The sequence below is a fragment of the Carettochelys insculpta genome, chromosome 1, assembly GCF_033958435.1.
Source record: "Carettochelys insculpta isolate YL-2023 chromosome 1, ASM3395843v1, whole genome shotgun sequence".
In the NCBI taxonomy this organism is placed as follows: domain Eukaryota; kingdom Metazoa; phylum Chordata; order Testudines; family Carettochelyidae; genus Carettochelys; species Carettochelys insculpta.
This window is the reverse complement of record NC_134137.1, coordinates 286,892,545-286,962,328: the sequence shown is the minus strand read 5'-3', so window position 1 is coordinate 286,962,328 and position 69,784 is coordinate 286,892,545. Positions and strand designations below refer to the sequence as shown.

At 43.7% G+C, this 69,784-nt stretch overlaps 10 protein-coding genes and 1 pseudogene across 11 annotated transcripts; 5 read left to right on the top strand and 6 right to left on the bottom strand.

The window, feature by feature from the left end:
- Positions 1-2,311: 2,311 nt before the first annotated feature.
- On the bottom strand, positions 2,312-2,623 carry LOC142007333 (histone H4). Its single transcript, XM_074983945.1, has one exon. The coding sequence runs from the start codon at positions 2,621-2,623 to the stop codon at positions 2,312-2,314; it is 312 nt and encodes a 103-aa protein (XP_074840046.1).
- A 10,071-nt stretch (positions 2,624-12,694) lies between these two features.
- On the bottom strand, positions 12,695-13,621 carry LOC142007332 (histone H4). The gene has a single exon (XM_074983944.1). The coding sequence runs from the start codon at positions 13,619-13,621 to the stop codon at positions 13,310-13,312; it is 312 nt and encodes a 103-aa protein (XP_074840045.1). The 3' UTR covers positions 12,695-13,309.
- Positions 13,622-17,996: 4,375 nt separating this feature from the next.
- On the top strand, positions 17,997-18,618 carry LOC142007329 (histone H1.01-like; annotated as a pseudogene).
- A 238-nt stretch (positions 18,619-18,856) lies between these two features.
- On the bottom strand, positions 18,857-20,040 carry LOC142007330 (histone H2A type 2-C-like). Its single transcript, XM_074983942.1, has one exon. The coding sequence runs from the start codon at positions 19,995-19,997 to the stop codon at positions 19,608-19,610; it is 390 nt and encodes a 129-aa protein (XP_074840043.1). The 5' UTR covers positions 19,998-20,040; the 3' UTR covers positions 18,857-19,607.
- Positions 20,041-20,326: 286 nt separating this feature from the next.
- Positions 20,327-21,007, top strand: LOC142007331 (histone H2B 1/2/3/4/6). Its single transcript, XM_074983943.1, has one exon. The coding sequence runs from the start codon at positions 20,338-20,340 to the stop codon at positions 20,716-20,718; it is 381 nt and encodes a 126-aa protein (XP_074840044.1). The 5' UTR covers positions 20,327-20,337; the 3' UTR covers positions 20,719-21,007.
- Positions 21,008-40,594: 19,587 nt separating this feature from the next.
- On the bottom strand, positions 40,595-40,975 carry LOC142007328 (histone H2B 5-like). Its single transcript, XM_074983941.1, has one exon. It carries the CDS (start codon positions 40,973-40,975, stop codon positions 40,595-40,597), a length of 381 nt encoding a protein of 126 aa, XP_074840042.1.
- Positions 40,976-46,683: 5,708 nt separating this feature from the next.
- LOC142007327 (histone H3) lies at positions 46,684-47,094 on the top strand. Its single transcript, XM_074983939.1, has one exon. The coding sequence runs from the start codon at positions 46,684-46,686 to the stop codon at positions 47,092-47,094; it is 411 nt and encodes a 136-aa protein (XP_074840040.1).
- A 1,125-nt stretch (positions 47,095-48,219) lies between these two features.
- LOC142007326 (histone H2A.J-like) lies at positions 48,220-51,465 on the top strand. The gene has a single exon (XM_074983938.1). It carries the CDS (start codon positions 48,235-48,237, stop codon positions 48,622-48,624), a length of 390 nt encoding a protein of 129 aa, XP_074840039.1. The 5' UTR covers positions 48,220-48,234; the 3' UTR covers positions 48,625-51,465.
- A 3,264-nt stretch (positions 51,466-54,729) lies between these two features.
- LOC142021739 (histone H2B 5-like) lies at positions 54,730-64,014 on the bottom strand. Of its 2 annotated transcripts, XR_012647764.1 has the most exons (3): positions 63,620-64,014; positions 61,958-62,017; positions 54,730-56,651 (listed from the first exon to the last, which is right to left on the bottom strand). XR_012647764.1 is itself a non-coding variant. In XM_075010882.1 (2 exons), exon 1 carries the CDS (start codon positions 64,012-64,014, stop codon positions 63,631-63,633), a length of 384 nt encoding a protein of 127 aa, XP_074866983.1. In that variant the 3' UTR covers positions 54,730-56,651; positions 63,620-63,630. The 2 variants fall into 2 exon arrangements, 1 of the variants encoding a protein (XP_074866983.1); XM_075010882.1 differs by lacking the exon at positions 61,958-62,017.
- On the top strand, positions 61,553-63,634 carry LOC142021732 (histone H3). Its single transcript, XM_075010869.1, has one exon. It carries the CDS (start codon positions 63,008-63,010, stop codon positions 63,416-63,418), a length of 411 nt encoding a protein of 136 aa, XP_074866970.1. The 5' UTR covers positions 61,553-63,007; the 3' UTR covers positions 63,419-63,634.
- Positions 64,015-65,092: 1,078 nt separating the features above from the next.
- LOC142021727 (histone H1.11L-like) lies at positions 65,093-65,785 on the bottom strand. The gene has a single exon (XM_075010856.1). The coding sequence runs from the start codon at positions 65,774-65,776 to the stop codon at positions 65,108-65,110; it is 669 nt and encodes a 222-aa protein (XP_074866957.1). The 5' UTR covers positions 65,777-65,785; the 3' UTR covers positions 65,093-65,107.
- Between the last annotated feature and the right edge of the window lie 3,999 nt (positions 65,786-69,784).

Genomic DNA, 69,784 nt, shown 5'->3' with positions numbered 1-69,784 from the left:
GGCAGGACACTGCCTTTACTATTGTGACTTTTCCCAGCAGCTGGTTGAGTTCCTAGTCATTACAGATGGCAAGCTGCAGGTGGCAAGAAAAGTTCTGAGTAGTCTTCTTGTTCTGAACAGTGTTCCTAGCCGACTCCAGGATCTCAGCACTCAGATAGTATAGCTTTGTGGCCATATAGCGGGGGCTCTGACCCCCAATCAGCATAATTACATTGGTGGAGTTGATGGTGCACACGGCCTACCAGGAATTACAATCCAATCTGCAACGAGCAGGACTTCACTTTCGCCTAACTTTGCATCCTTGATTTCTCCAGCCAGATATCTGTGATTCACTTCCACCTAACACGCACAGCTTGGGAAAAGAAATGCGCTGCAAAGCCAGGGGACAGACAGATCAGCACCCATCCTCACGTATTTCTTCCTTTTTTTCCCCCAGTCAGACGAATTGTGAAAGACTGAAGTTGCTTTGTATGAACAGCCAATGGGGAACCAGTTCTAACTGCGGCCACTGAAGAAGTTTCTGCAGGGTAGCGATGTTAATCTGTAACTTCAAAAACAAGCAGTCCTGTGGCACCTGAGGGAATAACAAATTTATAGCTTTGGAGGGAAAGGCCTTGACTTAATAAATTTGTTAGTCTTTCAGGTGCCACAGGACTACTTGCTGTCATTGGTGAAGTTCAATATGATGGTGGGGAACTAGATATTTTTGTATCTCATATTGAAAGGAAAATTTAAAAAGGGGATTAGCACCATTGTTTTCCACTGTTATTGCTGAGCTGCAAAGGAGGGAGTGCCCTGATTTCAAGCTCACTGATTACTGGATAAAAAACACCTTTACGTTTTACAGTTTAGAAACTGTCTTCACTGGGTCTTCCACATAGGCTCTGCTTGATTCAGAGCACTCAAAGCTGCTCTTTCTCCCAATTTGGTTTATTTGAACTAAATTTAAGATAAATCAATTTAAATAAAACCCCTTTATCTTCCAGACTAACATATGGAGGTACTTAAATCAGGGCATTGAAAAATGGACCAATTATTTATTGAACAGTACTGATAAAAGCAGTCAAAAAGACATGTTGAAGGAATATTCCATGGCTGCAATGCATTCAGTTTACATACAAGAGAGTTTTTGTGTAAATATCTATTGGGTAGTAAACAATTTTGACTGAAGACCTCATGGGGAGATTTTGGTCATTCCACCACGGCATGACTTTTAAAAAACAGTTTAAGAAGCAACACATATCCCACAGAGAACTTTCTTTAACAAGATTCAGATTTACCAGAATAAAAGGTCTAAAAATGAATGGTGCATCTGTTTGAAAGTCAAATAGAAAATACTCAGGACGTAATTTTGTTCTGAACTAGTGTTCAAAACCAACGCTTACTTCTCCAATCGAGCAGAGGGACGTGTCTAGGCACCTTCTTGAAGGGGTGAAAAAAGATGGATTGTGACTGGGCAAACCTTGCACAGAGCGAGCTTTTCAAACTCACACAAGGGTTGTAATCCGTTGAATTCAGCACGGGCCTTCCACATTACCAGAAAAGAGCTTTTAACTCCCCGCCGGGAGAACAGACTTTTGCTTTTTAAACCACCACCATTTTCTCCCGCTGTCTTCATCCACTCTTCTTGTACAGGTAGGGCAATGTACCTTTACTCAGTAATTTGATGACTATTCCAATAATGTCCCCTAACGACAGCGTTTATACGGAGGGAATGATTGGTTCTCTCACTGATCCCCTTTAACTATTTTACATAGGGTATCCTCCAAATAAATTTAATGCAACAGCTCAAAAAGCACATTAGCGAGTGATATGATTTTTAAATACATGCATAGCGCTGCTTTCTAAACTCCACTCTATTCCCTGTAAATCCAATTTCTTGAACCCCTGTGACTGCCAGGGGAACTGGCCAGATCGCATCTAAGCATACAGCATCATCTGCATAGTGCTGCACCAAGTACTTGTTAATGAAATATATTAAAGTTATTATTTCCATTTTCTAGACAATATTAACTAACGCAAAGTGTAGTAGCCTAACCAGTCTTTAAGGAAGCAGGCGAAAGCCCCTGTTTTACGTGTTTTCAGACCTTCATGATAACGCACCGCACCAGTACGTGAATTAGCACTGAAACATGGGAGCCTGGACATTCTTTATCTAATAATTTTGTTGCTCAGATCACACGTATACCACCTATTTTCCCTAGCTGGGCATTTTTCTTCCCGCTTTTGTTAGGCTGATACAGCTCTCACTGCGAAAACGTAGGTGGCTCTGAAAAGAGCCGTTATTAGACTTGGGAAGAAAAAAAAAGCCTTAGCCACCGAAACCATACAGAGTACGACCCTGGCGTTTCAAAGCATAGACCAGGTCCATGGCAGTCACCGTTTTACATTTAGCATGTTCGGTATACGTGACAGAATCACAGATCACGTTCTCCAGAAATACCTTCAACACACCACGAGTTTCTTCATAAATTAGTCCTGAAATACGCTTCACGCTACCACGGCGCGCCAGCCGGCGAATAGCTGGCTTTGTAATACCATGAATATTATCACGAAGCACTTTCCGATGACGTTTAGCACCTCCCTTTCCAAGTCCTTTGCCACCTTTACCACGTCCAGACATGATTTGAACACACACAAAGCAAGCAAATAGAAATCAACTGAACGATCAGCTTATTAGCCTAAATACGCTCTGTACGACCTATTTAAAAACTGTAAAGAGGCGGGACAATTGTGTTGTCCTTTCTTCTATTGGCCACGTTATGTTTCAGCTCACGTAACAGAAAAGAGCGGGAGATCAAATCTTCCCTTCTTCCTCAGCCATGGTCGCTAAACTGCTCCTTTTCAAATTCAGAAATTTTAGAGCTAAAACATATACAGAGAGATTTACTTCTTTCATATTCCCTGAGAATTACTATTTATATACATTACCAAGTCTTACCTAATTATTGTAAAATTGGAATCCCAACATTTCTATCAATACTGGTCACTCTGAACTCTTGAAAATAAGAACCACTTTCACCATGTGCTTTTTATTTGTCATTGTATTTTAAGTTTGGGGGGATCTTCCAGAAAAGGTGTTTCATATTCATGAACTATTTCTTTTGAATATGCTCCTTTGATTTTTTAAAAATTTTCAATCAGGAGTAAAATGTGACCAATTTATTTTTCAGTCTTATCTTTCTCCATTTCTTCTACCCCATATGCACAGCCATTTTCAAAAGCATGTATAAGAAGGGCTAATGTAATGTATACCTTAATTTAATTCAAAGAATATGCTAAAATGGGTGTTATTTCTGCCTTCAGATTTTCACTTTCTTTTACTTTTATGTATAGAAAATGGGGATATATGTGAACTTTGCCTGTTTCTAACTAGTGTATAGCCTCAGTTTCCTGGCCACTCCATGCCTCTGGGTTTACTGCATAGAAATGGTGTTCTGTGCCCTAGTCTGCAGCAAAGGAGGATGTACCACAATCACAGATGTAATAGTTAATTATGAATGTGTCATTCTATTGACAACTGCACCATTTTAATTTCTAAGTAGAAACAAATGACCCTCTCTGGAGATCTTGCTCACTTCAGAATCCAAGAGGCTATTGACTCTTTAACTCATCTTTTTGTTCTATAACTCACAACTGTAGATGTAGAAAGAAATATCTTATTTTCCCTTTACTCAGCCAAGAAACTCAGTGATTGGGCAACAGATATTCTGCAAAAAATGCAGTGGATCTTACCCATGAAACTTCATTGCCTAATAAAAAAATTGTCAGTCTTTAAGGTGCTGCAGGAATGCTTTTTTTTTTTTTTTTTTTACATAAATTAGGTATGCCGTACTCTTGTTATTAAAAGGACAAATGTGGTGTTATAGCTTTATCTAATCTGAATGCAATGGCTTTTTTAAAAAAAATATTTGTGTTGTTTGCTTTTGTAATTATTAAGTATGACAATTTAGTGGAGTAGCTTCTAAGCCTTAACTTTGGACACTCTAGCCTCAGCTTCGTAGACATAATCAAAAGTCTCTGTAAATAGTTATGTTATGTGTTGGTTTCTTGTGGCATTCCATTTTGGAAAGGCAGAATCCATTTTGTGAAGAGGTCAGATGACAGTAGCATAGGCAGGCTGGGTCAATCCAGATTCAGGTGGATTTTCCAGCCCTTTTACAGCAGAACATTCACACCATTGGTCAAATAAAGACTGTACTTGTCAAACTACAAGATCTCTACCAAGCATTCATAAACCTTAATTTCCTACTGGGACAAGTAAAAAACAAATCAACAGGGCCAGATGAAAACCAGGAAACCAACTACTCCAAGAGAGCCCCCCTCACCTCCCAAAAAACCCCAGTGACAGAACACCACTCATTACTACCTACAGCTCACAACTCAAAATATTACAATGCATCATTAAAGACCTAGAACCTATCCTAAATCATGAGGCCATGCTCCAGAAGGTCCTAGGTGACAGGCCTGTTCCCTCCTATAGACAACCTCCTAACCTTATGAGGATTCTCACTAGCAACCACAGGCTATATCACAATAATACTAACCCTGGAACTTTTCTCTGCAACAAGCCCTGTTGCCAGCTTGTCCACATATTTATTCTGAAGATACCATCACTGGACCTAACCACATTAAATACAGAATCAAGGGCACATTCTCCTGTTCCTCAGCTAATGTCATATATGCCACCATGTGCCAGGAATGCCCACGCACTTTGTATACGGGGCAGACTGCAAACACTCTTCACCAAAGAATGAACGGACATAGAGCAGACATCAAAACTCCCCAGTTACGCAAACCTGTCAGCCAGCACTTTAATGGAGTGGGCCACTCTGTTAAAGACATGAGAGTTTGTGTTCTGAATAAAAGAGACTTCAACAACGGTCTACAGAGAGAATGTTCCGAACTAGCATTCCTTTTCAAATTCAACACATTCACACGTGGTTTGAATAGGGACAGCAATTACCTGACTCATTACAAAGACTCTTTCACATACTTTTGATATTTGACCCAATACTTACTTCCCCCACCACCACAGTCCCCACACCACTCACAAGACTGTCTCTTTTATCTAATTTGCCAACCTTGATAACAATTTTTAGACCTCTGTGTTTTATAGATTGTCTATTCTGGTATGTCAACAATTTGAAGAAGTGGGTCTGTTGCACAAAAGCTCATCACCTAATAAATTATTTTGTTATCCTTTAAAGTGCTACATGACTGCTTTTTTATTTTGGTAGAATACAGACTAACACAGCTATCTCTCTGCTAATATTCAGCAGTAGGATAAGTATCAGAGGGGCAGCCGAGTTAGTCTGTATCTTCAAAAACAACAAGAAGTCCTGTGGCACCTTATAAAGTAACAGATATTTTGGAGCATGAGCTTTCGTGGGCAAAGACCCGCTGCCTTAGATGCAGTAGAACAGCAATTAAGCAGCAGTTCAAGATACAGCTGCAGTTCCATCAGAGAAGTTCCCTCAGACAGCCACTGCATGGAGTCAGTTCCATCTTGTCATCTGTCATCATCAGCAAGTTAGGGAAGCTGTTCTCCATCTTTTCATGGGATCTCCCTGGCATTCAAATAGATCAGTGGTAGAAGGTCCCAGGCTTCAAGCTGCCTTCCTTGCCATTGACTGTAAAGTTATTCTCCTCCTTGCCTGTGGTCTTCACTATTATCTTCTCTTTCCTTCTCCATTGGATATTTTGGGTCCTAGGCTTCAGGCCTAATTAACTGTTCCAGTTACTGTGGGTTATGGTTACTGTAAGTTATAGCTGTTGTGCATTGTATGTTACGGATGATAGAATCATTATTCCCCTCTCCCTACTTATTGTAAATTTACCCCTTAATACATGCTTTAAAACACATTTTAGTGTCCATTTTTTTCTAATTTATCTTAATTTACTTTAATTGGGTATGATCCTCACTGCTGACAGATACAGCATTGGCATGGAGGTCTGTGCTTCTGAAACAGAGACAACCCAGATTTGGGGCTTGCACAAATTTCACAGTTCCCTGAGTTCCTGCCCTAACACAAATAGCACACAGATTAAGTTTTTTGTTTTTTTAAAAAAAAAAAAAAAAAGAATCACCCTCCTGTGTAAGGCCAGAATGGCCAAGTTATGAAAACTCAAATCACTGTTGAAATTCTGCCTAATTTCATGGATGAGGGTTGAAACAGAAGCTTAAAGATGAGCAGCTAGGTGGACTGTTGATAGCTGTTAATCTCTTAGCTATGGTGTCAGGTTGGTACTAGAGAAGCATCTTCACTCACCCAATACCTGTCACCTTCTGAGGCTATGTCTACACTAAATGAAAAAGTTGAATTTAAGGCAGTTAGCTTGATTTTACAATGTCACTGTCTTCACTGGAAATACCATTAGGTAGATTTTAGGGAGCGCTAAGGTCAATGTTATAACATCACAAGGAACGACTCCACGTAGCCTCGTTTGGTTTTAAAAATTTGAATTAAGGCTAGGGTGAAAAAGTCATGTATTTTAATAGACTTTATTAGCCTCCACAGGTGTCCTGTATGTATCCCGCAATGCCCCATGGTTGTCCACTCTGGCCGCTTCCATCCCCGCTGCTCTCCAGGTGCACAGCAATTAGGTAACAGGAAGGCCATGAATTTGAATTTGGCATCAGGAAGTCCATGGCAGATGGCCTGTGGGGTCATGCTTGTATGAGAGGCTGAGAACTTCTTTCTTTATTATCACTGCAGTGATTGCATCTACCCATGAAAAAATAGCTCCAACACAGAGTTCACGGTTCTGTCTCTCCCTCTGTAAGCTGAGCACTTGGATTTTCTTTTCAGTGCTGGCACCAGCCTCTGCACCACTGCACCATGTAGCAGCTAGGCTGTGAGGGCTCTGCTTGTATAGAAGACCGAGAAACTTCTTTTCTGCAGTTTATATTTGTACAGGGGCAGCCCTCCACTGTCTCACAGGCTCCATGTAGTCAGGGGTCTTTCGTGTGCCCAACTACATCGCATGGCTAACCCCAGGGCCAATAAAAGGATGTGCCTGCTGTGCAGCGCGGACCATGCTGCCAGGGAGCACCATGTTCTGGCTTGTGCATGGTGAGGGCTTCAAAGGCAAGAAAGATTTTGGGGGCCTTCCTGTCATTGGGGAGAAGAGAGCGTTTTAACTGGCCCTTCAACTGACAACCTCCCTCACCCCATGACACCCACCTAATGGAATGTGGGGGGCTGCCATGCCCACGGTCAATCACAGCTGCCTCCCCTCCCCTGAGCAACAGACTGAGGGTCCTTTTCAACTACCTGTTCAACAGACAATGCCACCAACCCCACACCACCCCTAATAAAATGTGGGGGACAGATATGGCAATCCTATGCCTGGAGTGCTAGTTGGCTTATCATGAAGAAGCCGTACCATTCTGCCCAGGTAGGGGTGCTTTCAAGGGAGGGGAAAGTAGCTGGAGGGCCAATTGAGATGGCACAGACACCTGGGGGATCCCAGGGCACAGAGTCATTCATGCATGTGGAAATTTGGCAAGCTTCAGCCTCCTCCCCCCGCCACCCCCCCAGTGTTGGAGATGTCTGTGCGCCAAAGTGGGAAGCCAGAAATCCTGCATCACAAATTGTCTTTTTTCCCCCCAACTTTACTATCCTTCTCTTTCTTCAAGCTGGAATGTTTTCAGGGATGAAGTTTCTGGATTTAAGTGGGGGGAAAGTGGCTGGAAGGCCAGCTGAGATGACTCAGACACCTGGGTCATCCTAGGGCAGCACGACAGACCCCCGCCTGGCACGCTACGCCTTCTAAGGCCAGTCTACTTGGTTTCTCTTCAACTGGGATTTTCTACCTTTACTTCTTTCACTTTGGAAAAAATGGCCTTTTGCTTTCCACTGAACCAGGGCACTGTAATGTGTGAAGATGACATCACATACCCACAACCACTTTGGGGGCATTTTTTTTCCCATACTGCACCAGCAAAAATACCCAGAATGCTACAGGGCTGAGGGAACTGTGGCATAGGTTCACATAATGCACGGCTGCAATAGTCAATATTTGATAATTAAGTGTGACAGCTATCAATTGACTTTGTGGGAACGTGAGGATAGTCAAATTGGAATTTATAAAACCCAGAGTTATAAAATCAATGTTAATAAAATGAAATTTACATTGTAGTGTAGTGTAGACATAGCTTTGGTGGCAACTATAGTAGTCAGCTACTTCTGAGGAGCTTTGTCTTCTGTAAATTTACAAGCTGTCTACTTGGTACTGGGCATTTCCAAAATCCTGAAATTTAACACTGAATTAAAACTAACAATTATCATTATAATAGTATTTCCAGATTTAGTTACAGTATATACAATTTCTCCTTTCTGAGTGGCTGATGGAATGGAACCAGATATTCCTGTGTTACTTCATATTTCTATGAGATACATACAAATATCCAAACCATCCTCCCTCAGACAATCTCCCCAACAACTTTCACCAGCTGTATTTATACTTTTCTGATTGATTAGGGAGGGGGTAGTTTGTCATTTGATAATTTGAATATTATCTGTGTTTCAGGATTACCAAGTGTCCCCGTCTAATATCTAGCTGGGCTTTCAAAACCTCGATATCTGAAGTGTACACCTCCTAGACTCTCTCTTTGGGCAGGTTCCTTCCACTTCTTGTCTTCAGTGTTCCAATTCCATCAATCAACAACAGCCCCCACACTATTTCTGTGAAAGTTGCACATATAGGACACACAATTTGTCTGTATTTCAAAGTGGAAAATGACAGAAAAAAATCAAGCTTGTTGAAGGCATTCATAGAAAATTTGCACATGGTGGAGTGCTGTTACCGAAAATGAGAAATCAGCACTGACTGGTGGGATCACTGTGTGTTGCAGGTTTGGGACAACACATGGTGTCTGTAAATGTGAAAGGTTGAGTTCCAGGATTTATGTGCTGAGCTCGCCCCAGCTCTCTAGCACACTGACAGGGGACCAAGACAGGTATTCATTATGGAGAAGTGAGTGGCAATCACACTTTGAAAGCTTTCAATTCCACTTGTTACCTGTCAATGGTAAATCATTTTGGATTTGAAAAATTCACCTTGTGCAGCTGCTGTCTTGAAAGTTTGTATGGCTTTAGTAATTTGTTGTGCATGACTATTTCAGTAATGCACAAGACATAGTAGATGGCTTTGCAGCAATGGGGTTCATAACCTGCGATTGGACAAAGGATGGCACATCCCTGTTTTGGCAACATCCCACTTTGCTATACAGTACAACATAGAATGAGATCACTGAGGATGCTTCAACAATATTATCATTGGCTGGTCAGGAATAGTGCATGATGCTTGCATCTTTAAAAAAATGTTCAGAAGGCTGCAATAAGGGACATTATTACATGACTGTTGACTTACCGTTGGTGACACAAAAGCCAGCAGTGATCATGGGAATCCAGGCTACCCCATTGCTCTTTTGACTCATAATACTACAGGCCACCTCAGCACAGAGTCAATCACCAGCTTAGCAGACGTAGAATGAGTGTTGAATGTGTTTTTGGGAGGCTGAAGGGATGTTAGCTAGATTGAGCTCAATGAGAAAACAATCCCAACAGTTATAGATACCCATTCTGTTCTAAATATTTGTGGGAGGGAGGCTGCCTGCTAATTTTGAACATCCAGATAATGGAGTGCTGCAGCTGAGAAAGGGTATGAGAGATCATTTGATTAGCCAAAAACAGAATTTAATTGAGTGGGAGGAGAGACAGCAGTGCAGAAAATAAATGTTAAAAAACTGATGACCCTTAAGAGCCACCTACACAATCAAATAATGGGTTTTGTTATCTCTAAAGATCCAATAGGAAACAAGAAAATATTTCGGGGCTTATCTTAAAAAACAAAACCAAAAATCAGTGGCAGAACTTTCAGTTACAGTGGGGACAAGATATTCCTCATTTTTCAAAAAAGAACAGTGCAATTTTTCCCTTCCATAAACACTGAATTACATTGGGATCAGTGTAGATCATTTTCAGCTTTTCAATAGTGTGCGTGTGTTTAGATTTAATATAGTCATTCAATCTACTCTTCATTACCTTTACTAGGAACAGTCAGTATTTAACTCCGCACCTCTAAAATCATGCACTCTTGCAGGTTGAATAGTAACAGAGAGTAAGCCGTGCTAGTCTATATACTATCAAAACAAAAAGCAGTCAAGTAGCACTTTAAAGACTAGCAAAGTAGTCTATTGGGTGAGCTTTCGTGGGACAGACCCACTTCTTCAGACCATATCCAGACCAGAACAGACTCAATATTTAAGACACGAGAACCAAAAACAGTAAGCAAGGAGGACAAATCAGAAAAAGATAATCAAGGTGAGCAAATCAGAGAGTGGAGGGGTGGGGGGGGGGGGAGATCAAGAATTAGATTAAGTTAGGTAATGATCTCCCCGCCCCCACCCCTCCACTCTCTGATTTGCTCACCTTGATTATCTTTTTCTGATTTGTCCCCCTTGCTTACTGTTTTTGGTTCTCTGTCTATTACAGGTTATTTGTGGTCAGATGTAGGAAAACAAAGGTCTCCAAACGGAAGTCGAATCTGCTAGTGAATCAAATATAAAATCTGGAGGAGTGGTTTGAAACCGAATCGTATCCACTTCTGCTGGCAGAGTGAAGGGGCATTTAAGTACGCCTGTAACTGGTAAGATAAAACAGGTTAGGATTGGCCAATCCTTGCACTGCGCGGGTGTTTTCAAATTTACAGAAAGTTTTGTTATCAACCAATCCTTGCATAGCGCGGGCTTTTCAAATAAAAAAAGGGTAACGATCTCTCTGGTGCACAGCTGGCGGGGGAGTTGCCTCTGACTTCCACCAATAGCTTTGTTTTTCTCTCTGTCGTGGCGTTTGCCAATTGGAAACTAAAACTGATCGGCAGCAGCCACAGAGATCTTCCACCCCTGACTAAGCCGTGTCTTTTCCCGCGCACTCCAACCGTGGCATGTATAAAGAAGCAATACCTGCCTCCCTCACTGATTCCAAATGCCTCATTTGGAAAATACAACTTCAAATCGGTTTCTTTAAGTCAATCTCAAAGCCATTGTTGAGAATTTTAATGCTAACTCGACAATAACAACTTGTATCCACAGAAGCAAAGCCTTCATTACCAGTATCCTTTTCTGAAACTGCTACTGGGGCCAGAGAAAATGACTAAAAAGAAACAGAGAAAGCCTTGCTAGTCTATATACTATCAAAACAAAAAAGCAGTCAAGTAGCACTTTAAAGACTAATAAAATAATTAATTGGGTGAGCTTTCGTGCGACAGACCCATTTCTTCGGACCATAGCCATACCAGAACAGACTCCATATTTAAGGCACAGAGAACCTTACTATTTTTGGTTCTCTGTGCCTTAAATATGGAGTCTGTTCTGGTATGGCTATGGTCTGAAGAAGTGTGTCTCTCCCACAAAAACCTCACCTAATAAGTTATTTTGTTAGTCTTTAAAGTGCTACTTGACTGCTTTTTTGTTTTGACTAAAAAGACTGCATTTTAGGCTACCACCACCACCTCCAACTAAATGCTTTCTTACTCCAGAAAGCATTTTGAACTGCCCAACTCAGTATTAAAAAAAGGAATAATTAAACCTATTATCTGAACATATATTCTATCCCTACTTTTTAACAAAATAGTTTTTTATATAGTTTAAGTTTCAGCACTTCACGTTTTCCCAAGCACTGAGCCGGTGAACACAAACACCTGCTATCACATACAATATTGTAGTTGATAAATTAAAGGGGACAATGTTTTTCCTCCAGACTCCAGCACAAAGAAGCGTAATTTTCTTTCAAGAATGTAAAATAATTTATAGTTGAAGTAAAAGGTGTTTCCTTCTGTTTAAGGATTTTTTTAGAACAATTTAGTTTACTGTGAGAGAATGGGCAGGGTTGCTGGAATCTATATGGATTGCAGATCGTGTGTGTGGGAACTATGAAAGTTATTATAAGCTGTACCTGCCACAGTTTCTGGAGATGCAACACATTTATGACTTTAAAGCCTTAAAGAGATGTACTGGCTTGTGTTCTTGGTTACTAAAGTTAAAAAAAAAAAACAAAAAAAAAAAAACACACTTACGAAATCAGATCAGTGATGGGTGATTCAATGTAACAGTTTACATACAGAGTAGTGGTTTTAGATTAAGCTAAAATACATCTAACAGGTTTGCTGAAGATTACATATAGTTTAGAACTAAGTGGACAGGGAATGTTGAGGTGAAATAGAATGGCTTTGAGACAAAGGATACAAGAAGTACTTTTAACCAACTAAACTCACAGACCTAGATGCAGAAATTTCTAAGTGATGCATGTAGTGGAAAGAATTAGGAACATTAGGTGGGAGGATTAACTCAGGGATTAGAGCATTGGTTTTGTTAATCCAAGGTTGTGAGCTGAATCCCTGAGTGTTTCAAGGGTCTGGGGAAAAGTAGGCTTCGGACAAGGGACAGCTTAATGATTTAAGCATTGGCCTGCTGAACCCAGGCTTGTGAGCTCACTCCTGGAGGACCCTGTTTGGGGTCTGTAGTGACTGAAACAAGGAATCCTTTCCAGATCTAAGACATAGATATATCTATCCCTGTGCGTAAAAATAAGATTTACTAAACGTGAAAGCAGAACAGTGGTTTTCAGTGGGCTATTTTTGATGCTTACATCATTTGACCAGATACTTGCTAATTAGAAACGTATTTTGCAGTTCTCAGAATGAGAACTAGAAAAAAAGTCAACCCTCTCTTCTAATAAAATGGGTCAAGTTTAAGCAAGAGAACACAGGTACAGCCTCTTAAGTGTAACTTTTTAATTTTTCTTCCCCTCGTTGAACATACTTGTGGGTTTTGTTTCATCAGTTTATGAAAACATGAGAAAAAGATGATTTTAGTCTGTACAGAAAAATTGAATAGCAGCAAGGATACATTCTACTGTTTTAAACAGGCTTTAGGAAAAGTGTTGATGTTGATTTTAAACATCCCTGTTGCTATAAACTCATACAAGTTTTGATTTTTCTCTTTTCAAACTATGGGATGTCAGGAAAAGAGCCAACCCAAAACATCTGAGTCGTCCTTGCAAAACCACCCTAGGCTTCAACAATAAGCGGGCTAATTGTACTTTTATTTCAAAGTTTAATTAGTGATCTTAAACAGGTTGGTTTAATACACTTATTTACCACTATCCTAGAAACAAGCCGACCGTTCCGATTTCTAGATGAAAGACACAATACATTCAATAACACAGCTCTTAATGTGACAGTTTGGGCGGCTCTTAGAAGAGCCTTTTAGTTTTTTTACCGTTTCGTTTTATGATGAACCTTAACCCCCAAAACCGTAGAGTGTACGACCCTGCCGCTTCAAAGCATAAACAACATCCATAGCCGTTACAGTCTTCCTCTTCGCGTGCTCGGTATAGGTAACAGCATCACGAATTACGTTTTCCAAAAAGACTTTCAGAACCCCTCGAGTTTCTTCATAGATTAACCCAGATATGCGCTTTACACCACCACGACGAGCCAAACGACGAATAGCTGGCTTTGTAATACCTTGAATGTTATCGCGGAGTACCTTCCGATGACGCTTAGCGCCACCCTTGCCAAGACCTTTACCTCCTTTACCGCGGCCAGACATCGTTGCGCTACGCAAACACTCCAAACAAAACGCAAAGAAAAATTGCTAATTACTAGAGCCGCACACGTCTTATATAGTGAGGAGCCGACCTGATTGAAAACTTTCCCTCAAGGGGGCGGTCTATTAGCCTTTCCTTCCTTCCTTCCCTCTGGTGACGCTGTTCTACTGAGAGCCGGTTTATTGACACCTTTTTCTTTCCTTCACCCACACTCATCATGGTGTATATACTGCTTCATTTCGACTCCGTAAATTTTCTGTATTTCAATTATATTTTACACCGCGACACTGTCAATTTCTACCTGTACTAATACCTACTTCTACTGAACCCTGCACTTGTGGCAATATCGGTTGTTTTCCACATTGTTTGACGCAATAGTCTCTGTCAACCTATAATATCTTTATTATTATTAATTATTATTAATCATAACGTTTGCTATCTGCACAGTATTCAGATAACAGTGCTTCATATTTGTAGAAATTTTCCTTGGACGATATTTCTCACATTTTTCAGTGACTTTCAGTTTGCGGCAAAATCTGACCAGTCAGGTTTTCTGAGTAATCCTGTTCAGCAGCCATTTTGCCAAGAGCGCACAGTTTGATAAGTAGTCCGTTCCCTCGCCTGCCGGGTCATTATTTCGGTTCTTCCCCCCTCCTCCCAGTTTCCATTTAGAGTTATTTAATTGATGGCTTTTATTTTTTTTCAGGACGTGCAAAAGGGTGACTTCATTTCAATGACTGCAGAAATAATCAAATAAGATTTATTTCCCGTTCCAGGTAAGGGAACTCATTTCTCTTCCTCAGAGGCATTAATAATTGTTTTATGCTGGAAAGAGTTGAGTTTCTAAATTGTAAATGTGAAAACAGAGGAAAAAATACTTTGAAATTACTACTGTATACACACAATAGCACAAATCCAATAAAATGAAATGTAGCTTTGAATCTCCAGCTCTTTAGAGAGCATGGATAGATGTAATCAGAAGGGGTTTTCAAAAACTGAACATCACCTTTCACTCTCTCATTCTCTGCTGACCTCTGATGGAAATTCTTGTTCAATGTGCACAAGCTGTAAAAGATATGAAACTGTTTTTATCAGTCAGTACTTAACTCCTAATAAACAAATGGCTATAATGCAAGAAAATAATAATGATCATAGTCATAAATATGAGAGGCAGACCTCACAGAGAATGGGTAGATGATATAGTAGATTGGTGCAGAGTTAGTCTACAGAAACTAAGCCACCCTACACTGGACAGGAAGAGAAGGAAGGAAATAGTGAGAGAGGCATCAGACACCAATGGGCACTGAGCTCATGGTTGTTGATGATGATGTATAAATATTAGAGAGATAGCATGTGTGACAATATCGTTTATGTAATCACCTTCTGTTGGTGAAAGAGACAAGCTTTCTCTCTGTAAGCTTGCCTCTTTCACAGATATAAGCTGGGCCAATGAAAGATATTGCATTACTCACCTTGTCTCTCTAACACCCTGGGACCAGCAAAGCTACAAGAACCCTGCAATCATCGATACTTCCTTTTCTGTTGTCTAAGTTTATTAAGGCATTACACTCAATGCCACATACAGAAGTGTGTGTGCATGGTTGTGTGTAATAATTTTCAGCATCACTTGAAATCTATTCCAAAATTATAGGGATTTTTGTAAAGATTAGTGTCCAGAACCATACTGACTCAGGGTAAAATTGGAATACCAAAAGGAAAATAAGGGCACAACCCTTATCCACAGCACCAAACATATTTGCCATGTCTACAGATCAAGCAAGAAATGTAATGCTTTCAAACACAATACACTTATCTGAAAACTCAGTCCAAGCTCCCTACCAGAATTTATTATAATGATATCATAAAGTATTTATCATCAGTACGTGGGAGGGAGGGGGGAAAAGCAGTGGTCAAGGAGAGTGAATTAGGAGAGAGGAGAAAGTGAGAAATAATGCAGTGCTGAGACTATCTGATAGGGATCAGAGGCATATAAAATCCCTTGTTCTTAAGGTGATTCATGGGGATCCTGGTATGGGGTAGAAACACATACACCCACCTCCCCAGCATGAGGGAATTATGGGAAATAGAAAACTGAAGTAGACAGAGCCCCTCACATGGAGAGAGAGGTAAATGGGGGAGGAAGGAGGTAATAAGGGGTCACATTGTGCTCATTACCATGCTGAAAGAATTGAGGAGTGGAAAATGGTAGGCACAGAAAAGTCTTTCCATGGAGGGGATTTAAGGGAGCATAGAATGGATTGTGTGGGAAAAGGGGAGATATGGACACAAGGTAGGCTGCAGCATCCCTGGTGTGAACTTGGGTAGACCTGGGCTGGGCTGCTTCCCCTGGTTCCAACATGAGCTCCCAGGGGAGGCAGGGGGCCTGTGGAGGCCCAGACTGGACCACAGCTCTGGGTCTGAACTGAGTTCTGAAGTGAGGGGGGAAGGGAAGGGGGCCGCAGGAGATGGTGCCACTAGGAAAGGTCTTGATTAAATGAGCTGTATATGTAACAGTTCAAAGCCAGGCATGGGGAGGAAAGAATATATCCAGAATCCCTACATTACAGGGATGGCCAACCTGTAGCTCTTAGAGCTTTTAAATGCAGCTCTTCCTGAGATCCACATGTGGGGAATGCCATCTGCCCACTCCAGCCTGCACCCCACTACTTGGTGGGAGAAGTACATGGTGGTAGGCAGCAGCAGCCCCAGGGGCCCTAATTAATCACCAGCATTAATGCCTGGCTCTGGGGGAGGGGGAAGGCATTGAGCCAAGTACTATATAGATATACAAAAAATATATATTATCAATATTTATGTATATATGACTCATTTATGTAGACATTTCATATATATGAAAATATGTAGCTCTTTGCACTTTATCCATTCCTATTGTGGCTCTTTGTCCCTAACTGGTTGACCACCAATGCCATATAATATCAGCATACTGGTAGAAGTTTCCAGTGTAGCTTAAGTGTAGAAAAATCCCTCTTCTTGTGTGTTCTAGTCAACTGGATTTTGCTTCTCTTTGATTTCACCTTACATTGTGCATGCTCTCTTCTCTCTGTATCTTGATCCAAATGCCAGTACTATAGCTCACCTAATACATTAATAATTTTGCATCAGTATGGACCCCTCCACTCAGAAAATTTCTCGATGAATTCTTTAGTATCCTTCAGAGCACATTCCAACTCCTTTAGCAAATCACTCCTCAAGAACAAGGTAAAGCAGCCCACAGTTTTTGACCTACTATAAAGTTTAAAAGATCATGATGTGAAATATCCCTTTTTCCATTACAAACTGAAATCTAGAAAATTACATTATCAGCTTCCTTAGTAATTGCAGTTACAGAAACCAGAAAATAGTCATTGTACAGGAATGTAATTTATTCAAATAGCAATACTATAATTTCAGTCTTTTAAAAGAATGATAATATATCTTGGAGCACTTAGAAAGGTATGGCATAAAATTACTCCCATTTGTACTTCTCTAACAAAGATCACTCCAGAAATCTCTTATTAGTTTTGTGGAATTAGAAAATATTTAACCAGACAATGAAAAAGAAAAATTGAATTTAGGGAGCTATTTCTCAGACCATGCTCAAAGCTTGAGAGAAGTTTGACCTCACTCTTAATTTCCCCTCCCTGCTCCCCGGCTCTTCTGATTTACCAGCCTTGATAACAATTTTTCTGATTTGTCAAACTTGAAAGCACTTTTTGGACCTCTGTGCTTTATATATTGACTCTGTTCTGGTAAGGCTGTAGATCTGAAGAAGTGGGTCTGTCCCACGAAAGCTCATCACTTAATAAATGATTTTATAAGTGTTTAAAGTGCTATATGACTGCTTTTTTAAGCCTGAGAGAAGTTCGTGTTGATTTTGAAGTGAAGAAATTATTTTACACTAAAGAAATTTATTTAAATAATGGGCTTCCTACCCCAATATGTAGAAAATGTTTACAATAAGACTTAGTTGTAGTTGTGGTTTTTGAAGGACCATTACCTTTTATTTCACAGGGAAAATCTAGTTCTCCTGTCCCTAAGTCTTTGGTAGGATTCCGAGATTTAATGCTTTGACTCTTCTTTAAACCCATTTTTACTCTATTCAGCTTGAAAATCTGTTGAATGAAAATGCCCCTTTCCCTCTTCACTACGAAATTGGGTTATTAGTTATGAGGCACATTATTAGGCAAAAATACTCGTGTGTGTTACTGTGAAAAAACACAAATCGCGCCGGAGATGAGTCTGCTCTGCTTTCTGGGAGGATTCCGTAACGCACCAATCACAGGACTGTTAGCGTGTATAACTAGCAAGCAACCGAATTCTCCCGTCCAATCCAATAGCGTTTTGTATTTTGCTAGTATATAGGAAATATTAACCACAATGTCCGAAACGGCGCTTGTTGCTTCTGCTTTCTCTATTCCTGATGGAAAAACATCTAAAAAGCCAAAAGAGGCGACAGGCGGCTCTAAAGCTCGCAAACCTTCGGTTCCCAGCGTAACCGAGCTGATCACCAAGGCGGTGTCCGCTTCCAAGGAGTCTCCGTCCCCGCTCTTTAAAAAACCCTCTGGCTGCCGATGGCTACGACGTAGAGAAGAGTAACAGCCGGATTAAAACAGGACTGAAGACCCTGGTAAGCAAAGGTACATTGGTGCAGACCAAAGGCACAGGTGCTTCTGGTTTCTTTAAACTCAGTAAAGCCGCTGAGGCCAAGAACAAGGCACCGGAAAAAAAACTAGCAACAAAGCTTGACAAAACAGCTGGCAAGAAGTCCGCCAGCGCCCTCAAAAAACCCAAAAAGACTGCCACTCGGAAAAGTGAAAAAAATACCAAGAAACTAGCAGCGGCTGCTGCAGCTAAAAGCCCGAAAAAGAGTAAAGTGCTTAAGCCCAAGAAGGTAGCTAAGAGTCCAGTTAAGACTGAGGCATTGAAACCTACAGTGGCCAAGCCTAAACCAACCAAGCCTAAAGTAGCAAAGGCTAAGAAGACGGCTTCCAAGAAATAAAAACTCCTATTGTAGATAAACACAACGGCTCTTTTAAGAGCCATCCATCCTTTCCAAAGAAAGAGCTGAAACGGCGTCTTCGCATGCCAGTAACCGCAACCTGCTTTCCAGGAATTTTCCTTCTCTTACTTATTGTGTTTGTGTACCACAGGACGCACGAACTGTGCAAGATTTACGGTATTAATCACCAGGAAAAGAATACAATTCTTCAGGCTTTGTTTTTTTCCACTGCTTCAAACCCATAGCTGTTTTAATTTTGGGAGAAAGGTATTCAGAAAATGTACAGGTGTAAGCTTTCAAACATTTAGATTCAAATATCTCCATAAGTTATAAAATGAGTCAGAAGATGAACATGTGTCTACAGGGGGGACTTTGATGTAAGCAGCATCCTTTTTCTGGGTTTGCTGGTAAAGAGCAACAGAAGCAATTGAGAAATTTAGCCAATCCTTGCTCTGAACAGGCTTTTCAAACTACCCTGAAGTTTGTTCCCTTTCAGAAGAAATCCGTAACTGTTTAAGTAACGGTGAGGATACTGGGGGTCTTGATAAATTTAGTCTTACCCAGCATTCCCTCACAAGTCAGTTCAGTAGCTGGAAAATTTCTTTTAACAAAATCTGAGAACAACAGGTAAAGAATATGGCTAGTCTCTGGGAGCGACATTAAAACCTACCTTTTGAAGAAATGACAATTCCTACCTTTTTACATCTAGAAATCAAGTTAATTGGACAATTGTAAATAGTGAATTCAACGAGAAGTTTATCACAAAAGTGATAAAAATGTATTTCAGTTTGGAAAAGGATCAGTTGTAGTTAAACCAATACATAATTGTTTATTTTAAACTATTTTAACTATTGCAGCTACTGTAGCTCCAATAATTACATGTAAGTGTGTTGTAAAAGATAATTAAGCCCTTTTTTCGATCTTTGTAGTGGCTCTGAAAAGAGCCTTTGGGTTAGTTTTATATTGGAGATTTGTTTCCTGGTGGTGTTTCATTTGCTCTTAGGTTTATGGCTCTCGGTTTTCTTGGGCAGTAGCACAGCCTGGATGTTGGGAAGAACACCCCCTTGAGCAATTGTCACTTTCCCAAGCAGTTTGTTGAGTTCCTCATCGTTGCGAATAGCGAGTTGCAGGTGACGGGGAATAATTCTGGTTTTCTTGTTGTCCCGAGCAGCGTTTCCAGCCAACTCGAGAATCTCAGCAGTCAGATACTCCAGCACTGCGGCCATGTACACAGGAGCTCCAGCACCTACACGTTCAGCATAATTACCTTTTCGTAGCAAACGGTGCACTCGACCCACCGGGAACTGCAAACCTGCCCGCGAAGAGCGAGACTTAGCCTTAGCTCTCGCTTTACCTCCTTGTTTTCCTCGTCCAGACATTGTAAAGATAAAAGTAGAATAAATTTATAACTTACAGAGAAAGGAAAAAATGTGTTACGCCTGCTACTGACTGCCTTTATACCTTCGCTCGTTGGCGTTTTAAGACATTGTGATTGGCTGAAAACGGTGTATTGTCTCAACAGCTAATGGTAATGGAGATTTAATTCTAACCAATGAGAAGGCTAAATAAACGTTTTGAAGGAGACTATTGTCTCAGAGCCAATAGAAAAGCAAAAAAGGAAAACGTCAATACGTATAAGCTCTATAAATACAGCGGTGGAGGCTGTCGTCGGTGTACCTTTTTCGTTTTACAAATTGGTTGAGACAGCAGGCGATAATAATGCCAGAACCAGCGAAATCAGCTCCAGCGCCTAAAAAAGGGTCTAAGAAGGCTGTTACCAAGACTCAGAAGAAAGGCGATAAGAAGCGTAAGAAAAGCAGGAAAGAAAGTTATTCCATTTATGTGTACAAAGTGCTGAAGCAAGTTCACCCTGACACTGGTATCTCTTCTAAGGCTATGGGCATCATGAACTCTTTTGTTAACGATATCTTCGAGCGAATTGCGGGCGAAGCATCTCGCTTAGCGCATTACAACAAGCGCTCAACCATTACCTCCCGCGAGATCCAGACTGCTGTACGATTGTTGTTACCAGGAGAGCTTGCTAAACATGCTGTATCTGAAGGCACAAAGGCTGTCACCAAATACACCAGTTCTAAGTAATTTTTGTGAGACATCGCTAACCCAAAGGCTCTTTTAAGAGCCACCCACTTTTTCAGTCAAAGAGCTTTGATATCGCTGTTTGCCTTTTTTTCAAACTCAAAATATAATCTTGTATGTGCTTTTATGAAAGTATGTTTTATTTCTTATGTTCTTTATCCCACGGACTGATCCTCTGAATGATAGTAAGCTATTTTAAAGTACATTGGCTTGTCAGACTCAGTGGTGCCTCTCCGTTTTCTTATGGTAAAGCAACCTCCCCCCCCCGCACAAAAAAACAAAAACAAAACAACTTAAAGTACATCAAATGACATTTTTTTCTAGCTAAGCTGGATAACTTTGCTTTTTGGGACTGTTGATATAAAACTAATAAATAAAAGTTAGGTAATGTTAACCACTATGGGATGCTACAACACGTTTGAGTGAATCTGTTTTTCTTGCAAAATGACCCGTTCATTAAACAATGTTATTGCTGCTCTATTTTTTACATAAGGGAGAGGCAGGACTAATAGTTAACCTATAATAGATTGAAACAACTCTTAATCGTTGCATTTCGTGTTGTAATTGGCGGTCAAAGAGGGTGACAGAACTACCTTTCAATAACCCTTCTCTGAGATCGAGGGCCACTGCGCCCTCATGATAGATCTCTCTTGTTCTGCTATAAATACAGTAGATTAAACACTGCAAGAGTTCTTAAGTGATACTTGCAATACTGACGTGGTGAAAGGGTTAAATACATATAGTTTCGTCCTGATACATCTTCGACCCCCACCAGAATCCATCTAATTTAATATGAGGTTTTAAGGGAGAAAATAGGACACAAAATATCGCTTCCCTTGTCTTCCGTCTTCCTTCCCTCCTTTAAGACCGTGTTAGTATTAATTTCCAATTAGATCAGTTTGAATTTTGTAACCTCCCGGCTTATCACTTGTATACCAAACCCCAAAAATAGCTTGTTTACAGGCTGCTTTTGTTCAGATTAAAGAGAATAAAGGTTTCTACGTGATTAATCTGTTTAAAGTTAGAGAATTCGTTGCCTCCCCATCCCCAGCTCTTTGTTACACGATGGTTTTTCAAAATTCATTAGAAAATTGCTCAGAAGATAATTTTATACTCCAGAGCATTCAGAAACTCACCTCACAGGAGTCTGTGTATTTCTGAATATTTTCTAAGAGGAAATACTGTACAGCTGAAGGATACTATTAACCAATCTTGCAGTAGCGCGGGCTTTTCAAACTAACCAATAAGCTAAACCTCATTCCCTAAGTGAAACGGAGTCGCACGGAGGTAACCCTGTGCCTGTAACTTCACAAAACAAAGCAGGAGTTTTGTCGCACTTTAACAAAATGACTTATGAATTGATGAGCTTTCTCACAATTTTCCAGATCTAAAGAAGTGAGTCTGTCTCGGGAGAGCTCATCACCTCATAAATCATTTTGTTAGTCTTTAAAGTTTTACAAGACTTTGTTCTGTTTGTTTTGTTTGTTTAAGAAAAGCGGCAGACTTTTGTGAAGCTACAGACTAACATGACTACCCCTATGAAGCTAAATAGCTGGTCACTGTCCACTTGCATGTTCTGGCACTTGCTGTGGTTGTATCCCCCCCAGCGTTGGTTCTGGAGTTGATGTGTTGATAAAATCAGGGATTGGGAACAGCTTTGTTCTTCCATGGGAAACACATCTGCTCCGTCCATAGGGCAAGGTGGAGCAACGACCCCAAGACCCATGTTTTGGAAGCCAGTGCCTCAGGTTATGCGGGGAGGAAAGAAGAGGCTGGTCCCCACAGCATGGGTTGGTCCCATTTTCCCCACCTGCCTGTAGCACCCCGTGCTCCCTAGGGTCAGATTTCCTCAGTCACAGTTCATTTTTCTTCTGACTGCTAGCTGCTACAGAACCCTAATGCACTTCCTCTTCAGTACTGCAACTCCAGCAGGCAGCCTCACCTGGCCTGTCTCTGTCCTTCCAAGCTTCCATCTTAAGGGCTTTTAATACTTTTCTTTAAATATATTATTTGCAAATGTAGCAGATGAGAGTAAATAACTAACCTGTAATCAAGCTTGTGCTCTTCTGAGTCTTCTTGTGCCTTATGATTACTCTCCAATGCCCCCACCACTAATATGTGCTATGGAATTACAGAACATGAAGACAGTTTTTTCCTTGTCAACATATTAATGTACTGCTTTTTAAATAACATAATTAAGTAGTAAGTGTAGTTTTCTTTGGTAGGACAATACGTGTTTGTAGTGTAGCAGGTAAAATAAAAGCCAAGAACAGTTCTTATGGTTCTGTGGCTCTGAGAAGAATTTTTGCGTTAAAGTTTTGATCCCTCCTGAGTGGAAAGAAAAGAATCTTTATTCATAAATACCCAGAATGCATCTTGCAGCCAATATCCACAGCAGTCACAGTCTACCATAGGGCAAGTCACTTTATCTGAGAAAAACTGCAAAGATGTTGCAGGATCACCAACTAGGCTACAGGTGCCTCATGAACCAGCATATCCGACAGTCACTACTTGCTTTAACAAATTATCACCACTAATTCCAAATTCAGAATGCAGGAACAGTTTTATTTCGGCAGAGTTTAAGAATATCACTCTCCAGTGATCATTTGAGAGTGAATAGCCAACGCATGCACTACAGCTACACATACACAAAATGCTATTGACTCAGAGAAACAAAGGCAAAGCAGTCCTTTACACATTAGATTTTTAGCAATCCCCTTCACCCCTCTAATTTATTATATTACTGTGCATGCAAGGTCATACACAAGGGCTCGCAACACACTGGTAAAGTGACCAACCATCCCATATTGGATGGGACAGTCCCATAAAGAGATGAATTGCCCCATATTTAGGTCATTGGGAGCTGGAGCTGGAGGTGGAGGTGGAGGTGGGGGGTGGGAGGGACCACTGTCACCGTTTCCCCAGGGCTCTGGGCGGGGAGCGCACACGGCTGATGCTTCCCTGGGGTTCTGGGATGATGAGTGCCCATGACTGCCACTTCCCCAGGGTTCCGGTGGGGAGGGCTGGCAGCTGCTACTTCTCCGGGGCTGGGGTGGGGGGGAGCACCAGCTCCTTGGAGCTTGATGCAGCTGGAAGGAGCTGCCCCTCCCTCCCAGTATCTCCCTGTCCTGTATTTGGGACAGGGAGATATGGTTGCCCTATACACTGGGCATATTCACATAGAGTACATAAGCTGATGAAAAGTGTGGTACAGCATACATAGATATCTCAGTGTATCACACGTCACCATCCAGCATAATGTCTTTGGGAACTTTTTGCAAAATGTTGCTTAATAGAAATGATTCACCCAGGGCTGTCCAGCAACTAGGGGTCAAGTTCCCAGCATGCGATTTTCTACATCATATAACGTCACCCTTAGCCTGTAAATTTAAGTGCATTTTTTTTACCCCTAATCCCTCAAACCCACACAGCACTGATTGTAATGGGTTGGTTTCTTCCATCTCTGATAGAATCATGAAGTCTGCACGGTCCTGAACTGGTCTTATGGATATAATGCAAACATAGGTGACACTATTTTCTGGTATTTGCAGACACACAGGAAACACTAAAATGCCAGGGGACATAAGGATTTATCAGAGGTCAGTTTGTTGTACTTAAAAGAATTATGCAGGATCTTTTGCGGAGGGCTAAGGCAAAACACCATATTTATTGGTAATCACTACACTATCATATGAACATGATATGTTACACTCATGCAAACTTCATCTTGTTGTCATTACCAACTAGTTGCTTCCCATAACTTTACTGAGCAGGTGAGTTAGATGTGGGGAGGTGGAGCCAGGCTTCCGCTGATCTGGATCAGTACTCTGATGTTGACCAAAGGAGATCCCAGGGTACCCCTGCAAGACACCTTACATTTATCATGCTCTCTCTCTCTCTCTCTTTCTCACACACACACATCCAAATCTACTCCAGTTAATCATCTCATGCAGACGTAAAAACCTATGCACTCTTGACAGTGTCAATAGTCTCAGAGGGGGAGCTGTGTTAGTGTGTCTGTATCTTCGCAAAATGAAGCAAGCAATCCTGTCATAGCACCTTAAAGACTAACAATAGTATGTAACAAGTAAAAGGTGTGCACAGTGGGGAGAAAAAGGAAAGGTAGAGAGAGAGTGCATGTTGGAAGTGGGACGGTGGCTCTGGGAGGTGGCAGAGGGGTGGGAGAAAGATGTAAGGGGCACTGGTGTCAGGGGCGGGACAGGATGGGAATGGGGGAAGGGGATGTAGTGAGTGGATTAGGGGGTGGGGGATGGGACTGCGTGGGATTAGGGAGGCCAAGTGCCCAGTTTTGGACTGGAACACTTGGTCCCAGCCCCATTCACAGCAATTCCAGGCTCTGGGGCAGAAATCAACTGGCTCCCTGCCCCATCCCTTGGTCAGGGCCATAAGCCTCCCCTGGAGATGCCCCAAACACACACCATGGCCAGAACAGCCTTTGGATGGCCCAGCCCTGTCTCCCACCATCTCAGAGGAGCCTCCAGGCTATCACACTGCACCCTCCCCTCCCTTCCCTGGACCTAACCTGCTGCATGGGGAAAAGCTGCAGCAGTGTCTCTCCATTCAGAAAAAAGGAGGAGCCACGTGACACCTTAAGGACCAACACGTTTACCTGGGCATTAGCTTAACTCTGCCCTGGAATCTGCATGGGGCGCATCAAAGGGTCTTTGCTCTCCCCAGAGCAGGCAGAGCTGCCACACAGCAGCCAGGACCTCCAGGCCCTTGAGAAGAGCCCAGGCCCCTGGGCAGTTGGTCCATTAGCCCCCTCCCCCGCGGCAGGGCCTGCCTGCTCCAGACGGAAACCTGGAGACTCCAGGGGGCTGACCAGGCCATTAAATGGCCGGTTGGTGACAGCCCAGGCTCCCTGCGAGCTGCTGCACGGCCTGTGGGGAAGCAGCCGAGCCAGAACATCCAGCTCCTGGTGTTCGGGTCTGTGGGGCGGGGGTGTCCGTGTGCTGTCCCAGCCCACCGCCCCGCAGGTGCCGCTCCCAGGGGCTGGGTCACGGGAGGGAAGAACTACCTCCGAGAAGTGCAGCGAGTAGGGGCAGCAGCTGGTGCTCCAGCCACCCCAGGAGGCTAGACCCGGCCCCTCCCCTGCTGCTGCCCCACCTCACAACCACCCTTCCCCCAGGGCCTGGGTGGCACAGTAGCTGCACTGCCAGCCCCTGCTCCAGGCGTGTGGCTGGGGGCAGGGGCTGGGCCGTGCCTGGCTGTTTGGGGAGGCAGAGCCTCCCCCAGTCCCCAACCCACCGCCATTCAATTTCTGTCCCTGACGTGACCCTCTGGGCAAAATCTTTCCCCAACCCCTGAACAAGAACCTCTGTAGCACTCAGCAGGCTCCACCTTGGCGCAGCCCCACCACAGCCCTGTTCCCCTGGCTCCATCCTCCCATTCCAGTTCCCAACACTCCCCCAGCCCATCCCCCAGCATCGTGTCCCTCCACATCACACTGCTGCCCCGACAGCATCACTGCATCTCTCCCTGTCCCAACCCACGCCCACACGATCACACTCACTGCTTCCTTCACTCTGCCACCCTGCATCACACCATCCTGTCCCATCCCACTCACTGCTTCCCTCCCTGTCCCAGCTCGTGTAGGTGGGACTACACACCCCTCCAGCTCCTGGATGCTGGTGATAGAGTGACACACACAACTGCCATGGCTTGAGCCCTGCCACACAAGAGGCCTCAGCAGCAGCAGCGGCAGAGGGGCAGCTCGTGTAACCCCTCACAGCTGCCTGCTGAGCACTCGCATGCTGCTAGTTCAGGGGTGGGATAGCCTTTGGCCCAAGGGCCCACTGAGTTCAGAAATTGTGTGGAGGGCAGGACTGGGACGGCTGGGGGAGGCTGTGCCTCCCTGCAGAGTCAGGTGTGGATTGGCTCCCACCCCCTTGGGCTCTCACCCTTTATCCAACGCCCTCTGCTCTCATGACCGGCTTGCCCCCTGCTCCATGGCCCTGACCTCTCCCCTGGGCCTCCCACTTCCTATCCAAACCTGACTGCTCTACACCCCCTTAATACCCGCTATGTCCTCTGCCTCCTATTCAAGCCCTCCCTGTTCCCTGCCTCCTGCCCAGTCCACTGAGACACCCATCCCCTATCCACCCCCTTTTCCAGAACCCCTGACTGCTCTACTGGGACCTCCATGTCCTCCCTACCTCACCACCCCTAAGACACCTGACCCCAACACAACCCCCTGCTCCCTGCCCTCTGATCACCACCCACTGCACCACCACTTCCTCTCCGGTCCCCACTGCTCCCTCACCCCTAGGAATCCCACGTCCAGTCCAACCCTCTGCTCCCAACTTCCGAACCCCCTCCTGCTGGGACCCCTCTGCCCTTGTCCAAGCACCTGTTCCCTGCACTCCTGCTCCCATACCCTGGCTGCCTCTCCTGGATCCCCCAGTGCCCCTCCGCCTGACCACACCCCTTGCAGCATTGGGGTTGAGACACAGAGACCATACTGCCCAGCCACGGAGGGGTCCATGTCTGTGAGGTAGTGGGGCAGGAAAGGAGGGCCCAGGGCCCAGCCTGCCCAGACAGCCAGATCGCTGGCAAACCCTGCTCACTGCGCTCCTCAGGAGTAGTTCCTCCTCTGCCCTGACCCAGCCAATGGGAGCTGCTCCTGTGGGTGAGGGGTGGGACAGCAAACCCCCCACCCCCAGAAGCCCCTGTCCTTAGGAGCTGGACATGCTGACTCGGGTGCTTCCCCGGGGGCTGTACAGCAGCTAGCAGGGATCCTGCAGCCCCACTGCAGTACAGGAGCCAGACATTCGATGGCCTGGTCGGGGGGTGGCTGGAGCCTCCAGGATTCCTGTTGGACAGGGGTTCCAGCGCCAAAGCAGACACTGGTCACCAATACAACCTAGTCAGCGTGTGGTGAGCTCACCCCATCCCAGCCACAGCTGCAGCCTCAAGCCTGTTCCCATTTCTGCCCAGCCAGCGCCTGACACACTGCGACTGCTGCTGGGCTACCGCAGCTGCTCCAAGGCGGCCACTTGTTGGCACCTCCTGCCACAGTCCCAGGTTCCTCCGGGGGAGCAGCTGTACGTTTGTGGGGGGGGTCAGACCCTCCCCAAGATTTCTGTCCTCTCTGCTGGATGCTCCGAGGCCTCTTTCTCCAGGTGCTGTGACCCAGAGACAGCGCTGGGCTCCTGGTGGCTGCCTGGGGTGGCAGGGTAATGATCCTTCCCTCGGGTGGGAGGGCCACTCACTCCTGTCTCTTCTTCAGCCAGGCCCCAACTGAGTGAGGCACTCTCCTTGTCTCTCCTCTCCAGGCCTGGCCTGGGCTGCAGGGTAATGGCACAGGGCAGGCTGGGCCCAAAGACTCTCCTCACCCCTTCTGTGCTGCTGGATGTTTTTGCTGCTACCCCATTGCTGCTCCGCCAGCTCAGGAAGGTTCTGCTGTGGCAGTGGGGCAGGACCCCAGGCACCCCAGGACTGTTCTGCCACCACCACCCCACACCCAGTGTGGGGTTCTACACCTCATCACGGGTGCCCTAAGGGGCACAGCCCCTGCAGTGCTTCCGGCACCTCGGCAAGGAATAGCTGACACACAGCTGGTGAGGGAATGGCTGGTGTGCAGCTGATGCCTTCCTGTGGCTGTGATGTCTTACACCTGCAAGGGAACAAGGACCTGTCAGAGACCAGGATGCCACTAGAAATCAGGTGATCAATGGCAACAGAAACCAGCAGCTTTTCCACTTATCACCTGCCCATGTCCTAGGGACAGATTTACTCTCCTGACTCCTGGGAAGCCGTCTTGTCTTCCTCTCTAGGCTCTCCAGCACTAGACAGCAGCCCCCATTGTAGGGTCAACTCCAGCTTCTTTTCCCTCCCCTGCCCTCTGACTGCTGCTCCACCTCCCACTCCACCCAGCACGCAACTCAAGTGCTCACAGTCTCTCCTCCCACACCCACTCCACCTGGTGGGAGCAGGGAGAGGGCTGCAGCTGCAGCGGGGGGGTGGGGGAGGTTCTAGCACAGTAATGTGGGGTGAGGCGGTTGAGCCCTTTCCCCAGGTGACTTGCAGTGAAGCTGTAAGATGGCAGCCCTAGTGAATGGGGATGATCAACAGCCTCTGCTGTTTGATGCCTCCAGTTCCCCTCAGAGCGGCTCCACTCTGGGCGGCAACAAAGCTGACTCCCCACAAGCCCATGTGCCTCAGCCCCACCTGGTCAGTTTGCCATGGCCCAGGAAGTCCCAGCCCAGGAAGCCACCAGTAACAGGGGCACCTCTCCATGGTGATTGGGGATCTGGAGTGTGGCAGGGCCTGGCAGAAAATCCTCCTCTTCTCCACTGTGTGTTCCTGTCGCCCACTGTCCTGGGGCCAATCCCAGCACCACAGGCTGTCGGCACCATGTGTCCTCCACCCTGGGGTTGGCAAAAGAGATGCAGTCAGGTTTCTCAATCTGGTTTGGTGCCTGTATCCTTCCAATCCCACTGGCACTGGGAGAAGCTCTTGCTGCATCCCTGCCCCAACAGAATGGCGGGAACCCCTCCAGATGGGGGATCCTTGGTGTGCATTTGAGGGATATGATCCTAAATTGAAGAGAAGGAGAGATGGACTCATCCCCCAGGTGTGATCAGTCTCAGAGAAGTGGGCAGGGGTCCCATTACCTAGGTGGGTTCTGTTGTAGGAGCAGCAGTGATCTGTATGTCTGAAAAGCTTGTTACACCTCCCCCTCCTGTCTCTCACTGAATGCCTGGGAGATGGCTCTCCCTCCATCCTCTCCTGGAATGTGTGTTAGGATGAATGGACTGCTGAACAGCTGGGAGATCAGCAGAGCGCCCAGGTAGACAAAGCATCTGGGATCCTGATCAGGCAGCTATCACATGCCCCATGCATGGACACTACCTGAGGTGAGGTTTGACCAATCAGATGTGGCCAAGTCATCTCTAGCCACAGACTAGAAGGAGCAGGTCCTTAAAAGGGGAAGGAGCCAGAAACTCGGGAGCACACTCATAAGATTGCACCACCTGACAAGGCCCTTTGCCTGGACTGCCTGGCCAGTTGTGCCCTGCGTCACATTCCATCCTGCCTCAGGAAGACATCTCCAGTGCCTGGGAGCATGAGTATGAATGTCTGAGTGCTAATGTGAGTTCTTCCCTCGCCCCTTTCTTGAGCTGAATTATCATTGTAATAAATGTGTTGCTTTTTGCCAAACTCTGGTGGCCATTGAATGGCTAGTTGGCGACGGCCCAGGCTCCCTAAGCTTAGTAGCTGCCCCAGTTATGGGTAACAGGGTCATTCTGAGGTAGAAGGGGGCTGATTTCTTTGTGTCCCTTTGCCCAGCTTCTGCCAGTTTCACTCTTCTACTGGGTTCCCTCCCCCTACTGGCTTTCCTTACCTCTGTAACATGGCAGTAGCTGGTAGACCTGATAAATACACTCCCTGGTGTGTCCTGGGCTGGCCCACTGATCAGTAGACTCAGCTAAGCCCCGAGAATCCCCATTGTGGGAGCTGTGCTGGGCTATAATAGAAGGAAGGAGAGATGGGGCTCCTTCAGCAGTATGTTGTCCACTCCCAGTGTCCCCTGGGCCAGGAGCCTCTCTCCCACAAGGCCTTCTTCCAGAGCTGCTGGGGTGAGGCCCTAGAGCTAGACTGCCCCCAGTGGAGCCTGGAGCATAGGAATGTGGGCAGGGTCCTCCAGGAGGATTGATCCCCAAAGCCTGCAAGATAAAAAGAAGGGACCCGAGGCCAGACACAAACCTGGCTGGAGCAGGGGCTGGATCATGGTCCCTTTGAGGTCCAGGCTCACCACTGAACCAGGAAAAGAAGAATTTGACTCAAGCCTATCTTGTGTCCTGCTCTGAGTCTGCCTCCCCAAGGGGAACACTCCTAAGCCGCAGCCCCTGCAGCAGCAGATCCTGCAGCCCATCAGAGCTGGGGGCCACAATTCAAAGCCAGGAAGCTGCAGTGAGAGGTCACTTATCAGAGGTTGAATTGAGGGAGAGTGACAGCAAATCGGAGCAAGACTGTGGTGCACTTTATGGCCCTGGCTCTCTGCAGGCATGCTCTGGCCCTGATCCCAAAGCTGATGTTCTGTGGGTGAGAGAGGCAAGTCAGGGTTCCTGGGCAGGGGCACGTGTTGTGCAAATAAGCACAGCCCCATACCTCTGAGGAATAGGACATTGTGCTCAGGAGAGAATGTCTGACAGTGACCACAGAGCTTTCCAAGGGTACTGGTGCTCCCAGGACAATGCATCTGTCCTGCAGGTCACATCTTCTCACTGTCTGTCTAGCTTGGGCCATTGGTCAGTTCTGGAACTGGTCCCACCCTCCCTGAGCCCCTGACCCATGAACAGCTCAGCAGGAAGGAGACAGCCCCTCGCTCATTCCCCCTCTAGAGTCCTTGCTGGAATGAAGGGAGTGACAGCGAGGTGGCTCCCCGCAGCTCTCTCAGTGCCTGTAGAGCAGCCAGGCTGATTCCCTAGGCAGCCTCTGGTTTGTCTAGGAAGGAGATACTGACTCTTCTCTGAGAACTGTCTTTTGAATCTCATAGTTTGTGGATAGGCTGAGGGTCTCTCTCCCCAGGCCAGCTCAGGGCTCAGTAGTTAGTGCTCAACTTGAACCAGGTGGAGCTCTGGCTTGAAGTCCCAGCTCCTTCCCCTGTGCCTGATGGAAAAAGGACCTAAGAACTCATGGCCTTGACTGCCCTTGATGGCCCAGTGGGATCCCAGATAGGACACGATGGAAATGGATCTTCCAGTCTCTCGTTTTCGGAGTCTTTCCAGGGTCAAGATAAAATTGCCTCCCAAACCTCCTCAGCAGCTTCACCACCAAGATATATTGGATCCTGTCTGTATCTGGGTATTCTGCCTTCTGGTTTCCCAGCCTGTCACCCAGAAGATTTGGCAAGACCCTGTGCATAGCCTACAAGGGAAGGGAAAGCCATGGGTCAGGGCCTGCACCTGCCATAGAACAGTAAGGTATGTGAAGCCCAATACATGCCCTGGCCTCTCTCATTCTAATCCCACTGCAGGCTTTGTTGCCGAGCAGTTGCTTTGTCTCTGGACTAGACAATTTAGCAAACTGCAGAATGCCTTAGAGCTCAACACCACCTGTAACAATCTTTTCTACTCCACTGAGTGATTTAATGCCCATTACCTCACCCAGACTGACTTCTAGCATGAGTTACACAAGTGTCTTACTTCCCACTGGACATATTAGAAGCCTGAGATACAGAGACAGGAAATGACCTACTTCAGGGTACGCAGCCAGATGATGGCAGAGCCAGAGAGAAAAGACAATGGTTCTCACTTTTACTTTAGCCAACAGACAACAACCTCACCCCATCTTTGGAGGCAGGGAAAGAGGTCAGGAATTGAGATGGTGGGAACATTTTAAAGGAAACAGGTTTCTGTTGGGAAATCCCATGGACATTGAAGAAGTTTGTTTTCTGAAATCATGAATTGATCTGAAGGAAATTCTTTGCAAAAATATTTTCTTTTACAAAACAAAAGTGTCTCCTGTTTGTCACAAATGATTACATTGTTTCATTGCACACAAGAAAGGGCACTGGTAAGATGCTTCAGCCTGGGCTAAGGACTTGCTCTTCTTAATGATTTAAAATAATAAAACACTAATAAAATTGACTCTTTCCTCTAGTATATTGCAGAAGAACATTTCTCCCATCGAACTGGGACCACAACCAGCTTAGATCAGCCAAAATTCCAAATAACTGGAGAATGGGACAGTGTGAGGCTGCTTCACCATATAGTGGCCAAAAGACGAATCTCCTGCTTCCGTGTGCGCTGGTTGTTGGGTTAATATGGAAAGCTGCAGAATGGAAGGTTGGAACACAGGGTTCTCCTGCCCAGCCTCATCATCTGTAATTATTCAACATGATAGGACACCTCCTATTATACATTGCCCCTAGTGACACTCTCACTTGGACCATCATAGCTGCCCAACTCTGCCAGCCCTATGGCAGGGAGAAGAGGGTTTTTACTCCTACCTGAGCAAGAACAAACCAGCTGAGGAAAGTGAAGGGCCTTGTCTGACATCCAACAGCGAATCCGGGCAGCATTGGGAACAGGACCCAGAAGTCCTGACTTCCAAATGAGCTATCAGTCTAGAGTCCCACGTGCTGAACAGTCAGAATAAAGTGATCTCAGATCAGCTCCAGACCAACAAAAAAGAAAATCAATAGGGAGAAGCAGAAGAATTCCCCAAGTAGACAATTGATTCTGGCTTTTTTGCAGGGCCTCAAAATAGAACAACAAAGTCCTTGAGTCTCCTCCCTGTCACCACCCCCCACTCCTGGCTAAGCCAATTAGCACTGAGGGGTAGGCAGCTGTGGGTTCCCACAGGTGACCCAGGGATGGTTCAGGTGACCAGTGGGTTGGGATCATTTTTGGAGCTGTCTTCCTGTCCCATCTCTTTGTGAGGAATTTGCACCACAAAGGCCAGAGAGCAAATGCAAATGGCCATTTCGAAGTTTACTAATGAAGTGCTGAAATACATATTCGGCGCCTTATTAGCATGCGGGCTGCCGCAGCACTTCGAAATTGACATGGCTGGCTGCCATGTGGCTCATCCAGATGGGGCTCCTTTTCAAAAGGAGCCTGGCTACTTCGAAGTCTCCTTATTCCTATCTTTTCATAGGAATAAGGGGACTTCAAAGTAGCCGGGGTGGAGGGAGGGAAGAAGGGAAAGGGGAAACCACGAAAAGACAAAACCCCAGTGTCCTCACTGACTGTAAGTGACAAAGGCTGAGGTGAGAAGTGCAAACCTCAAGCAGGAGGCTCCTTGCAGGAAAGCCACGGGTGTTTCTCAGACTGCCCTGCCCTGCATCCTGTCCTAACTGGAGGTTCTCATGGCCTCTGTGTGAGGTCATCACTTTCCAACCTTCTTTAACCAATAAGCTGAGGTGCTGCAAAAGGTTCTTGTGATGTCACTGCCACACCCACTACTGCCCTGAAAGGCTAATGTCCTAGCCCTGGCCTGCCCCTTTGCCTGTGGGAGCTCCTCCTCCTCCTCTGTTACTCCCCACTCACTCAGTGTTCTGGGGATCAAGCAGGCTGCACATGAAAACATCAGAGGCTGCTCAGTATGCCACAGTTTTGCACAGCTTTGGAGTCTTTAAAGCCAGAAGAGACAGTCAGATCATCTAATGTGACCCTGCTGCGTAGCACAGGCCTATTGCAGGTGTGAATTTTGTACCAAAGCACATCCCAGAACAGCATCTCCTCTTCCCTGGAAGACAGCAAGAGATGAGGAACACAGGACTTCCCTTGGGAGTTTAGAGGGAATCTATGCAATGTGGGGAAGAAAAATGACCCCACAGCAATACTTTTGAGTCTGTATCATAACAAACATGCACAATAGCACTGCACAAAGGTTGTACAAGTAACCTTAATTCTGGTGTTTCGTAATGCGTACAGGGCTGGGCTATGCACCGTTCTTCGTCACTATGAAACTGTTCTGGGTAGGAAGACATTTCTTTATTTCTACCTAAATGATAACTTCTAGTGTGTGATCTCTTTAGCTTCATAAACGCATTTGACACTGATAGCATATTCCTCTTGCTATCCTAGTCTAAAGTACCTTTACACTGCATCCGTACAAGGGAAATTCTCTCTCCTTAATTATACAGAGCTGGAAGGGACCGCAAGAGGTCATCAAGTACACTCCTGTGTCCCCACAACAGGACCTATGGCCATCCCTAACAGTTTTTTTTTTAATCTAACTGCCCCAGAACTTTGAAGCCCCCCCCCCCCTTCAATAACTGAACTCACAATTCTAGATTTAACCAGGCTAGTGCTCACACCACTGAGCTATCCCCCTGCCGAGAGAAAGAGTATATTTCACATGGACTACATCTACATTTGCCCCCTTCTTTGAAGGTGGCATGGTAATCAGGCTGATGGGAGATTACTAATGAGGTTCTGTGATGCATATGCAGCACATCATTAGGCTAATTCTCCCCCCCCCCCGACACACCCCCGTGGCAACTTCAAAGTGCCTTTACCTCCCAAGGGATCCCCGGGGGAGAATTAGCCTAATGAAGTGCTCCATATACATGGCAGCCCTTCATCAGCAATCGCCCATCACCCTAATTACCATGCCCCTTTCGAAGAAGGCGGCAAGTGTAGACCTAGCCTGTGAGAGCCAATCTATATGCATGTGTCCACCCTGCTTCTATCTGCCCTCTCTCCATTGCTTTTTTCCACAACCTTGGCTCATGTACTGACTTTCACTGCAAGGCTCAGACTCCCCTTTGTTTGGACAGTTGTATCATGCAGCGTTCAGGTTTTATTTGTTACTAGAGCTGGCAACAAAATAGTCGAATAAAAAAAAAATCAAAGGTTTTCATGAGCCTTTCCCTCCCTTCTTCCCATTTATTGTAACAAGCTCCATGTTTTTTCCCTCTCCCCCACTAACGTTACTGTAATTTTAATGTGAGGAACTAGCAGCATACATATCACAGCTGCAATACAGCCATTAAAACCAACTACAGATCCACAGCGCAGAACCACAGAAATGCATCTGTAACTCTATACAATTAAATCAGTAGAAACTGGCTCCAGCACCTACATGCTGATAGACATGTGTATCCATTTATACACGTCCAGCTGGCACGAACACATACAGAGAAAGAGTCTGTAAAAAAGAGTTTGATACATCTGTGTCATATTGGCTCTTCTGCAATTTCTAGTCAACAACATTCACTTTATAGGAAATACATGTCTTTTAGAGTTCCCTTCTCTTTTAAAAAATTGTTTGGAAATGCGAATACTAGAATGCAGGTGGCTAAGATAGCTTGGGAACCCATAACAGGGAAAACTCAAGGTCCAGGGCCAAATTTCATTATTAAGAAGGACTTCCTATACTGAGTCATACTCAGGATCAAGAGGTACTCCAGCCCAGAAACACCAGAGGGCAATACTGAGCCTTGCTCCCATTCCACCTTTTTGGTGGACACCTGAGGATGGAGAAAACTCAGGTGAGAATCTGACGCAGATTTTTCTGGCTGGGGGTTCATGATGATGTCTTATGGTACTGCGCTTTATATCTTAAAGTGCCAACTACATAGTCTTTGTTCCATCTAAGAACCTCCTTGATACCTCTATCAATCATCGAGGTTCTCTTTGAGCAGATGGCCATGGATTCTGGAAAAAATGGGGGCTTACTGAATCTCGTTCATCATGTAAGATGTTCTACCAGTCCCAAAGGATCAGACACTTTATGCACTATGTTAATAAGTATTTCAGATCTTATTCAAATACACGCTTATAGCCAGGTCTTGTTAACTAAACTAAGATTTATTTAAAAAGAAAAGAGAAAATATTGGTTAAAAGATTATGACACATACAGACATAAATAAAGTTCTTAGGTCAGTTTTATGGGTGAGCTTTAGAGTTGCAATAAATTCTTTCAGAACTAATCCATAGCTCAGTCCAGTTGTTAATAGCAGAGTGATTCACTTCCCCCCAGTGATATTAAGCAGATCTGCGATGAGGGGATCGTGTCGCAGCAGAATACCAGAGTAGGTGGCTGTAGGTCAGGGTCAATGGTCCCTCTAATCTTTTTCATCTGTGAGCAGATTTTTTCCATCCATGTGCAGAATAAATTTTACATGCACTGTGGCATTTGGAAATGTGCACTACCAATAGAAACAAAAAACCTTGCTGTGGGTGCTCTGCTTATCTAGTGGGAGGCATGTGACACTCCCCTGAGCATCCATACAAGCACACAACTTAGAGGTAACACTGGTCAGGGATGGGTGATGATTTTTGCAAGGGACACACACCAAGAGTTTTGGTAAGTGGTCACAGGCCACTCTTTTCTATTGTATTAATGAAGGGGGTGTGGGGTCTGGGAGAGGGTTTGGATGCAGGAGGAAGTTCTGACCTGGGGCAGAGGTGAAGGAGGGGGTGCCAAATTGGGGAAGGAGTGCTAACCTGGTGCAGCGGGTTGGAGCATGGAAAGGACCTGCCTCCAGCACCACTTTCATAGCTCTTATGGGGGACACATGCTTCCTACTGGCTGCCAGTGCTTGTAGAAGAGGCGTAGCTGGCTCTGCAGCAGGTTGGCTGAGTGTCACGCTGTACCACAGGACATTTTCCTCCAGCCCTGGGCTCTAGACTCATGACAGGTAAGAACAAAATGTTTGGAGGACTGGATGTGACGCACAGGCCATATTTTGCCCACCCCTGCTAAAGGTCCAATATAGTGATATATAAATAATTATATTGGACTACATGGACCAGTGTGTTCAGATCCAGTGGTGTGGCATCCGGAATTCTGGACTAAATATCGCACCATTGGTCTAATCCAGTCTCAGTGAGGGCAGAATCGTGAACTAGACAAACTGTTCATCCAGTCAGGACTGGCAGGTAGGACTGTATCAGATTAAATGGGTGACTAGTCTGGTCTAGTGTTAGAGGAGGCAGGATTATTTGAGTAGACAGACTACTGGTTTGTGCTGTTGTGGAAGGAAGTTACTAGACTACATGGTCACTTGCTTATCCATTGTGGCAGCTCATATATTCTCCTGATAGAGTCCTGTGATCTCAAGTTATCCAAGCATTCTGCTCTATCTCACTTGTTCTTGAACTTTACACTGATAAAAGGCGATCATAACTGTCCTACTTTCACTGGATGTCACATACCCAGTCTCAGTTGGTGGTTTCTCCCCACCTCTGTGTTTGGTGTTGGCACAGTACAGGAGCCAAGCATTTTCATCCCTTCCTCATCCATGTATTTTGCAGCCTTCTACTCAGGCTCTTGGCAAATGTTATGCAACCACCACAGCATTCCCAAAGCCCCCTGCAAGAGAATAGCACCTTAACAGCAACCAGTCAGCCTCAGAACCAGCACACAGTTTAGTGCTAATTAGTGAACATATATTTAATCCCTGCACAAACATTTTCAACTTTATTATGCATACTTTTATACAACATCTTACTCCCCATTCCTCTCCAAACACTGGGAGCGTTTTGCTGAGAAGCTTCTAAATGCTCTTAACAGCACATGGCCCGTCCATCTCTGACTTTCAAACAGGAATCTATAGCCCATAGAGAGACGTGGGTATCGAAATGCATTGCTCACAGCAGACATCTCTTGGTTCTACATTACTAGCTGCTGAAATCCCAGAGGTGCTTCACCATATTCATATTCCCTTCCCTTCGAGCTCCATTTCTTGGCACAGCTTTTCTATGGTAGGTGGAACCTGTAACACAGCTTGTCCTGAACAGAAATATTCTGGATGGTTTCTGAGCATGTCCATTTACTGCCTCTCCCCTAGGTATCTCCAGCTTCTTTTATGCAGAGATATACCTATTTCATAGAGGTGGAAGGGACCTTCAGAGTTCATAGAGTCCAGTGCCCTGTACTCACAGCAGGACCTATCTCCATCCCCCAAGATATTTTTTTAATTTATTTGCCCCAGATCGCTAAACAGATCCCCCACAAGGACTGAACTCACAACCCTGGCCAATGCTCAAAGGACCAAACTATCCCTCTCCACTTGAATTGCTCTGTCCTGTTCTCAGCACATATGCAGAGACAGCCCAGGACTCAACTAATATCCATGTCTCTCTTCCATGGCTTCTCACCTGTTCTGTAGATACGGCCTTTACCTTGTTGTACATCTCCATCTTGAAGTGGTGAAAGTAATACCATTTGTGAGCTTCCCTGGGGTGGAGTGTGTTGTATTTCATGACAGTGTCATGGGCAAACTTCTGAAACGCACAATGTTCATTGAAGAGGATGCATGTCAGGGTCTGCACAATCATCAGCCCATGCTTCTGTCCTCAGAACACCTGCCGGATTTGATCTGTCCGTGTTGCAAGAAAAAAGCAGTAGCCACTGTAAGATGTGTCAAAAATCAACGGCAACAATGAACAAGGACTCGCTTGCCATGATCATGAACTGGGGAGACTCCTACACGGCTTGTTAGGACAGACTACTTTGCAAAGTAAAAGTGTGAACATTGCAGCATTAAATCCTGCCCCTCCATTTGTACTGGCTTCCTATACAGCAGACTGACCAGAGAGCCAGGGCTGTCTGTGAAAATTCTCCAAGGAGGGGCTGGCTGAAGTCTGCTGAGGTTGTGACGTACAGTAAACTCTTTCATATCTAGCATTCTATTATCTAGAACTCTCAAATAAGCAGCATTTTGACCGTGAGTAAATTTAATTACCTTTTCTATAAGTACAGTATAGTGAAAGTAAATACAAATAAATACCAAAAACACAGTAGAAGTTTACAGTGTACAATATTACTGTTGTTGATAAATCAAGTACTCTACGTACATTTTTTGTTTATTTTTTAATATCTAATCTTGTTTCTCTTTAGTGTTATGCATTGCTAGGTATACCTCTCTGTTATCTAGAATATGTGAATACTTGGAAACCTCAGGATCCAAGACTGCTATAAACTGTATATATAAACTGTCTTTCCTCATTGGCCTTTGGGAAGAAGCCTAAGGTCATTGGACTATATGAAAATTTGAAAAACCCACCCCGTACATAATGAATTTTCTTCTTTACCATTTAAATTGATTTTCAAGGGTTCACTGACAAATTTCCACCTCGCTATTGCACATCTATCATATCTTATTTCTTTTTTGTTTGGGCACATTTGTCTTTAAATGCAAGTGGCTCAGGTATCTGACTATCCCATTGTATATTAACAGAGAGAAAGCCATGCTAGTCTATATACTATCAAACCAAAAAAAGCAGTCAAGTAGCATTTTAAAGACTAACAAAATAATTTATTAGGTGAGCTTTTGTGGGACAGACCCCCTTCTTCAGACCATAGACATGCCAGAACAGACTCAATATTTCTGTGCCTTAAATGTATCTGTGCCTTAATATTTAAGGCACAGAAATATTGAGTCTGTTCTGGTGAAGCTGTGGTCGGACGTGGGTCTGTCCCACGAAAACTCATCACCTATAAATTATTTTGTTAGTCTTTAAAGTGCTACTTGACTGCTTTTTTTTGTTTCCATCTGCATATCTTCATATTACAGACGCTCTCTTCTTCAAAATATGAAGCAGGAACACAGCTCCAGGAAAATAAAGGAGAACATCTAAATCACAGGATTCATTGCACACATAAAATAATTATTTTTTTATTATAAGTGTCTTATATCTTTCTTCCTTTCAGAGAAGGGTCCAAAAGCATTAGAATATTTTTAAATGTATTGATATAAGAAGTTAACATTGTTTTACTCAAACATTAAAAAGTTTACAAGAAGGCAATGTTATAGAGGAATGAGATTAGAAGACAAACAACAAAGTTTTAAAAACCCAGTGAGATCCCAGAAAAGTAAAAAAAAAAAAAATGTATAATGAACCTAAGGTAGTGTTAAAATGTTGCCTGAATACCACTGAATCAGATTGCCACTTCACTTATGTAAGGTTTTCATTGTTTTTACAAAAATAGGCAAGAACCCTTTCACCTGAATTATAACAATAGAAAAACTATTAGTAAAAAGCCACAGGGGGTAGCCATTAGTCAGTAGCTTCACAAACAAGCAGTCCTGTGGCACCTTTTTAGAGGCTAACTAGTTTATTAGGTCATGAGCTTTTGTGGGGTAAGCCCACAACTCCAGATTTTAAAAAGTGGGTTTTAGTGACTAAAACTCATTACCTAATAAGTTTGTAAGTCTCTAAGGTGCCATAGCACTGCTTGTTATTCCGATAGTTAAGAATCTTGGTTCTCTGTAAGCAAGTTTGGGAAGAATCAAAATAAAGTTTGAAAGTACTTATGTAAAATTATTTTATTCATTACAGACCATATACTGTTGTGTAGTTGATTGTTAGTGACACAATGCTCTTTTGATGAAAAGGTGGTTGGCTCTTAAAAGAGCCTTTGGATTATAAACTTAGGTAGTTTACTCAGAACGTTACTTTGAACTAGTGTACTTGGTAACAGCCTTAGTACCCTCAGAAACAGCATGTTTGGCCAGCTCCCCAGGCAGTAGCAAGCGTACTGCAGTCTGGATTTCTCGGGAAGTTATAGTCGAGCGCTTGTTGTAGTGTGCCAAACGAGAGGCTTCCCCAGCAATACGTTCAAAGATGTCATTTACAAAGGAGTTCATTATACCCATAGCCTTAGAAGAAATACCAGTATCTGGGTGAACTTGTTTCAGAACTTTATACACGTAGACAGAATAACTTTCCTTCCTTGATTTTCTGCGTTTCTTATCCCCTTTCTTCTGGGTTTTCGTCACGGCTTTCTTAGACCCCTTCTTCGGAACTGGAGCAGATTTTACAGGCTCAGGCATTTTCCAACTCCTGCTTAACACACTGTCTCTGAATCTCAACTCTATGCTTAACAAAAGATAAAAGAGACGTTTGCTCTCTGACTCTCTTTTATCAAACCTTATGCAAATACTGAAGCTCTTTCCTGCATTCCTATTGGACTTGACAAGTCAGCTCGGCACATTTTGTCTCGCTATTGATCAGAGTTAGATCCGAATTGCTATTGGCTGCAGAGAGTTAAACCACTTTTAAGCGCATGGAAACTCATATAACTCTCCAAAGATAGGGGAAGGCAAAAACGCTGTTTTTTCTTCCTTTCTTTCTGTAGATCGCTGTTAGTAGAACTTACACAGTCGAGCTGGGGAAAGCAGGACAATTACCTCCTAATATTTTGAGAACCTAGAAAAAAGTTCATTGTAACTTTACACGTAGTCTATTTTTAAAACGACATATTAACATTAACATTGGGAAAAAGGTGCATTCAAATACTAACTAGTAATTAATTTTGCTAATAAGTATACTGATGTAGCAATATAAGTTGCTCTCTCCTCTTCTTACCTCCTTCCTTTGCTTCTATTCTGTAGATTTTAAAAATAACTCCCAATAGCCGAGAATTCCCACTGAAAACAAAACAAAATATCTCCTGGAAGGTAATTTCTGCTGAACACAGCAACAATCATATCGGCACCCCCACTCCCTTTATCCCTTTCCTTGCATGGAAGCTGAAAATCCTGAGCCAACTGGAATCTGCTTTAAGAGGGAAAGGTATTTTTGTTGTCTAGCCAATCGTTGTACAGCGCGGGGTTTTCAAACCGTCCAATAGCTTTATTTCTCTCTCTACAGTCGTTTCTTCTGATCACATTATTATCACTGTTGGAAGTGGGGAAATCAACCCTGATTTACACCCGCGCTAATTGAAATTCCCATCTTTGTATCTCTGTCTTCTGATTCTTTCAGTTCATGCCTCTGATTATGCGAATTGCAACTTAGGAAAGCTTATGTCCTAATAAAGCTGTTAGTCTTTAAGGTACCCCTGGAGTCCTTGTTTTTGCTGAAAGAGAGTGAGGCAGCTACCTTTCAGATCATCCAAGAGTTTCCCCTTGTACACGTTGTGCTCTCACTCTCTGTCCTTTGCACAATAACTGCAACCAAATCACCTCATTTTGCAGCCAGTAGAATTTCCTTTGGAAAAACTAATGGGTTAAACAGGAGTCAATAAAACCTATATGTGAGGCTGGAAAAACCTTGGAAGAGAGGAACTTTTGTTTATGCAAATAATAAATTGCATCACTAACAAGATCAAAGATACAATGACTTCTTTTTCTTTCTAGGGTTTTCTCCAAATGAGGGTAGAAAGAAATTCTTTCAATTAACAATGCAAACTGATTTCAAATAACGAACGTAACTGAGCTTTTAGAATGGTTCCCTTAACCACACGTTTACCTCCTAAAAACACTACTGTATGGAAAATACTGTAGTTTCTCTCATGTAATGCCACACAAAGCTATTTGAAACCTTGTAATGAGATATAAGGCAAAGGGGAGATTTCATTGTTTATCCTGAGGCTACAGTTACACTACAGCGATGGGTCACAGTGACTTCCCAACAAACCTTCTCTCAATTGAGTGTGGCCACACACCAAAGCCAATCGAAGAAGTGCTCCACTCTGCTGAAAGCATGGCCGGACAGCCCAGCTGCTCTCTTGACAAATCAGTAACCCAGAACACTGTAGTCAGGGCTGTCCATTGACCTGTGGAGAGAAGGCCCCCCAGAGCCTGTACATGGGTGTTTCCCCCCCCGCAACAGAACCTGTCGACAAAAGGCGCTCTTCCTCATCTGAGAGAGGTAGAAGGAATTGCTGACTTTTGTCAACATACTGTGGACAAAATGCCTTTTGTGTAGACGTGTGGTGAGTTTTGTTGGCAAAACTCACTAGGGTAGCCATAGCCACAGAGGTATGCTTTATAGATATATAAAGCTGTGAGGATATCTATCTATGGAACTTTAAAGGCATGGGGAAGCAGGACCAAGAAGAAAGAGTCCACAATAAATCATCAAAATAAAGGTTAATCTGGGAAATGCTGCCAGGAATTTGCTTTAGGTAATTGGCTGTAATCCTGAATCAGAGCAGGGAGAGGCATTTGTGCAAAGTAGAAATGGCAAAGGAGGGTAATCTGTCATTTTAATCTGTAAAATGAATATAAAATATAACCCATATAGTCTTGCAAAATTATTGTGATCAGAATTAAGGGAATAATTATTTCCTGTGATTTGATTTAGCTTGTTTGAAATGTAGTGAAGCAACCCATATATGTCTCTGGACCACAACCAGGGGAACCATAAAATATAGAATGAATGTATTAAAAAGACCCTTAGTGGTAACAGGCAGCAGCAATGACAATCAGTTTGTGCCCAGCACAGTTTTTCCAAATTCACTAAAATATTTAGTTTTGCTACCTGTAGAAAATTGGAGGGTGTGGGGGGAGAGAAAAAAGATTAACTTCCCATTCACTCTTATCTGAGCTTATGTATCAAAGAAATGACAAAGGACTGCTGAGGCACCACTCAAGCCAATACAATACAAGCTGCTATGCCATAGCTCTCACATCCCTGAGATGAAGTGAGTTCTGTGAGGCTTGGCAGTAGAGATAGTGATTGATTACTGTATTTCCATATTTATTACTACTATGACACCCGGTCAGTAGAGTTCACAACTGAGCTGTGAGCAGCTACTATTCTTGGAGAAGTGGGACTGTTAGTACATGAATATTTTTACTGACATGCATAATGCAGATTTTACACTTACTTTTTGCTGACAGAAGTATTTGCAGAGAGATTTATGTCTTTTTGAAAGCGGGGTTTGTTTTAAATACAGAATATTTGGGTTTTCCTGGCACAAATGAAAGTTGGGTGTGGGGGCTTGCAAGACATGGTGATCAACAGCAGCTTCCAAAAGAAAGTAACAGACAAGTGGCAGTGTTAGTTTGTATTCTAACAAAACAAACCAGCAATCATATACCAAGTGTACAAAGCACTACATGGCTGCTAGTTTGTTTGGTAGGTGTTTCTTTTTTTAAACAAAGAAAAGATGAGCCTTCCCCTAAGAAGAGCTGCTGTGTCATTGCTTTCACACCCTAGAAAGCACAGATTGATAATATTGTCTGGATAATAGGGTATGTATTCTTCTAATTGGGGACTTAATTAGGAAATGTGTAAGTTGAAGGTTCATTAAAGGAATGGAGTAAAGTGGGAAAAATATCAGAGGGGTAGCTGAGTTAGTCTGTATCTTCAAAAACAAGAAGTCCTGTGGCTCCTTATAGACTAACAGATATTTAGGAGCATAAGCTTTCATGGGCAAAGACCTGCTTTATCATCTGATGGAGGGCTCTTAGGATTGGCTTTTGTGTGTGGCCACACTCAGTTGAGAAGGTTTGTTGGGAAATCTCTTCTAACATCTGATGAAGCGGGTCTTTGCCCACGAAAGCTTATGCTCCAACATATCTGTTAGTCTATAAGGTGTCATAGGACTTCTTGTGGGAAAAATAGTTTCTCTCACTCTTTTAGTTCTTTCTTTCTTTCTTTCTTTCAAAAACTTTGTTTAAATTAACTTGCTGCCACCTTTCAACCATTTTGGACAGCTTTAAGAGGTCACCAATAGGAGGATTTAGTACACTAAACTAAACCACTGTGTAAGGTGGGAAGCTGAGCCACAATTCCGCCTAATTTAAACTTACACATTTTTCCATTTAATAAATTTGCAGAATTATTGTAATGTATAGTTTCTGGTCATATATTTATGAAAGCTACAAACCACTATATAAGATGAAACATTGAGGGGCCAAAGTTAATGAGTTCCTGGATCCCAGGCAGCAATTCTTTTCTTATGGTCATTTCAGTCTCTGATTGGATGTTCTCTGATTTGGACATTAACTTTTCTGTGCATGTCCCTATGACATATTCATTAGTTTTACTCCAGTCAAAGTTATTTAAGAATATACATACCTATTTATACATTTTCCCCAATTTTCATCATTGGATTTTCATTTTCCATGTTGTTGTTATAAATCATTAGCCTTTGTTCAGCTTTAAACTGACAAAACATAGAAAATAAAGACTACATCTACCAATAGCAATTTTCTTTGTATTTTAATATTATGAGTCAGTAAATATGGATCATTCTAACCCTTTATTTTTATTTGAGTAAAAAAGTCATGGGGAACAACATGACCTTAAAATCAACATACACCTTTTTCAAATGTGGGCTTTCAGGGGACTTTTTCCTCAATATTGAGAATCACACTTGCAAACCATTTTAAAATATTGTCAGTAATTGTTCCTGTTGCATGGTCACTCCTCTCTGTATATTTCTCATATTCCTTCATACCTAAAGTAAAAATATAGCCATAGTAATAGAAGGCAGGGAAATACCAATTTACAAAAGTAAGCTTAAGGGGAGTCAACTCTATAAACCCACAAAATCTGTTTTCAATACAACACACACTAGTTTTTAAACAGAAGAAACTCCCTTTTCAGCTGCAAGATGACAGTGCTCATGGAATAAATCAGGCTTGTGCAGTGAAACAGCTTGTTGACTGTAAAACTTCTCAAAAATGTGTTGTCGGAGAGGCAGAGAGAGAAAGGGAGACTGGTATCTCTTGGTTTGTGTCCCACCTGCCCGCTGTTTCAGACCATATATAAATCCAAGGAGAATCTTGATAGCAAAGACACATTAGGAGAAAAATGTGGGAAGAAAAACTATTGCCTTTTGCTACCTAAGTTTTGCAAGTGATTACCATTGAAGAATGACTGCACTATTTTATCTTTGTGATTAAAGTTTAAAGCAGGAGGAAAGGAAAGAACTTCTTTGTGAAGGCAAAGTGCCCCTGTGTCTGAAAGGGAAAAGATTGAAGGATATTTGTACCACCACCTAATGAAAACAAGTATTTCCACCTATTGGACACATTCCAATCCACAGTAATAATGCCCAATCAAAAATATATTAATCTGAAATTACTTTTAAAACAATACTAATTGACATAAAAAAAAGTTAAGGGATGGTGTGTTCTCAAATTCATTCATCACAAGTTTTAAAAAAATACAATCAGCGTTGGGCTGAAAAAATAAAAATGCTAAATGATAATTGTAAGGGCAGAGAGGACCCTGCAAAAGCTTAATTTAGCTCTGCTTATTGATGTTTGGATCTAAATTGTAGTGTACACAAATAATCAGTGTAAAGTACAATACATTCAGAACACTTTCTGCAGTAAGAAATCCTTCAGCTGGAGAATTAGCATCTATCAATGTAGATCTGGCTAGTTTCTACAGCAGCAGTGTATCTTGTGTATGATGAATATTTTGCAAGAGTAGTCAGGAGACCTGGTAATTATGCTTACATGCACAGGAATAAGGAATGATGTTGCAATGTGATATTTGAGAAAGAGAAATATAAATAACCCACCTATGCTGATGCGGTTTAAAGAAAGTGAATTTCAGACAAGCCCCGAAATCCGTTTCGCAAAACAATGAGTACCTAGCGAGTGGCAAGGTTGGAAGATAGCTACAGTTCTATTGCAGCGCGGGCTTTTCATATTTTTAAAATATCCAATGACATACGGCTCCTCCCCATCAGCCAATCAGAAAGTAGAATCTGCCTATAAATACACCCAGTAAAAAACTGCGAGGTCTTATTTCTTTTTAAACAGTATTTGAGGCGAAGTAGTGGTTGGTGAGAATGGCTAGGACCAAGCAGACAGCCCGTAAGTCCACTGGTGGAAAAGCCCCCCGTAAGCAGTTGGCTACTAAAGCTGCTCGGAAGAGCGCTCCTGCTACTGGGGGTGTGAAAAAGCCGCATCGTTATCGCCCAGGCACAGTTGCCTTGCGAGAAATTCGCCGCTACCAGAAATCTACCGAGCTGCTCATCCGCAAGCTGCCCTTCCAGCGCCTGGTGCGTGAAATCGCCCAGGATTTTAAAACTGATTTGCGCTTCCAGAGCTCGGCTGTTATGGCCCTGCAGGAGGCGAGTGAAGCTTACCTGGTGGGGCTCTTTGAAGACACCAACCTGTGCGCCATTCACGCTAAGCGAGTCACCATTATGCCTAAGGACATCCAGCTAGCTCGGCGTATACGTGGTGAGAGGGCTTAAAGCGGTCTTCTTACTAGAAAGCTTGAAACAAACCCAAAGGCTCTTTTAAGAGCCACTCCATTCACTCTGAAAGGAGCTGCAAGAACTCTATTTTTGCTGTTTGTGCTTGAATGTAGCTAAAGCTAAACCTCCTATGATAGTGCTCTCTGAAGTTGATTGATTGCTCTTCCGATTCATGTGGGGCTGAAGTAGAGTATCTTAAGAGCGATAACACTCCCCTGTAGGAAGGTAGACCTCCAAGGGATGGGGTATGTTTGGCCAATGACCATATAGTTCTTTAATTGAAAAGAACCTCCCGGTTTTGTTTGAGTTAATGTACTTGCTCTCAGATAGCATTTTTAACCAGCTGCCCCGTTAGAAGCAAGCAATTTCCATCTGGAAAGCAATGATGGAGAGTGTAATGTGCCAGGCAAGACGATTCTGTGATGCGTTCAAATGGGTTTACCAGATTTGTAAAAGGCAGAGGAAGTGCATCAGTATCCACCAACTCGCGCTGTATTACAGTATATAGTACACCAATACAAAGTGAGTTGATAGATTAACAATACCGATACTGGTGAGAAGGGAGTGTGTTTCCTTTTTTGAAAGATCCAATAGGGTAACTCTAGGTCAAAGGTATCCTTACAAAAGGGTTTACTACCTCTAGCCTTGGAGGAGATGCCAGTATCCGGGTAAACGTGATTTAGCAGTCTGCAAACATAAATAGAACAATTCTTTTTGCTGCTCCTACACTTATCCTTTTTTAACCTTAGTTACAGCTGCCTTAGCGAGCAAATTTCGCTGGCTCAGATATTTTGACTGCTTCTATTTCACCATCTTCTTGAGTACGTTACTAGCGTCATTCAGCCTACCTACGCGAATCGCAGCTGAGAGCGTAATGTTACATTTTTTTATGCAAACAGACTCGCCTTGCTAACATATTATTGGGTATGAGGCAGAAGAAGAGCGCTCCGCCTGAATACAGCCTCCTACTATTGGTCAAATTAAGATCCTCGTCGCTATTGGCTGACTAATGATTAAGTGAATTTCAGCCTATCAACGAGCGTTTTGTTCTGCTAATGGACGGGATAAAAGTGTGAACCGAGAAATATCATCACTCCTAAGTTTTTGCTAGGAAGTGTTTTTAGAACGTTGCTAACGATGTCAGGCAGAGGAAAACAAGGCGGTAAAGTGCGGGCTAAGGCAAAGTCTCGCTCCTCGCGGGCTGGGCTGCAGTTCCCAGTCGGCCGTGTGCACCGATTGCTCCGCAAAGGTAATTATGCTGAACGAGTTGGGGCTGGTGCCCCAGTCTACATGGCCGCAGTGCTGGAGTATTTGACTGCTGAAATTCTGGAGCTCGCTGGCAACGCTGCTCGGGACAACAAGAAAACTAGAATCATTCCCCGCCACCTGCAGCTCGCCATCCGCAACGACGAAGAGCTCAACAAATTGCTGGGGAAAGTAACAATTGCTCAAGGCGGTGTCCTGCCCAACATCCAAGCTGTGCTGCTGCCTAAGAAAACTGAGAGTCACAAGGTGAAGAGCAAGTAAAGCAGCCTGTAGCATCCACTTAAAGAAATCCAACGGCTCTTTTCAGAGCCACCTACCAATATCAAAAAAAGGCTGTTAACCCTCATGTCTTCTGCTCTGGAACGGCAAAACAGCGTTTATCTAATGCTCACTTGCCTCGGAAAGACTAAGCCCCTAGGAAAGTTTTAAGGACTACTTACTCCACAGGAGACAAGGTCTTCAAACCCCTCTACAACTAGATCAGGGAAGGATCTTGTTTATAGAAAATCACTAATTCATTTACCCACTTGTCTTTCTACGTTCAACATTGAGGCAGAGACCACATGCACTTTTTGTAAGAGTCAAGGGAAGGGTGTACAACAACCTATTAAAGGGGTGGCCGGGTCATTTCTAACTACTTTCTTTAGTCCAATGAGTCCTCCACCCCTCAAAATGAAAACTACAAATGATCGGAAATGTATTTATTTGCTTTCTAGCAAAGTTGCTCGTTCTGCGGTGCGAATGACACAACACCCTTTGCTGGGGGGTGGATTCACACTCACTGCCCACGAGCCACAGATGGTTTTTCTTGGTCCTGCCCTGTGAATTTTAAACGGCAAGGAGAAAGGGGAGTTTCTCTCCCTAAGAAGCCCCATTATGTTTTTGCTAAACGAACCCGTTCAGCTCTTTGGGAAAGAGGTGGGCGGCGTTGGGTTTATTTGCATGACAACCCTAATTTCAGTTCTTTGTTTTCGCCTTCCCTTAACTTCTTCTGAGCCTTGATCCGCGCTGTGGCTTGTTACACTTGACAGTTCTAGCCATTTCCGGGCTGCTGGCTTTTTCGCGCTGTTTTTCCGCCCTCAGACTTCTGGGAGGTTGCGCAGGCTCTGTAGTTGTTGGGATGCGGACAGAGAACTGTTTCCCGTTGATTTTGAAAGAGAGACTCGGGTGTTCTGTTCTGCACCAAGATGTCCTCGCTCACCAGACTTTACGCGACAGTTCATAGCCACTGGCGACCAGAGCTCCTTGGGAGCGGACACCGCCTTGGTTATCAGCTCGGTCACAGTGCGGCCCGAGTTTGGGAGCGTCCTGTCGCCTTCAGCTTTTCAGCAGAAGGCATTTAGCTGAAGGCTGAGACAGCCGGAGCAGTACAAAGCGCTATTTCCGACAAGAAAAAAGGAATTTGTTTCCTTTTTTTTTTTTTAAATAAAAAGGGAGGATGGGAAGGGGAGCACAGCTGTCGCCTGTTGCTCTTACACCAAGTTATTCTGTGATTGGTTCGTTACGGAACCGGCACGGGAAGGACTTTTCTGCGTTCAGGGGTGTGAGCTGCCGCCCTCGTGAGTTAAAAATGTGCTTTGTTTTTTCACGACTGCCACCGGATATTTCTTTGTACAACCGGGGGAAAGGGAAAGGGTGTTTTTATTTAGCAAGGCTTCCCATTGGAAAAGCTAACTATGAGTTAAAGACTCCCTCCAAAAGTTGTCATTTTATCTCCAAGGGTACAGTTAACTCTTTATTTTCCTTCAAATCATGGTAGAAAGGCAGTAATTTAACCAATCTTTTCTGTTCAATTAATTTTCCAAAGGAGGCACTAGGCTTGTGTTACTTCCTGAGGGTTTTGAATATGAGAAGAAATTGTTTCCCTTAGTCAAGTGTTGTACCTCGTAAACACAATAAAGATATGCAGTAGTCATACTGTATTTTTCTAGATATTTCAATATAATGTAAGTTCCTTTTAAGTTTAAAATACCTTTTGTTATTTGAATTATTCCTATGTATAATTTATGATCATTACATGCAAAACAAAAAGTAATTCCTAGTGTAATAGTTATATTCTCAAAAGCAATAAACAGTAGGGGGCTTTACATCATTAATTACTAACACATTTTGCTAGTCAAAAGCTATTGCTGTAAAAACCTGCAGATACACAGGGGACGTTACAGATCAAGATGGTTTTAATCCATTATTTTTTTCTTCAATTTGCATTAAATATATAAAATTGCTTTTGGTAAACTGGACAATTAGTGTTTAGCTTTTGACTTATTTTCATATTTGTAGTGCATTGTGAACTGCACTTAAAATACTTTTTAATTTATTTTTAGCACTAATAGAACATGATTAAGTGTTTTGGGGACTCTTTTTTAAAAGGTAATGAGACCTGTACATTACTTTGAAAATTAACTAAGATCTAATACTGTAATAACTAATCAATTACAGGTTCACAAACAGTCTGAATTATGCACCTGAATTATTCATAATAAAAGTCAGTAAACTGTATACTTTTTCCATTTCACAACTAGCTAGAAATTGCTCATGATAATCTGGATGTAATCTGGTGAAAAGTAGGCCCCAATCAGATCCTAAACAACCAGGAAGAGGCTGATTTGTTATTGAAAATGATGAATCTGGATAAGTTAAGGCATATCTAATAAATAAATGGACACAAATCAGATCGTGGGAGTGGTAACATACAAAAACCTGTAAGAGAACATTTCAGTCTCTCTGGACACTCAGTAGCAGATTTAAAAGTTAGCCATTCTTCAACAACAAGAACTTCAAAAACAGACTTGAAAGAGAAACTATAAAGCTACAATGAATTTGCAAATTTGACACCATCCGTTAGGACTGAAGAGAGACTGGGAGTGGCTGACCAGCTACATAAACAGTTTCTCCTCCTGTGGGGTTCAGACCTCCACATCAGCTGCTGGAAGATGGCCCCATCCTCCCTGACTGAATTGACTTCCTTAACGCTGGTCTTCATCGATTGGTACTTCCTTCTTTTCATGTGCTTGTATATTTATATTTGCCTCTGAAATTTCCACTACATGTACCTGACAAAATGGGTCTTTACCCATGAAAGCTTATGCTCCAATAAATCTGTTGGTCTCTAAGGTGCCAAAGGACTTCTCATTGTTTTATGGCATATCATAGTAATTGACCAGGGTGTAAACAATAATAAGGAAATGTTAATGATCCATAATTACCCCTGATTATTTAAGAAGTGCGATCATGGTTTTTGCTTTCTTTCCTCTGTACACTTTGCTGCTGTTAGAAACAATAATTGATGTCATCTAATGAATCCCCAAGATTAAAAAGGGCCGGTTATTTACCACTTTTAGGCTATGTCTACACTTACGGAAAAACTTCAAAATGGCCATGCTAATGGCCAAATTGAAGAATACTAGTGAGGCATTGAAATGAATATTCAGAGCCTCATTAGCATGCTGCCAGCCACAGCACTTAGAAATTGTCGCATTTTGCTCCCATGTGGCTCATCTAAAAGGGGGGTCCTTTTCGAAAGGACCCCACCACCATCGAAATCTCCTTATTCCTGTGAGCTCCTTATGAAAACCAGACTGTAAGAGAGGTTGGGGACAATGGGGGAAGAATATTCAGCTGGGGATTCCTTGATGTAGCATGTTACCACTGAGCCACAATAACGTGAGCTGCTGTAATAAGAGGAGCGGGCATTGTTTGCACCTTAAATAAACCCTCTGATCAGTGCTGTGTGTGCCCCCAAAGTAACGCATTTTTAAATCACTTTTTAAAGTAGTATTTGGTACACTGACACAAGAAACCCACAGATGTGTATATGTGGGAATGTGTTGAGATAGTGTGGATGTGTCTGAGATACAGAGAGAGTGAGTGAGTGTCAGGGAGTGCGTGTGCTGTGGGAGAGTGAGAATGCTGTCACTTTGTTCCTTTAAGTTCAGACAGAAGCAAACAGTCCTGTGGCAGAAGCAGGTGGGGAAGTGACTTGCAGTAGTGCTCCAGAATAGTACTGCTGCCTTCAGTCTCCATCAAAATTGTAATTGCCAAATGAGGTGCCGTCTCATGCCCCCTCCCTGTTTTTCCTGCCTGGTGGCCCTCCCTAGATCCCTCCCCCCTGCAGTTGCCTATCTGTGCATAGACAGTTGAGCTATGTCTATAGTACAGAGTTATTTTGAAATAACTTTGTGAGTATCTACACTAACAAAATTTTAAATTCAAAATAGCCAGTGCGTTATATTGAAATCAGTAAATCTCACTGCAGGAGGAATAATGCCTATTTCAAAATAGTGATTTCTAAATAGGCACTATTAAGACATGGAATTGTGCTATTTCAAAATAAGCCATAATGGCACTCAACGGCACTATTTTGAAATAGCGCTATGGGCCTGGAAATGCTATTTCAAAATAGGTGGGTGCTATTTTGATATGCACTCTTGTGTGTAGCTGTGTTATTTTGAAATAGCTGTTTCAAAATATCTTGTTTTGATATAACACTGTACTGTATACATAGCATTAGTGTCCCACCTGACCCCATTCCCCAGCTCAGCAGACAACTGTGTGCCAGAGGAAGGAGAAGGTCACTCAAAAGTCAGCATCCTCACCTTCTGGTCCTACACAGCATAGCATGATTCTATTCCCCCACTCTCCCAGCAGCAACAGCCTTCCTTGCCTGCCTGCCAGTATGTCCCTAGTACTGAAGAGAACAGGATTCTGCATTAATGTTTTTATTCTGTGATTCCCTTTGAGATCTTCTCTCCCCACAGACCAAGGAGACCCACCTGCTCCTCTGCCATCCTTACAATAGCATATTTGCTGCCAAGGGGCCATCACGTTCTGCTAGACAATAGCTATGCAAGATCTCCGTGCTGAACAGTTTCAAGTTTCCAATCCTGAAGCTTTGACAGAAGAGGGACACACGCCTGTGCAGCTAGAATTCAGCCACTAAGTAAGGCGTCATTCCAGTTACCATTCAGGTTACAATAATATGTTATATGGTTATTCACCATCTCAAAATCTTTGTTAACTCAGCGTTCAGAGTGACGGACAGTGTCTCATATCTTTTTCAGAATGTCAAAGCCACTGAGCTGCAAACCTCTGAAAACTTGGAATACAGAATTATGTACAAAATTAATTAACCCCATATAGCCACCGAGAATGTAGAGTAAATTTATTTCAGCCAGGAATAGCTTATATTAAGTAGACATGAGAAAAGGCATACAAATTCTTCAAAAGAGCTTAGGAGGTCAGTGGACACCACTGAGAGGAATTCTTCCCAGAGACATGAGCAGATAAGGAACAGGAAGCAGTCCTGGAAGTTGCATTGTACCTTCCCATCCCGCTACCTCCTCCTGAAGATATGAATGGCCATCTTGACCAATGCCAGGAAGGTGTGTGTAAAGGGAGGACCTGTGGCTGCAGGGCCATGGATGTGGTGTGCCCAGACTGGTAGGTGTGGGAAAAAGTAAAGCCAGACTCTCAATAAGAGATTCTGGAGGATCTGGAAAAAGTAGCTGGAACCTGACACTCTCTAAACATGTGCCAGTATATTCCTCGTAACAAACAAAAAAAAAACAAATGGGTGGCAGGAAAGATATTGCGTGATGCCAGTTGGAAGTCCTGTTGCACGTTATAGACCAATAGATTTTTTTGGAGCAGAAGCTATTGTGGGCAAAGACCTATGCATGCATCTGACAAAGTGGGTCTTTGTCCACAAAGCTTAAACTCCAAAAATCTGTTAGTCTATAAGGTGCCACAGGACTCTTGTTGCTTTTCCAGATACAGACTAACATGGTTACCCCTCTGAGACTTAGGCCAATTGAAAGGAATGCAGTGTTTGAAAGTACTGGTGTGGTGGACCCAGATCTGCACAAAATTAAAGGCCTCCCCTTTAGAAAAGGTAGATTAGCCTTTTAAATGAGGTTTCAATTGATTTACTGGGACATCTAATGAAAAAAATAGGTTTGGGAGTGCAGGTCTGAGCATAATAATCAGGGATCTGGATAGGGACACTGGGCAGAGAGCTCCTTACAGTGCCCACTGCTCCTCAAAGTTGGTATACACAGATGGGACTGAGGGCATATTTAAGTCTGACAGAAGCCTGCTGTGAACTTTAGGAGTCTGTTCTAGTAACATTCAACAGTGTAAGGATAAGTAGAATGGGGCATGCATCAAGGCTGATCCCCATTCTGACACTCTAAAGCCGCGTCTACACATGCACGCTAGTTTGAAGTAGCGGCGTCAACTTCGAAATAGCGCCCGTCACGGCTACACGTGTTGGGCGCTATTTCGAAGTTAACTTTGACGTTAGGCAGCGAGACGTCGAAGTCGCTAACCCCATGAGGGGATGGGAATAGAGCCCTACTTCAACGTTCAACGTCGAAGTAGGGAATGTGTAGACGATCCGCGTCCCGCAACATCGAAATAGCGGGGTCCTCCATGGCGGCCATCAGCTGAGGGGTTGAGAGACACTCTCTCTCCAGCTCCTGTGGGGCTCTATGGTCACCGTGTGCAGCAGCCCTTAGCCCAGGGCTTCTGGCTGCTGCTGCTGCTGCAGCTGGGGATCCATTCTGCATGCACAGGGTCTACAACTGGTTGTTGGCTCTGTGGATCTTGTGCTGTTTAGTGCAAGTGTGTCTGGGAGGGGCCCTTTAAGGGAGTGGCTTGCTGTTGAGTCCGCCCTGTGACCCTGTCTGCAGCTGTTCCTGGCACCCTTATTTCGATGTGTGCTACTTTGGCGTGTAGACGTTCCCTCGCAGCGCCTATTTCGACGTGGTGCTGCCCAACGTCAACGTTGAATGTCGGCTTTGCCAGCCCTGGAGGACGTGTAGACGCTATTCATCAAAATAGCTTATTTCGATGTCACTACATCGAAATAAGCTATTTCGATGTAGCGTGCACATATAGACGTAGCCCAAGCGTAAAACGTGGGGGCCCATAAGAGACCTTAAAAATACCTTTCCTTCATAGGTTTCTGCTTAAAGCTTCCCAAGGTCACAGATTCTCTCACTCTGGGAGATAGCTGCCACCACCCAAGTGAGAAATCTCCCCTTTAAAATCCTGGAAGGCACATTTAAGATGTCTCCCTGTGGGAGAACACCCAAACTCTTTACCCTCCCTTACCAGAGAGCTTGAAAACAAAGAGGAAGAAATTGAGTTGCAGTCTGATAGCTGACCTTCAGTCTTAGGCCAGGATATACATAGACACTTCTTTAGGACACAGGAATCAAATCATTACCTTAAAAAAGTAATATACTAACAAAACAAATGACAAAGTATACAAATAAAGTGGCAAAGTATATTTGGTTACTAGGTGTTACAGAACAACTTTAAAAAATAGTAAATAAAAAGCACAGACCATTTCTTCCCAGGCATTCAGTTTAGAAATTACAGTGTACAGGGTGGGTTCAGCCAGACTGAGAAGTCCCATGCCAAACTGAAAATAAAAAAAAATAAAATAAAATAACCTGATTGATTCTGACTAAACATTTCCTTTCTACTCACATATCTGCCCCAGGCATGTTGTGGCCTGAATATTTACTGGATTCATTAAGCCTGCTCAGGATTAAACATCTCTGGCTCTCAGTTCCGACCACACAAAAGAAAAACCCCTGCTCAGCAGGTAACTGCTTCAGTTCAAAAGTTCCCTCCCTCTCCCTGTTGGCTCACCTTGCTGCTTGCCAACAGAGAACACATTCTCTCTGGGTTTAACCCTTTACAGGTGTTCATTCATGACAGCATGTGTAAGAAATTACAAAATTCATGTTTAAATTGTGGGAAAAAGAAAAGATAAACCAACAAAAGAGAGTTAGAAAAGATTGTTTTGAACGAACACTAAACCTATCCTGAGAAGGGAGGAGAGTAACATGGAAATGAGAGACCAAATCTGTTGGATAATGAAAGCTAAGAAAAAGTCATAAATAAGTTTGTGTAACAGCAGGCAGTTAAAGCTGTATTGTCCACTGCGGGAAACAATGATGAGATGAGCCTAATGAGCATCCCACTTGTAAGGAATTGATCGATATATGATGAGTGTTTTCCTTAAATACAGATTTGTTACACTCATTCACTGAGTAAGTAAACCTCAGTCCAACAGATGCTGCCCAAAGAAACTCCTGAGTGCACAAGGAAAAACACATAGGCCCCTTCCAGTTGCAGAGCACCTCACCTCCATGCAGCTTTCTTCTTCTGATATGATGCATGACCATCTGGGCCAGTGCCAGGAGAAGGTTGAGGAGGAGATCTCATGACTTTGTGGGACCATGGATGAAGTGTTCCCAGATCAGGAACAAGTGCAGCTAAACAAGGAACAGATCATGGAGACAAGTGCCGCTAAAATCTCAGCAAAAGTACAAGAGGCCAGGTAAACCCCAACTTTGAGAAAGATAACCTGCTCCCCCTGCATTTCTGCCCATGGCTTTATCATCCACACACCAGCACCCTGAAAAATTTCCCCTTAACAGAGGAGTGCTAAGGGTCCTTCCTGCAAATGGAAGAGCCCTGGCCTGCCAGCCACAGCCACACTGGGCCGAGCCAACATCCCTGATGCCCCTCTCCCCTGCCAAGCTAGGCCAGTTCCAATGCTGAGCCAACCCACCATCCTCCTGAGTGTGGGGCCAGGCCACTGTCTTCCTGATCACCGATCTGGACCAAGCTGCTGGGCTCCTGACTGCACCCCAGCACTTTCTAACACCCTCCCCCTGTCTTCCCCAAGAACGGTCTGTGGCTAGCTTACCCTGAAGCATCCTTAGCCGACAAGTGCTGAGCCACCAGCTGCCAAACACCAGCACTGGGCCAAGCCACTACCCCCACCCCTCTAAGCACCAGGCCAGCCCCACTACTGGCCTGACCCCTCTGACCCCAAGCTTGGGCTGAGATGCCAATCTCCCCACCTCCAAGACCCTGAGATCCAGCAGCAGGTTGAGCCTCTGGTCCTCTAAGCACTGGGTGGAACTACTAACTTCATGAGCACCACATTGGCCCCAGAGCCAGCCTAAACAGCCAGCTTCATAAGCACTGGGCCACAGTGGTGCTCCTGCCCAATGCACTAGCTTCCCCAGCACTGGGCAGTGCCTGCTGAAGATGCCTCACTCCCCCTCTCCGTCTCCTCCCTGTTAGAGGCCCCTGGCCCACCTGCTACTGGCTTGCCATCACCCACCCTCCTAACTCCCTCTCCCAAGAGGAAGAGGGAGGCCTTTTGATTAAAAGAGTTAAATTTTGTACTGGAGAACTGGATTCTATCCTTGTCTTTCTCATAAAAATCCTATATGATGCTGGGCAAGTCATTTAAACCGAACATTTTAGAGATTGTCATAAACTGTGTGTGGCTTAATTTTTCTTTACCCAAATTGAGCCATTTGGTCTGATTTGCAGAAGTGTTAAGAACTCCGAACTGCATCTGAAGTCAATGGGAGTTGTACTTGTATTTATTATGTTAAATACACTGAAAAAAGCAGGTCCTAGTCATTTGGAATCAGGCACCCAAAATCGATGAATATTTTTCTTTAATCTGTGATATTTGATTCCTTATCAGTAAAATAGGATTAATCATGTCACTTCAACTCACAGGCAGATTCTTGAGTATTAATTAATATTTGTGGAAAATTATAATATTTTAGTGATGAAAGCCTATGAGAAATTAATAATTTTGTTTTCAGAAGAAAGTCTGAAGAGTGTGTAGCAAATAAAAATATTTCCAACAACATTTTTCCTTGTTCAGGTCAAATATTATATCACGATTATATGTGACCTATGCCTCCCATTTGTGATGTTAATAGATATGTTACATTTTAGACATTTTTACAGCAGTAGTTGTCATTTGCTGTCTTTACAGTACCTTGTATTATGAAAAAGCTGAGTTTCTACAGAAAAGAACTGGGTTTTTTGCTTAATGTGAGGGGAAAATAATCTGTCATTCAAAACACAAACAACCTTAAAGTGAGAGTTATGAAGATAAACAAAGCATAGTTATTATATTGCTATGGCATTATGTGCTGTTTGTCATTAAAAGTATGAACGGCACTTTAAAATTCTGCATATTGAAAAATAGTGACCGTTAGATGGCAGTAGAGGGTAACAAAAAATGGCCTGTTTTCTTCATAGAGTTGAGGCATCTCCATTCCAAAAGGCTAAGTGTAGTGCGTGCGTGTCTATCTCTCTGTTTTCTTGTTTCCTAGAATCCTCAATGATCATTGCAATTCATGCTTTCTGTAGCTGTGCAGACCCTTAGTTAAAATGTGTTATAGTAAAACATAATTAGCAATAAGGTGTATTGATTTTTTGTTGTCCCGTGTGTACAGAATCAAATTATATTGTTTCCTGCTTTCATTTAAGTATTTTAGAAGCCTTTTCCTCAAAAATAAATATTATTTCTGCTGGGCAGTTATGAATAAATATATCTTCCTGGCGTGGAAAAAGATTCGGGGTTTCTGCTTGTTTATTTGTACACCCATTCACATCCCTAGAGTACTTACAGCAGGTACTGCAAGGAAGAGTAGTAATAGAAAAGGACCACACCTCCCAGTAAACAAATGTAATGAACAAAAGACAAGACTACATTAGCCGATAATAGGAGAGGTCCCTGCACTAGCTTGGGATGAGATACAGTAAAGATGGAAGGAAATACCGAGAAGGGCATCAGACACCAAAGGGCACAGAGCCCATGGCTGCTGTGATGATGAAATTCACACATCATATTTCTTCTGTTCCCCCTTCCCACAGTCCAGGCAAATGGCGGCTAATGTTGGGGAGCAGAAGAAAGGCGATGTGTCATGAAACCTGATTGGTCAGATTTTACCGCAGACTGTGAATCCATAGAAGTCCAAGGAGCACTTTGAAACCGAGATAAATACAAAAGCTGAAGGATTTTTACTAGCAGATCTCCCAAAGGCAAAACGGTAAAGACACATTTTAAAACTCAGGAATTCTGTTGAATAATAATTAGTGGAGATAGGATTTCATAATATACCACATCTTGGAAGGTAATAATATAAGTCTACATGGAACAATGTGTAATACAGAGCAATGTTCAGAAAGTAGGGAGCGGAACGGCCGGGCTAGTAACCTATTTATAATTTAATTGAATCATCTTTAACGCAGAGGCTAGTGGAGCAGAACAGAAACTAGACCCCGCCCATGTTTGCCTGATAGTTTTCAATCAGGTCGTTATTTACATATTGCAAGGTTGTTTACAGTGTAAGCTACTCTGACTATGGTAAGGAGTTGGAATACGTAACCTGAGGACGTTTCAAAGCTTGGATCGCGGTGGGAGTCTCTCTTCTCTGGAAAGAACTCAGAGAATGTGAACCATGAAGCTGTGATTTTTATTGAGCGTACGTTGTCCTTCCCTCAGATACACCAAAACAATAGAAAGTCTTTTTCAGAGCCTCCCCAAATTTTCATAATAAAAACTGCCACTTTTAGAAAGGTTTTTTTTTCCCAAAAATTGTGGGAAAATTTGTTTCCCCTCACACATTAAGCTGTTTATTTTTATGTGATAATTCCCATTTTTGTTATTCTTTACCAGTAATCAATTAGAGGCCATTCATCTGAGCAGGGTTATATGAAAGTGACTATCTAAAACAGAACAAAAAAGCAGTAAAGTAGCACTTTAAAGACTAACAAAATAAATTATTAGGTGAGCTTTTGTGGGACACACCCACTTCTTCAGACCAGAAGAGACTCACTATTTAAAGCATAGAGAACCAAAAACAGTAAACGAGATTGACAAATCAGAAACAAATTACGAAGGTGAGCAAATCAGAGAGGGGCGGGGAGGAGAGTCAAGAATTAGATTAAGCCAAGTGTGGTCTGAAGAAGTGGGTCTGTCCCAGGAAAGCTCACCTAATAAATTATTTTGTTAGTCCTTAAAGTGCTACTTTACTGCTTTTTTGTTTTGATATTATATAGACTAGCACGGCTTTCTCTCTGTTAACTATCTGAAACAGCTGTCTGTTCTCTAGTTAGAGATGTATCCCCAAGTCTGAGGCAGAAAATTAAACTTTATCTGATAAGAAGCTCAGAAGACTCACAGAAAATCTAATTCAATTCCTCTCTGTTATATAGAGCACTTAATTTTGAAGTTGTACCATATTCAGAGAATAGATTTAAATAAATGTTATAAATTATTTTAATAGCAGATAAATGGTTCTGAACACTTTCTATGGACGCGAGATAGGCTTTGGGCTCTCAGACCTATTCTGTTTGGGCAGGCCTAACAAACTATATTTCTTGGAAAGGCTAGACAAGGGCTTTTGTGTCCAGGCTAAAAAGTTTAGTTATGACTGTTTCTTGAACAACTACTTTTGCGTGTGGAGGGGGATCCTGATTGAGGAGAATGGAGATACTGTGTCTGAGTTAGAAATCAAAAAACTTTTCCTGTCTAGTGGGGCTGTGATTTGACACATTGATTAATTTGAAAAGCCCTGTTAACAGATGAGTTAATAACTCTTCCTCCTGTTTCCTTCTAAATCAGTGGTTCCTAAGCTTTCAGCATCACCCCCTTTTGATTTTTGAGAAACCCTCATGCCCCCTCACTTCTTCTTTACCATCACTGCCTTGTAACAAAAAAAATAAGTTTGTAATTTAAGATAAACACAAAAGCTTCATATAAAAATGTTGTCTAAAATTAAAAATAAGCACAAATAATTTTTTCTTGGCCCCTTGTGGTTGCCTGGTGCAGCCCCAGCTGGCCGGTTGCCTGATCCCCATGCCAGCCACCCGCCTGCCTGAGACCTGCACTGCCAGAGCTGCCCATCTGAGCCCCATGTCACTGGGGCCAGCCACCTGCTTGTCCGCCATCCGCTGGGGCTAGCCATCCACCCGCCTGCCAGCTGCCTGAGCCCCACGCTGCTAGAACTAGTTGCCTGCCCACCGGCCACGCAACCCAGCTGCCTGTCTAAGCCCCACATTGCCAGGGCCAGCTGCCCACCTGCAATCCCAAGCCACCTGAGCCCTATGCTGCCAGGGCCAATCATCTGAGCTCTGCGCTGCCAGGACCAGCCACCCACCCACCCACCAGCTCAAGCCCTACACTGCTGGGCCCAGCCGCCTGAGCCCCATGAGACCCACAAGCTGGGCATCTGCCTGAGCCCTGAAAGCCCTGGGAGCCACCCACCCAAGCCCCTCCCCTGCCCCCATCTAACCCCATCCTCCTCACTCTCACCCTCACCCTCACCCTCACCCCCCATACTCACTCTCACTTGCAGAAGGCAGCTAGCTCCACATGGGTTTTTGCTGCCTGCCTGCTTTTTATAGCAGCTGCACCAGGGCACCCACTTAAAATGGCAGGAGCTGAGAGCCAGAAGCAAAGGCTGGATCTCTGTTCAGGTAGGGGGAATGGGTCTTCTCATGCCTCTCCCGTGACATTTTGGCACTCCCCCCAGTTTGGGAAACCATGTTCTAAAACAACAACAAGTCCTGTGGCACCTTATAGACTAACAGATATTTTGGAGCATAAGCTTCAAAGCAGGTCTTTGTCCACAAAAGCTTATGCTCCAAAATATTTGTAAGTCTATAAGATGCCACAGGACTTCTTGTTGTTTTTGAAGGTACAGACTAACTTGGCTACCCCTGGTACTTATTTCCTTCTAAAGACTATTCATACCTACTAAACAGTCTCTACCCTCTGCAAGTCCCAGGTGGGGATGGAGTATTCCTTTGTTCCCTAGGTGCAAAAAAGAAATGGAAAGGATATGTGTGAGTGGAGTTTCTAATGATGGTCATCTTGTTTTCCCATTCATTATGGTCATTTATTAAACCAGGTAGATTATTGTGAACAGAAATCAATTAGGCTATAAAATAGAAACTTGATTTTTGTGCTAGGTCAGTGGTTCTCAAAGTACCATCTGTAGTTGGTGATGATCTTGCAGCTGGGCTGCAGGATCAGGTCTTGTCCCCTCTCAACTCTGCCCCCACTCTCCCACTCTCATAGTAGGGGGCAGGGCTGTGGCCAAAGTTTGAGAACCATTGTACTAGGTGAGCATTGAAACTCAAGTGATTACTTGTTTAAGCATTCCAACTTCCCTCTCTCATATATTAAATGAAGGTTTCAAACAGGGTGAAAGGAAAACAGAGAGCAGAGTGCTCTCGATATGAAAAGAGGATATAGACCTGAAAAGACTTTTTCTACACTCTAAATAAACACAAACTGGAACATAAACACAGTTAACTATTTTAACTAAACCACAGAAGGCATTGATAAAAGTCTCCCTATTACCCTTCTCGGTATCTAGGCATGAGTGCTCTTTATCATTGTCCAGCTGAACGAGAAATAGGAAGTGGGAACGGCCATTTTGAAAGAAGTAGTGAGACAGGAAGCCTTCTCAGAACAAACAGCTAAGGTGGTAGGGAAGGAGAGGTGGGCTCTGTATCTTGAAGTTTCAACAAGAGGAGTTTCAGAGAATTGATCTGTGGTGCGGTCACGTGCGGGAAAGCCTTAAACTCTAATTGGGAGCTGGTGAGGCGGGAAGATCGAGTTTCAATCTTTCAGGGCGGGCTTTTCAAGTTTTCAAATTAACCAATGACATATGGCTAGCTCCCATCAGCCAATCAGAAAGGAGACTTTGCTTATAAATAGAGCTAGCTCTCGGTTTTGCTTCTTGTTTGAATCGGTATCTTAGATTTCGTGTTTAAGTGTAGTTTTTTTTAGGCTAAAATGGCCAGAACTAAGCAGACCGCCCGTAAATCCACTGGTGGCAAAGCTCCCCGTAAGCAACTGGCGACGAAGGCTGCTCGGAAGAGCGCGCCTGCCACCGGGGGAGTGAAAAAGCCGCATCGTTATCGCCCTGGCACAGTCGCCTTAAGAGAAATTCGTCGCTATCAGAAATCTACTGAGCTGCTCATCCGTAAACTGCCTTTCCAGCGCCTGGTACGTGAAATCGCCCAGGACTTCAAGACTGATTTGCGCTTCCAGAGCTCGGCCGTTATGGCCCTGCAGGAGGCTAGTGAGGCTTATTTGGTTGGGCTTTTTGAGGACACCAATCTGTGTGCTATTCATGCTAAGAGAGTTACTATCATGCCTAAAGACATCCAATTAGCTCGGCGCATCCGTGGTGAGAGGGCTTAAGGCTACCATCCTGTAACTTACAAAACTACTCCAAAGGCTCTTTTCAGAGCCACTAAATTTACACTCAAAAGAGTTTGCAAACACTTCCATAATTAACTTTGAGGAAGCACATCGTTGCAGATACTAACACGATCACAGCTCTTTCAACGGAGAAGGTAAGTGGCTCTGAAAAGAGCCTTTGGGGTCACGAGCGCAACTTACAGCCGACTTGTCTATTTCGAGCTTGTGTACTTAGTGACGGCTTTAGTGCCCTCAGACACAGCGTGCTTGGCGAGCTCCCCCGGGAGAAGAAGACGCACAGCGGTCTGGATCTCGCGGGAAGTGATGGTCGAGCGCTTGTTGTAATGAGCCAGACGAGACGCTTCCCCTGCAATCCGCTCAAAGATGTCATTTACAAAGGAGTTCATGATGCCCATAGCCTTAGAAGAAATGCCAGTGTCCGGGTGAACTTGCTTCAGTACTTTGTACACGTAGATAGAGTAGCTCTCCTTCCTACTTCTTCTGCGCTTCTTATCGCCCTTCTTCTGAGTCTTGTTGGTCACAGCTTTTTTAGAGCCCTTCTTAGGAGCGGGAGCAGATTTTGCTGGTTCAGGCATTCTTATGAAAGTAACGCTAAACTAAAGCGCCCAGCGTAGCCAGCTTCAATTCCTACAATGCTAGGAATAACACAAAACAGGGAGATCCCCTCTATTTATAGAAGTCTTATGCAAATTAGGTGTTTCCATTTCACTTTTTGATTGGCGGAGAGAGTTAAGAGCAGTCCTATTAGGCACTCTATTGGTTAGTGTTCGATTCACATCACCATAGGCTGAAAAATTGTTAGTGTTTAAACAGCCAATCATCGATTGTTTAACTTTCCGCAGCGAGGTGCAGTAGTATGAAGGTAGGCTCGATTTTTTTTTAAAGCACTGTTCTTTTACTAAGTGGATATATGCCAGAGCCCAAATCACGATGTGCGGCCAGGAAAATTAAGGAAGAAAAGCGAGACACTATAACAAAAACATGCGATTGCAAAGTATTTTATCCGTCCGAAACTGGTCTTCGAAAACAATTACAAGCGCCATTTAGGGGTTGCATTAAGGCGGTTTTCTTAAAATGTCCTAATCCCCGTAGAGGAAAATCTACGCAAAACTGAATCCCCCTTAAGAAAAAAAGAAGAACTTTATTAGTGGCCAATCCTTGCCCAGAGTGGGATTTTTAAACTAAAACTAGTTTAAATCCACTCTCAATCAAAGTAGAAAATGAACAGCTATCGTCAGAGTTTCCTAACACCCTCTTCAGTCCGAGACACTGAAGCTGTTATAGGAATAAAGGTTGTAACTACCCTCCCCTACACAAACTCCTCCTTTCCGTTACGCAAAGGCCATCCAGAGCTCACTACCCTTGAACAGCAAGATTTATAGACTACGTATCTGGACCCCCGGTGTTTTCAACTATCTTCCAGATCGTTACTCTAAAAAAACAGATTGGAAATACCCCCCGCACCTGGACTTCTAACTACGATGGGAAAAATAAAGATTTCCAGGGGTGTTTCAAATTCTTTCTTAAGTATTGCGTCAGTTTGTTTGGTCTTTTACCATGAGTTAAGCGCACACCTGGCACTTCAAGAATCCGGTGTGTCAGCTCTTTTTGGGAAGGGGTGGGTGGCTCTTAAAAGAGCCGTTGGGTTTTTTGGTGCCTCAAGGCATTTCACTTCTTCTTAGGCGCAGTCTTCTTCACCTTCACGGTCTTGGGTTTCGTGGGTTTGGGCTTAGGGGCCTTAGGCTTCACCGCTTTGGCTTTAGCCTGGCCCCTAGCTGCCTTCTTAGGCTTGGCGGCTTTCACCTTTTTCGGACTCTTGGCCGTCTTTTTAGCCGCTGAAGCTGCGGGTTTCTTGGCTTTTTTCGGACTCTTTTTCACGGCCGCCGTCTTTTTGGGTTTTTTGGCAGGGCCAGCCGGTTTCTTAGCCGCTGGTTTCTTAGGCTTTGCCGCTGGCTTCTTCTTTGGCGCCTTTTCCTTGACCTCGCCTGGTTTCTTGCTGAGCTTAAAAGAACCGGAGGCGCCGATACCCTTAGTGTGAACCAAGGTGCCCTTGTTCACCAGGCTCTTGAGCCCCAGCTTGATGCGGCTGTTGTTCTTCTCCACATCGTACCCTCCGGCGGCCAGAGCCTTCTTAAGAGCGGCCAACGAGACGCCTTTGCGCTCCTTAGAAGCTGAGACAGCCTTGGTGATCAGCTCCGTAACGCTGGGACCCGCGGCCTTGCGGGCTTTCGCTCCTCCTGCCGTTTTCTTCGCTCTTTTAACAGGAGGCCTTGGAGCTGGAGCAGCAGCTGCAGGAGCAGCAGCTGTCACGGCAACGGCAGGCGCAGTTTCGGACATTGTCACAAGCAGTTTACAGACGCTCCACACGAGTACAGTAGGGCTAAGATGCCTCGTATTTATAGAGACAATCTGCTCTCTGATTGGTGAGTTAAAGAGCCCGCCCAGCTGCAAGGCAGAAAGAGCTCTTCTCCCTGCTCAGTTTGTGTTTCTTCGGAGGAAATAAAATGTATTTTTTGCACAATACCTTGCACTGAATCACCCCATTTTACAATCTAGAAAAGGTGAAATAGAACATTTTCATCTGTCAATGTTTACTGTTGAAAATAACAACACTGTGTTAAATAAAACCCAATAAATCTTACGTCGTGGAGCTTGATGGACCTCGAGAGAAAGAAAGTTTTGTTTTTCTTTGTAAATTAAAAATGTCCCTTTTGCAATAACATCAGAAAAAGAAAGCAGTACTAATCTTTAGAGGGTCTTCTCCAAACTGGATAAGAAACTGAGTGATTTGTACCAACGTGCTCATTATAAACTGACCTAAAAGAGACAGAGGTAGCACACACTCCCACAAACTAGATTTCAGCTTTGCTCACCAAGGTCTATAACCCTTGACTACTAGGAAATAGTACAAAGTTAACTCTACCACCCAAACTAAAGTTCTGAGAGGGGCTGTTTGCTTCTCATACAGGAATTATATGTGCTTTGTGGTATTATTCCCCACAAATTAGCTACTCTTAGTACAAAGCCAAGATTCTAGTTCTTGTAAAATAGGAAAGATCTGTAATCCTTACCCTGATGACCAATGGAGATATTAAAATATTAAACCATAATCACTGGCTCTTGCTTAATTCTGAATTACAAAGAAACAAATCATGCTCTAGATAAAAAGTAGGGATTTTTTTCTGTTAAATAGCTAGAAATCATCCACTGATCTGAAAGAAATGACAGATGTAAAGGTGTGTGGCAAGTGACTTTCTGTAACTAAAATGATCTAGAAGCACAATTACTATCCTGAACTAGGAGAAAGGTGCTTGTTTCTGGATAATATACTTTGATAGATGTCAAATCAGCAAATAAGGATGTTTCTGTAGGTAAAGTCAGTGTCAATAATATCAAGCTACAGAAATTGAATTATTGTACTCCTGTGAATCTGAATGAATTATACTAACAATACTATTCACATTTTTATCCTGAAAGAAAAACTTTACATTTATTAATTCATAATTGACTTGATTTCCTGACTCATGGAATAAGGTAGTGTTGTAGGATCAAATGCTGTGCTTATTAGCATAGGATTCATTTAATGCTTGAGCAGCACACACGTGTTATTTGTATGACCAATTACTACTTCTGCTTCTGCAAAATGAGTTCTTCAGAAAAGCATAACCTCCCTTGAGTCTGTGGGGACTGGGATGGCAGTAGGCCCTGAAAAGGTTTTCTATAGACCAAGGCAGAATCTCTTTTCTTTTTCCTTATCCTGCCCATAACACATAAGGTACTGTGAGCACCCAGAAGTCTCAGATCAGCTGTTGTGGTTTTTAAGAGGTTGTGTTGTGTTACTGTAACTGGAAAAACTCCTTCTCTTCTCACAATGCAATTCAATTAATTAAACAAAATTCCCATTTCTCTACTTTCTTGTGTATTCTTTTCTTTTTTCTCACCTCCCTACAGCAGCGGAGTCCCCAGCCTAGGTCACCCTACCTATGGAAGAGGGTAAAGCTGTGAACTGATCATTTTGCATCATAGTGAATAATAGTCCTTCAAAACATGCACCCCTTTTTCTGACAAAAAACACAGTTGAACACATTTCCATCCCTTAAAAAAATCAGCCAATGCAAAAAGTTAATATTACAATAAATGAATGACCAATTTGGAAGGAACAGCAGGGGTTGTGAATCGTTTCTGGGCAAGGGAGACAGGCAAAGGGAAGGGCTCAGAAGGGCAGCCACTGCCACAGCCAATGTTGTAGCCTCGCCTGAGTCCCAGGCCCTTTCAAACAGTGCTGCTGTAACAGTAGCTGAAGTGGCAGAGGAACGAGGCTGGGAAGGGAAAAGAGTGGAGGTGTGGGGCAGAGCTAGACAGGGACACCTGAGAGAAAGGAGACAATGGTGGGGGGGAAGGACTGCTGGGGGGCAAAGGTGGGCTGGGGATGCAGAGAAGGGAAGGAGCTGAGCTGGGCACAGAACCATGGAGTTGGGGGCAAAGCTGGGCAGGAGGTTGCTTGGGAGCAGAGAGAAGGGGCTGAGCTGGGCACAGGATTATTGGAGCAGAGCTGTTCAGGGTTGCTGGGGTGGCAGAGAGGGTGGGGGTCACTCCAGGCAGGTGGGGCATGGGGCTATGACCAACCGGGGGTCCTCTGATTGAGGGGTGACTCGAGGTATCCCTGGTGGCAGGGACTTGTGGCTCTGTCCAAGGGAGGGGGACGGGGCCCATTGATTGTGCTGCCCTGGGGGCCTGAAGGGAGGGATACCCAATGGAAATAACATGTCTTTTTTATCAAATTGTGCAAAAGGCAGCAATGTCTCTTCTTCAAATGCGGGCTTATGTCGTTTTGTCATGGAGAAACTCAGCAGGTCTGTGGGCGTATATGATGGCTCACATCTCAGTCACAAGATACCATAATAAGGAGCTACGGGCACATCCTGCTGTCATAGCCAGAAAGCACGGGGGCTTGCCCATTCTGTGACTGACATGCATGGAAATGGAAGCTCAGACAGAGCACATTCCCCTATGATGCAGGCACCAGTCAAGAATGTGTGACCTGCAGTTTCACACCAGAGAAAGCTGTGACTCTTGGTACCAATAGCAACGAAGGGTCCTGTGGCACCTTATAGACTAACAGAAAAGTTTTGAGCATGAGCTTTCACGAACACAGACTCACTTCATCAGATATTGGTCCCAATAGTAACACACTTCTATCCCTATCCTAACAAGCTTCTAATGATGCGGAGATGATCACACAAGACACAAACCAAACAAATAAAAACACTTAACTTCCTAATTGTATTCTACTCAGCCACTTTCCACGCCAATGTATGGATAGAGATCGCTGATGCAAAAGCTCCTGAAAACGCCAACAGCTTTTCTTCTCTACCAACATGAGATTGCTTGACAAGGGCAACCTCGAGATGAAAGGCAGGTCTGGGCTTAGGGCCAGGGGGTTGCCTTGGGCCTTGAGTCAGGCCCCATTGTCAGGGTACAACGTTGGGACCTGCAAACTCTTTGGCAGGGCCTAGTGAAAGGATTCTGTCATCCATTACCAATCCCATGGACCATCCACTCTCAATGAGATGGAGATTTTCTTGGAATCTGTACAGCCAGTAAATTATGATGATGATGATGATGATGCACAATTCATAAATTATTTCTATAAATAAGAAAGATGGTAATGTACCTTAAAGTTATTGGGTGCCTGCAAGATAACGGATAACCCTGGTGGGATCAATTGTAAATTATTTTTGCTATGTAAATAAATATCATACCTCCTTTTTTGTTTTTTTCAGTAACAAAGCATGAGTTTATAATTATTTCCTGAATAGTGTAATACTGTAATACCATGTAATGAGAGACCCTCAGAAGGCCAGCTCTTAAAACATTCAACCATTTGGTTAGGTCCTAACAATTATTAAACAGTCTGGATATTTTTTCCTAATATCAAAGCTCTCTGAAAACTTTCTCATGCACCTTCTCTCTGGTACCACCCAGTAGTACTTTCAGGGACAAGCCTGACCACCATTTCTAACTGAAGAAGAGCTAAAAGTTTGTGACAAATCAAAATAACTGAGCTTGAAAATGCAGACAGAAACCTTAGAAAACATCAACAATAAAATCACAATTTCCCTTGGGAGGGGAGCACTTTCGCTTTAGCATTGCACCAGATGATGGACTGGTGATGGGATGTAATAGTGCTAGAAGAGGAACACATCTCATAGCTGCTATGCAGCTGTTGACTGTAATACAGGACTTGATGAGACAAGTGTAAGGTGCGAGGGCTACTGTGTTTGTCATAGAATCATAGAAGAGTAGGACTGGAAGGGACCTCGAGAGGCCATCGAGTCCAGCCCC

Coding starts and splice junctions, on each gene's coding strand:
- LOC142007333 (XM_074983945.1), bottom strand. CDS start 2,623: ATGTCTGGACGTGGTAAAGGTGGCAAAGGACTTGGAAAGGGAGGTGCT.
- LOC142007332 (XM_074983944.1), bottom strand. CDS start 13,621: ATGTCTGGCCGCGGTAAAGGAGGTAAAGGTCTTGGCAAGGGTGGCGCT.
- LOC142007330 (XM_074983942.1), bottom strand. CDS start 19,997: ATGTCTGGACGAGGAAAACAAGGAGGTAAAGCGAGAGCTAAGGCTAAG.
- LOC142007331 (XM_074983943.1), top strand. CDS start 20,338: ATGCCAGAACCAGCGAAATCAGCTCCAGCGCCTAAAAAAGGGTCTAAG.
- LOC142007328 (XM_074983941.1), bottom strand. CDS start 40,975: ATGCCTGAGCCTGTAAAATCTGCTCCAGTTCCGAAGAAGGGGTCTAAG.
- LOC142007327 (XM_074983939.1), top strand. CDS start 46,684: ATGGCTAGGACCAAGCAGACAGCCCGTAAGTCCACTGGTGGAAAAGCC.
- LOC142007326 (XM_074983938.1), top strand. CDS start 48,235: ATGTCAGGCAGAGGAAAACAAGGCGGTAAAGTGCGGGCTAAGGCAAAG.
- LOC142021732 (XM_075010869.1), top strand. CDS start 63,008: ATGGCCAGAACTAAGCAGACCGCCCGTAAATCCACTGGTGGCAAAGCT.
- LOC142021739 (XM_075010882.1), bottom strand. CDS start 64,014: ATGCCTGAACCAGCAAAATCTGCTCCCGCTCCTAAGAAGGGCTCTAAA.
- LOC142021727 (XM_075010856.1), bottom strand. CDS start 65,776: ATGTCCGAAACTGCGCCTGCCGTTGCCGTGACAGCTGCTGCTCCTGCA.